This window comes from Pleurodeles waltl, chromosome 7 (assembly GCF_031143425.1).
Source record: "Pleurodeles waltl isolate 20211129_DDA chromosome 7, aPleWal1.hap1.20221129, whole genome shotgun sequence".
Lineage (NCBI taxonomy): Eukaryota > Metazoa > Chordata > Amphibia > Caudata > Salamandridae > Pleurodeles > Pleurodeles waltl.
In genome coordinates, this window is record NC_090446.1 from 224,193,336 (window position 1) to 224,265,424 (window position 72,089).

A 72,089-nucleotide genomic window follows, 5' to 3' on the forward strand; every position below is an offset into this window, starting at 1 on the left:
CACAAGATAAGGTGTTGAGAAGCAGTGGTTATTTGCACATCTCTGAATTTGGTGGTGCCTGTACTAGCATGTGAATTACAGGGCATTTTTCAAATACATGTCTTTTTTACACACTGTCTTATATTTGAAAGGAAAAAGTGAAGAGAAAGACAAGGGGCAATAACAATTGTTTTGCTATTCTGTGTTCCCCCAAGTCTCCCGATAAAAATGGTACCTCACTTGCGTGGGTAGGCCTGATGCGCGTGACAGGAAACGCAACATGGACACATCACATTTTTACATTGAAATCTGATGTGTTTTGGGCAAAGTGCCTAGCTGTAGATTTTGGCCTCTAGATCAGCCGGCACCTAGGAAAACCTAGAAATCCTGTGCATTTTTAACAACTAGACACCAAGGGGAATCCAAGATGGGGTGACTTGTGGGGCTCTGACCAAGTTCTGTTACCCAGAATCCTTTGAAAACCTCAAAATGTGGCCAAAAAAATACATTTTACTCTTATTTCGGCGACAGAAAGTTCTGGAATAGGAGAGGAGCCACAAATTTCCTTCTACCCAACATTCCTCTAAATCTCCAGATAAAAATGGTACCTCACTTGTGTGGGTAGGCCTAGCGCCCGTGACAGGAAATGCCCCAAAACACAACGTGGACACATCACATTTTCCCAAAGAAAACAGAGGTGTTTTTTGCAAAGTGCCTGCCTGTGGATTTTGGCCTCTAGCTCAGCCGGCACCAAGGGAAACCTACCGAACCTGTGCATTTTTTAAAACTAGACACCTAGGGGAATCCAAGATAGGGTGACTTGTGGGGTTCTCACCAGGTTTTGTTACCCAGAATCCTTTGCAAACCTCTAAATGTGGCTAAAAAAACACTTTATCCTCACATTTCGGTGACAGAAAGTTCTGGAATCTGAGAGGAGCCACAAAATTCCTTCCACCCAGCGATCCCCCAAGTCTCCTGATTAAAATTATACCTCACTTGTGTGGGTAGACCAGGAAATGACCCAGGAAATGCCCCAAAACACTATCTGGACACATCAAAATTATCAAATACAAAACTACCTGTTTTTGCGGGGGGGGGTCAACCTGCGTTTTTGGTCCTGGGCTCAGCAGCCATCTAGGGAAACCTACCAAACCCAGACATTTCTGAAAATTAGACACACAAGGGAGTCCAGGGAGGTGTGACTTGCGTGGATCCCCCAATGATTTCTTACCCAGAATCCTCAGCAAACCTTAAATTTAGCAAACAAAATCACTTTTTTCTCACATTTCTGTGTGGGATCACCGCACCGGGACAAATTTCCTACAGACCTCAGTCTCCCAGTAAAAATGATACCTCACTAGTGTAGGTGGGCCAAGTGCCTATGACAGGGAAGAGCCAAAAACATGTCGAAATGGAGGGGGAACCAAAGTGGGTCCAAAAGGGCAGTTTGGAAAAAAAAATTTAGGCTGACAAATGCAGCAGAACTTTTATCGGTATAGATGGGACAATGTTGGGTGGTGGTAATTTTGTGGATTCCTGCAGATTCCGGAAGGTTCCATCACACAAATGTGGGTGAAATGTGTGATTTCCAGCAAAGTTGGAGGTTTGCAGGGCATTGTGGGTAAGAAAATGGTGCAGGGTGCTTGTGAAGCACACCACCCTGGAATCAACCAGATGTTTAGTTTTCAGATGTGTCTGGGTCTTGTGGATTTTTCTACATGGCAGAGTCCCAAAGTAAAAAAAGTGCAGCCCTCGCCATTCCAAGTGGGACGATTTTGAGAGTTAACAAGGTCTCATGGCCAAATGTAAAACTAAAACCCAAAATAATCAACTGTCTTCTTGCTTGCTGTGGGATAAGATGTTTCAGTGTGCGGGGGGAGAGCTGAAAGACTGTTACCCCACTTCATTTGGGTTGGGGGTATAACCAGGCCCATACTGGTTGGTAGCCACCACCCCACTATTTTTTTTTGTTTATTCCATGCCATCTAGTAGACTTTCTGCCCCCCCCCACTGGTTGGCAGAACAACTTTGGCCCCATTTATTTGGGGTAGGGGTATGGCCATACCCCCACCCTCTTATTTTGAAAAAAAATCTTCCCTGGTCTCTGGTGGGCTTTCTGCCCCCCTTGGGGGCTGATGGGCTTTCCAAAAATAGGCCGATCTGCACCCAAGGGGGGCCGATATGGCCAACAGTAATGTGCCCTCATGGGGAGCGACCCTTGCCCAAGGGGAGCCCCCCAAACAAAACACACACAAACACACCAATCCCTGGTGTCTAGTGATTTCTGCACCCCTTGGGGGCAGATTGGCCTAACAGAAATAGGCTGATCTTTCCCCAAGGGGGGCAGAAAAGGGCTAAATACAATTTGCCCCCCAGGGGAGCGACCCTTGCCTAGGGATTCGCTCCCCATACATAAAAACATAAAGTAAATAAAAATATATATATCTCCCTGGTGTCTAGAAGTTTCTGCCCCCTCGCCCCCGGAGGCAGATCGGTCTAATTATATTAGGCTGACCTGCCTCCAAGGGGGGGGGAGAAAAGGCCTAAAAATATTTTGCCCACCTGGGGAGCGGCCCTTGCCCAAGGGGCCGCTCCCCTTATGCGTAAGGATAATAAAAAAAAAAACTCCCTGGTGTCTAGTGGTTTCTGCCCTCCCAGGGGGCAGATTGGCCTAATCGAAATGGCCTAAAAACAATTTTGCCCCCCAGGGAGCGACCCTTGCAGAAGGGGTAGCTCCCTACACATAAAACAAAAAAAAAAACAACAACAAAAAAATGATCCCTGGTCTCTAGGGGTTTTCTGCCCCTCTGGGGGCAGATCGGCCTAACTATATTAGGTCGATCTGCCCAGGGGGCGGGCAGAAATGGCCTGAAAATTATTTGGCCCCCTGGGGAGCAGTCCTTACCCAAGGGGCCGCTCACCTTATACGTAAGTATAAGAAAAAAAAAAAATTCCATGGTGTCTAGTGGTTTCTGCCCCCACGGGGGCAGATCAGCCGAATCATATTAGGCGGATCTGCCCCCGGGGAGACAGAAATGGCCTAGAAACAATTTGGCCCCCCATGGAGTGACCCTTGCTGAAGGGGTCGCTCCCTAAACATAAAAGAAAAAACAAAATCCCTGGTGTCTAGGGGTTTTCTGCACTGCATTATATTAGACCGAACTGCCCCGGGGGGGGCAGAAATGGGCTAAAAATTATTTGCCGCCCTGGAGAGCAGCCCTCACCCAAGGGTCCGCTCCCCTTATACGTAAGTATATGAAAAAAAAAATCCCTGGTGTCTAAGGGCAGAAATGGGCTATAAACGATTTGGCCCCCAGGGTGCGACCCTTGCTGAAGGAGTTGTTCCCTCAACATTAAAGAAAAAAAAAAAAAGACTAAGGGGGTCATTCCGCCCAAAGACCGCCCCGCGGTCAAATGACCGCGGGGGTCATTTCAACTTTCCCGCTGGGCCGGTGGGCGATCTCCAAAAGATCGCCCGCCGGCCCAGCGGGAAAGCCCCTGCAAAGAGGAAGCAGGCTCCGAATGGAGCCGGTGGATTTGCAGGGGTGCAGTGGCACCCGTCGCGATTTTCACTGTCTGCTAAGCAGACAGTGAAAATCTTTGTGGGGCCCTGTTAGGGGGCCCCTGCTCTGCCCATGCCAGTGGCATGGGCAGTGCAGGGGCCCCCAGGGGCCCCACGACATCCGTTCCCGCCAGCCTCTTCCTGGCGGTGTAAACCTCCAGGAACAGGCTGGCGGGAAGGGGGTCGGAATCCCCATGGCGGCGCTGCTTGCAGCGCCGCCATGGAGGATTCCTTTGGCCAGGGGAAAACCGGCGGGAAACTGCCGGTTCTCCTTTTCTGACCGCGGCTTTACCGCCGTGGTCAGAATGGCCCGGGAAGCACCGCCAGCCTGTTGGCGGTGCTTCCTCTGCCCTCCACCCTGGCGGTTTGAAACCGCCAGGGTCGGAATGAGGGCCTAAGTCCTTGGTGTCTAGGTGGTTTACTGCCCCCAGGGGGGGCTGAAATGGCCTAAAAATTATTTGCCCCCCTGGGGAGTGGCCCTTGCCCAAGAGGCCCCTCCCCTTATGTTCATTAAAAAAAATATATTCCCTTGTGTCTAGTGGGCATTCCGATCGGGCAGCAGAAATGCTTGCAGAGACATGAAAGGAAAGGAAAGGCCTTTCCTTTCCTTTCATGTCTCTGCAGGCCCCCTCCTCCCAAGCGGAAGTGAAATGCTGAGCATTTATTTTCCGCAATCGCGCTGGAAGCATGCTTCTAGTGTGATGGAAGGCGACCTCTGATGAGGTCAGCACACTTTTGCGTGCTGACGTCATCAGACGTCATTGGGAGGGTCGGGGTGGAAGGGGAAGTGATTCCCCTTCCTGCCCTGACCTGGGGGGGTGGTGGGGCAGCCCTCGGGGGTGCGCTGGCACTTCCCCCCAGGGCTGGTAAATGGACGTAATGGTTATGTCCATGTCGCCTCACAGGAGCAGCCATGGACGTAACCATTACGTCCATGGCATGCAAGGGGTTAATTATCACTCTTTTTGGTGGCAATTACCCTATTGAATTCTCACTCTTAATATTCTTACCTTACTTCAGTTCTACTACCTCACTTGCCTTTCTTTACCTCTAGCTGTCTCAGCCACCTATCTCTACATCTCTGTGTATCCACCTGCTTTTGATCTAGTGCAACTCTCTACTTCACCTCTCTCTTAATTCACTACTCTTTTTAATTACTTTCTGTATGGACATCGACAGCTGTACCTCAACTGTCCCTCTACCTCACATGTAACACTCTACCTCACTACTGTTTCCATTTCTTCTATATGTATCTCACTTCCACCTAATTCACTTCTCTTGCAAAGTCACCTCTCTCTCATCCCTCTCTCCATCTCATTACTCTCAACCTCACTTCCATATACCTCATTTCACTCACTATCTCATGTTTCTCTACTCCACCCCTCTCTCTCTTACTAACTGACCTCTCAGTCTACCTCACCATTTGTAAGCCTCCTCATCTCTCCTCCTCGCCTTCTGCAATTTATCTGTTTCCTCTTATCACATTTAGTTGTTTCCGTTCCTCTTTCTCCCAACCTTTCTTTCTCTTCTCTCTCATGTCTCTGTGCATCTCCTTCTGTATTTCAGCTCACCCCTTCTGTGTTATAGCTTTCTCTCTTCCTCACTCTTTCTACCTCTATACCAAGCTCAACTCTTTATTTACTCCCCCTGTCTATTTCACTGCATCTCTATTTATACTCCTCTCTCTCTTTTTTACTCCCTCCTTCACTATTCTCTTTACGTGACTTATCTTTCATACCTCGTCTCATTTTGACCCTCTCTAATCCCCACTCCCTCTATTTTGCACCTCTCTATATTTCTCTCACTAACTCACTACTTTATCTTCCTCCACCTCTCGCTGCCTCTACCCCCCTTTCTATCATACTGAGAGAGCGTAGTTTAAATATTATATATCTAGATGTGAAATGCTTACAATTAACAAAGCTGCATTATAATAGTTATAAAACATTATTCATTTCAAATGTATTCTAACATACCTATAAACGTGAAGAATTATTGTATGCATAAACTAATGTCGACTGTAAGAAATAATTGCTTGTACTATGATTAATTGAATACGTTAACATCTACGAAGATTGTATTTATTAGCATCCATAAGTCTTAAGTTAGCGTGAGTCGAAAACTAGCTGTGTAACTCTCATATTAAAGCATATTTTTTTGTTTCTACAGTGTGCTGACTTGCAAAAGGCCATGACCCAGCAATTGTTCTTTTCTCCGTTTTATGTAACATTGCTAGTTTTTCTCATCCACATGCTAGCTGCTTTATTATAAAGTTATAAGCTTTGCAACAAAATATGGACACTTTCAAGGACATTGAACCACGGAAAAGAGAACTCTTGACCCGAAGAGTGTGCCAGAGAATGACGTAACCCTGGATGTGCCACCTACGAAAAACGTCAATTATGAAGACCAATCAAAATATTATAATTTATCTCGAGATGACAAGTGCATTACTTAATGTATAATTTGATAGGTTACAGATAGTGGGGTAAAGTGACTATCCAATAGAATTTGGGGGGAATGTATTATGAAAAAGGGATAAAAACCCATGACACAGGAGACTCGGGGAACTAGGTAGGGAATGATATTGATTGCATCCAGAAACTCTGTCACTTTGTTTGGTGACTTGAGACTTAATAAAACCATCCTCACCCTTAGTCGCCCCATTACACTTTCTTCCTTATGAGGGAAGTGTCCCCTGCCCTTAGACTAGATAGACTGACGGCGATTCAACTGATGTCCTGAAGACGAAGACTGATCCTATATGCTGACCTATCCTGAGGAGGGTAATTATGACTGTTGCTATTGAAGTTCGTTTATTTGCCTTTTCTTTCTAGGTACCAACTGCTGTATTTTTGATTAGAGACCTTAGTTAGATGTTTTCCAGATTGATGTTCTAAATTGTTTTGCATGAAGCCCAACATGCTGATGCTAATTAGTGGCTAGATGAGGCATTCACCTTGACTGACGTAACTGACGTGACTGATGTGGTGCTATGCTGAACTAAGACATATATGAGGTTCTATGCATTTTGATTTGTTTCCCTTCATATTACTATCTTATGTTTGTGATCTTTGCATTGTTGAAACCTTATCATAGTTGCCGCATTGTGACTATGCTCTTTTGCTTCTTGGTTTTGAGATTAATATATCTGCTATTAGATTGTAATCAATAGGGAATAAAATATACAAAACTTCAATAAGGTGTGGTTATTCATGACTGAAAGGTCATGGTTGCGTTAACAATCTTAACTAATGTCTAAATTGAGATATATTGTGGTGATATATGTTGACAATATTATTGATATATTGCTTGATATATTGATCAGTTACCTCGTCTTACGTCTTACGGTGTCTCACCACTGGGTCCAAAGATTCATCGGCCTAAAACGAGTCCTAAAATGTATAAATTAACATAGAAGGACGCATTACCAATACCAATCTAGCTTTATTTTGGTACTGTTTTGATAAAGGGGACCAGACAGTTCGAAATTGTATGTTTCCGTTCAACGTTCCATGGAAAGCAATGAGCATTTTGGACAAAGTCTTTAAAACAATGAGGTGGAAAAATCACCATGCAGCCCTATCTTCTTTATAGAAGTGCTTTAGGGGAGGGGCACTTGACCCCCCAAACTTTCCAAGCAGTGCAGGGCTTGTCTGTATGATGCTTTGAGAGTTTTGATTCAAAGTGGGGCACACTTGAATTTTCTAGCTCCTTTCTTGATCAGCGGTAGGCTAGGGCATAATTTCAAGTGGTTCCCCACAAGAATGACTAGCGTGCAGTCAGTGTGTAGAGGTAGTAGATGGAAATTGGTCCTCATTTCTTTATGTAACATCATATTTGAAGGCACTCATGATGTCTCTCTTCTCCCTGCCTCCCTGTGAAGGGAATACATTATCAGGACAGCACAACAGTAGAGAGAACAATCCAGGGCAAACACAGGAAGTGTGGTAGTAGTGCAAAATTCTACTAACACTGAAAGCACTCTGTCCACAAAGGAGAGGCTTAAGAGGCAATTGGCTAGACAGGATCAGGGTGGTTTGTTCCGTAAGTACAGAGAAGACAAATTTTGGTGTTGCTATCCACATCAATTAGAGGCCAGGAGATACTGTGTTCAAGCAGAAAGAGCTACACCACCCAGGACATTTTGCTGGCATATTCTCTTCATGTATTGATTGCTGTGTGGACAAGAGAATGTGAGAAGTGACTAAAGCAACATACAAGAAAACATGGTGTAATTTTGAGTGCATTTATTAGTAGGACAACTTGACTCCTAACCTTAGAGGCAGATACCTGATAGTGAAATGGGCAGTTTAGATATTCAGTCTCTGCAAGCAGAACAATGTTGCCTTAGGTTCTTCGCTGTTCCCCAGTTCAACCAACTCTGATAAACATATATAAATATATTCAGTAACTGTCTCAGTTCTATAGGAAATATCAAACTTTAGGGGAAGATGGTTGGTGCTCCACAGTAGACCCTCAAAAGTGTAAGGATATATTTAGGAAAATACCCACCCTATACTGCTAGGGCATAACTGGGGGGAAATGGAATAGGGTATCGGAAAGGGTAGAGGAACTAGGGCAAGTTAGGATAGAGGGATGAAGGTATAAGTGGAGTAATAGATAATACGTTCTCAAAATGTATAGCAGTAAAACGGTATAGGTATAACCACATGGTCCCAGTAACACTCTGGTTACCTTGTTACTAATAACCTTTGGTAAAAAAGAAACAGAACTTGATAATATATCTTCCTTCTATATTGAATCTGTTTTATTAGTTGTTTATAGGATGTCATTTGCCCACTATTCTACTGCAGACATGCTTTACGCAATGGATAACCTCTTTTCATCTAGAGCTTGTAGTCTTTTGCTGGTTTCTTCCACATGTGGATGGGGAGCTCTCATTTCTTCTAACAGATCTTGCACCTATATTGGAAAAGTGGATTTACCTGTGATAGAGGGTCCTGTTGTAGCCTTTTATAGGCAGGGAAGTGAAAATGTTGTTGATGAAGTAAACTTTGATATTAAGGAAGGCATATTATTTTGTTTGGTTGAGATATCATCCATTGTCATATAGCTACCAGAGGAGGCTACCAGGTTAGTCAATTTGCAAAGAAGACAAAGGTGATGTATTAGATAATTTAAGATTCTTTGTTTTTCCCATATCAGAGTGACACATGTGCCAAAGTAAGGAGTGATGGAACAGACTTAAAAGAAATGAACGAAATTAGCAGTGCACCAGACTAGAAACATGGTATGGGTAATGTAGCACAGCAAATCTTGCTCAAAGGCAAGATAAATTCCCCAGCAATTGATTCAATATATGAAGTCTTCACATGTTTGCCCAAAAGATGGCATGATACATTCTTAGGGTGAGCAAGCTTCACAGAGATTAGAGAGTACTATATTTGGTTAAGAGTTGCCAATAAAGAAGAATAACATTTGCACTTCACACTTCCAGCTTGAAATGTCACTTCTCTGCAAAGTGAGTATTGAAATACGATTGCACTTGACTAAAAGTATTTTATTTATGCAGCACATTTTTACACTATAAAGGAGAAAATTAAATAGTCTCTGTACTCATCAAGCAATTTCATAAGTTATCACCTGATGAAACAAATAATCACAGCTCCTGAATTACAAAATGGCTGCTGAAGGTAGCTCAAAAGCTGAGACCCGTAGTCTATTGTCAGGAAAGAGCATCTAGTTTTGACATGGGCAATGCTCCCCTCTGCCCTCTCGAATACAACAGCTCTTTCAACAGCATTTTAGCAAGATCAATAGGCTGTCAGGCATGTTTACAAAGCCTAAATCGCTGAATGGACCCAAAGCCAGGCATTACATGGTCAGCTTCTGTGGTGCTATAGCGTGCTCCCTGTTTGTCAGTTTCGTGGCTAGAAATGACAGGTTTATATTTCTGGCCTTCATACTTCATAATAAATCACTGTTTTCTACAGGGTCTGCATTGGACATTGGAAAGTCATGAAAGACTAGCTCCTCTGCTCTATAACATGCCTACATGTTTTACCAGCTCTTCACTTTTTGTTTTCCAGCCACAACAAATGTTCCTTTGGTCTTTCCTGGCTGAACATAAAGCTTCTCTCCCGGCATGCACGAGAAATTCTGAGACATTCCACACTTCAAGTTTTCATGCCATCACTCTGCTGTATAGCCATTATCTTGTGCATTGTAGAGGTGACAATCCATAATATATACGTGTTGGACTTGGCCCTTGTGGCAGGTTCGTCCCCTGTCTTTTTGCCTCCTTCCTCGTATTTTTTCTGACCTCCCGCTGTTGGCTGTAGGACTCTGCCTGCGCCACCCACTGAAGTAGCCTTTCAAACCTGTCTCAGGCCTACTAGCACAGGGCCTGTGTGCGCAGTTTTCTGCCACAGGGACCTGGCATCTAAATTTACTTGCCAGGCCCAGAACTCCCCTTTTACTACATGTAAGTCCCCCCTAAAGTAGGCCCTAGCTGGCCCTATGGGTAGGGTGCTATGTATGTAGAAGGCAGGACATGTGCCAGGTTGCGTGGCCTGTCCTGGTAGTGACAAATAGCCTAACTTGGTGTCTCACTGCTGTGTGTACTGCATTCTCATAGGATTGCATTAGAAATGCCCTGCTTTATATGGAGGGGGTTTTGTCTGATTTATGAGGGGTAGCGTAGGCATGTTTCGTATGGTTGTAATGGTGGTAAGAAATGCTGCTTACTGGTGTAGGTGTATTTTTTATTACTATTACAGAAATGCCACTTCTAGAAAGTGAGCATTTCTCTGTGCTTATGACTCTGGTGTTTTGCAGCTTGACTCCAATCCACGTCTGAGCAGAGTGACATTTGGGCTTTGTGCATAATTTTCAGACAGCTGTTACACAGGGAGGGTGGAGGTATCACAGAGGTGCATCTGCATACTGAACAGTCTTCCTGGGCTGGGAGAAGGGAGAGGCGGAGCACACCTACATTTGTAAAGGCTGTGCCCTGGCCTCACACAATAGGGTCATTTACCCCAACTGATGTTTGGAGCCTGTGCTGGAGGATAGAGGGGGCACTCCCAGAACCAGTTGTAACTGGCTAGAGCCTCCTCTCCCCTTCCTTTGTAAAACACTGTAAAAACTGAGTATAAGTACAGGGGAGTTTTCCCCACACTTTGGAGCCATTTTGAGAACTGGACACAGAATGCTGGAATGACTCACCAGGAACCGCCATGGACTGCTGCTGCTGTGCTGACCTGTGACCTGCTTGACCATTGTAAGGAACTGACTGCATCCCCCTTGCGATGGCCTGCTTCTGGGCACTGCCCCCTGTGCTCCTTTTTCCTAAACTGTGTTCCCCAGGGGCAGGGTGTTGTGGTCCTGACCCTAGCATCAATTTTCAGAACTCGGAGTGCTTTATTTTACCCAAGTGCTTTGAAAAGCGCATTGTCGCTGTGTGTAATTTACCGCCGCAGCCCGGGGATGTTGTGGTGCCAAAGCGTGAGTGAACCACGCTGTACAGTGCCCCCAGGCATGAAGAAACCACAACTGAGGAAAATCGGAGTAAGTGTGATCCTATCAGTGCCCCAGGGGCAAGGTTCGCTCCGTGGAGTGCTCCCAGGGCACCAGAAGGCCGTGACTTTAGGCCGATCACAGTCGAGCCGATTTCTTCTTGCCATAGAGATTCCGGTGGGGAAGGAAGCCATAGCGGAGGCTCCACCCGTATTGCCGGTCTTCCCTTATGGCCCCCAATGATTGCGGGCCCCAGGAGGGGCCCAGTCAGAATAGTTTGCAGGGCAGGTGGGGTGGAAGCCTCATCGGAACCTCCCAGCGCTGCCAGATTTCTGGCTGGTGCTCTTACGCATTGATGTGCCCCCCATGTGGAAGGGCCAGTGGGGGCCCGGGTGGACCCCTAGGGATCGCAGGCCCCAGGAGGGGCCTGTTACAAACCGGAGGGAGTGCGTGATGCCCCCCTACTTCCCAAAGTGTTGTTTGAACTTTGGCCCCCCAATCGTGAGGGTCGGCTGAGGCCCGAGGGGTCTCCCCATTGATCGGGGGACCCAGGTGGGGCCTGTCCTAAAATCCAGAGAGGGTGCATGCCGCCCCCTCAACCTCAGAATTATTGGGAGGCCCCCATTTGCACAGAGGAGCGCCGGAGCCCCATTTTCGTTCTCCTGGCACTGGAAGTGCCCCTCTTCATAAACAGGTACTGCTAAAGGACAATACATATGCCATATGTTCTTTTTTAGAGACATTATTGGTTTATATGTTGCCTACCTGTTTAATGATGTAGTACATATATGTATGCTAATGTTCCTTTTATAGACATGACTTGCTAATATGTTTTCATGACTTGCCATACGTTTTATAATGTTCCTAATATGGGTGTTTATGATATTTCTATGACAAGTGCTTTGGTGTAGTAAAGTGTTTCCTGACTACTAATTATGTTGCAGAATACTAAGTAACCTGTGTGTTATATGTGACTACTGCTAGTTTTGCAGAGTAACTAATGTGTAACGTTCTGACAACTGCTATGATAGCAGGATATTACTGACATGTGGTGTATTAATTGTGTTGTGTACAATACAGTATATTTTCATATAACTTGGTGTTGTGTTTCCTTTGTGGTGGGGATAGTGCATCACATGTGCTGTGTGTGTTGTGCAAACGCTTTACACATTGCCTCTGGGATAGGCCAGACTGCTCGTGGCAAGCTACCAAAGGGGTGGACAGGGGTTATCTTGGACGTGTAACTCCCTTGCCCTGACTATAGAGAGTGGGTTCTGCCTGGCTTAGGTGCCTACCCTAGCCAACCAGAAACCCAATTTCTAACAATATGCAGCCCTTTCAGGCTGCTACTAATAGGTTTTCTTTATGAAGCCTATTTGAAATAAAGCACACTTATGAAAATACAGTTATCCTTAACACTAGGAAAGCAAAGACATTTAAATGTGTGTAATATTCAGGGTGGAAAATACCAGGACATCAATCTAAAGAATGTTCTGGGTTCCTCTAGTTCTGAGAAAAGGTGCCAATGAACAGTCCCAAACCTAAAATGGAGGGATATCCTCACTCAGAAAAGTAGCATGCTTCATTATCGGGCCCCTCCTCACCATGGTTCCCAATGGCCCACATAGTGGTTCTCCCAGGAGCTCATTTAATGTGATCCTGGTGTCTCCTTGTCAGTTTGGTGCTTGGTCCTTGGGAAATAAAAAGATATAATAGTGGGAGGGACAGCTAGTTTTTGATGCATCCTTGCTGCATAAGTAAAATCAGCGGGCTTCAGTATCGGTGCAATACAAATGATTTGTGTGATTTCAACATATTTCTGCTGTTTACAGGCCCTAGCAGATCTGGGAAATTCATCACGACTAGGTGCTCTGTTCCAACTCTCCTAGCCCTATATTAAGGTATTGCTGTTCTAATCATGTGTGTGATGAGAAGAGAACTAGCACAGGACCAGTGTTGCCCAAACACAGTACACCAAGAAATAGACGTATCACCTGACAGCAGTTTACAAAAGGTGTCTCAGTCAGTTGGCACAACCGATTAGAGAAGTGAATGCAGCACCATTAAAAACAAGGTGTAGCATTTTCTCTAATAAGATAACAATCTGCCTTGAGCTCTCCATAGATGAGTTTCAGGTTAGAGAAGAAATTTGACTCAAGCATTTAGGCTGATGTTCCTGAATAGACTAACACATTGTATGGCTCTTTTTATAGGCTTTTTGACAGTTGACCAAACCTTTGAAAGACTTGAGTAAGAATAGAACCTGCAAGTGATCCAGCCGTTCTACTGAGAGGCATTCAATTTTAAGTGAGCCTTTTTAGAAAATCCCACTATGAAACCTGTTTGCATGGATAGGAGCAAAGCTGATTTGGGTGAGGTCTACGTTTGCCAATAATTAGGACAACTGGGAGATGCAGAGTCATTGACATCATTCCAATCTGAATTAAAAAATCATCTAGGCTAGGAAGAAATAGGCATCAAACAATGATTTTGCCATATGAGTGATGAGTTAATTACAAAAATACTATGGTTTCCAGGGGCATGGTAAACAATGGGGAATTTTCTCAAACGTTTTTAATTCCACTGATAGGCACAGGAAGGTAAAGAAGGCTCATTTTCAGACTATGGCAATTGAGTTTCTGCCTATGATAGGTACTCCCCCACCAATTTTGTAAACTGAGTTTAGATTAATTTATGGTACATTCTGGGGGGATTAGTAGAACTAGTACAGGGAGAGAGGTGCCATTCAGTCAAATCACTGTGATTAATTGAAGGTCGAGATAATCAGATCAACGATTTCTAGCACAAGGTTGAATGATGATTTGGCAGTTATTTAGAAGTTACTTGAGGGCTGATAGCACAGTATCAATCACAGGAGACTTGATTGCCAGAATCTTGATTAAGATGTTATGGTCTGCTGCCTTTTTTTTTTTGCATCTGGCCTCTTGTTTTTAACAACTGACTTGAAGGGCATTGACAAGATATCTTCATGGAGATAATGGAGAAGTGAGCTGCTCATGTATTCATGATGAGGTTCATCGTAGAGGCAGGGTAATGGGAAATCATTGGAGCTCTAAAGAGGAGTCTGTAGCTCAATACTGAGATCAATGTAAACATTGGTAAGTGAATGAGTAGGCCCAGTAAGACAGGATTCTGACTCTCAAAACCTTGGATAAGAATGTGTATTGATATATGCTACTAACACCTTCCTGTCCTGTTGTATTTCATTTGTTTCACTTCATCAATGTTGTGTCGGTGCCATGAGAAGACAGAGACAAACCACTGTTTGGCACTCTAATGCATGCTCTTGGAAGCTGCACTGCTGTACAGGGTCCTGCTGAAACACTATGGGAGCATTTACTGACCAATATCATAGGGTGAATACTTACCTGGATTCCTATATTAGTTCTTGTTTAGGATTTCAGAGATCATTTGGCACAGGAAAAGTGTATAGAGGGAAGTCAGCTGTTTTTTACATATCAGGTAGATGGGTTGTGCATTTAGGTAGCTGCAGTTTTTTCTAGAACGCTGTTCAACACAGGGATTTAATTTATTCCCAGTGTATACCAATTCCGCTGTCTGTGGAGTCACGGGAATGTCATCAGTGCAACCCCTAGGATTTCTGGGCAAAGCCCACTGTGGCCCTCTGGAGTATGGTGAAGTATATCCTTCTCAGGCAACAGGTATCCATTGAAGTCAGCATGAGTATATCTTTTTACAGAACATTCTTCAGGGATGAAAATAAGCTCAATGCATGGGTGGAAGAATCTTACTTAAGGAACCCCCTTTGAGGACAGCAGGACTTGAAGGTCAAAGAGGGAGCCCATAACCTGAGGTATGACCAGTAATTTCTCATCTCAAATAGCAACATCTTGAGTCTATACTGTGAACCACCTTAGGATTTGAAATCCATCCTGGGCATATGTGGGAGAGGCTAACTGCAGTGACCTTCGGAGGAAGCAGAGGTCGACCTCTGTAACTATCCCCAGCTGATATCTCATACTGTCTAGATGAAGATTAGTGTATAACCAGCAATAATCTATACTTATGCTTCCACTTCACCGATCTTATGATGTGTTGCTAATTTCATTGCTTTTGATTGTTTATGATTGTCACTTTTGTAGCACATTTCAGGATTTGCTTTGAAGGTTATGCTAGGCTTGAGAATCTCCTTACAGAATTCCATCATTGATCACCATCTTGCTTACAATAAGTCATTCTGCTATTTTGAAGAAGGTTTTTATTTTGCACTTTAGTCTTAAGTGGTTTACATAAATTTGATATTCAATGCTTACAAATATGGAAAGTGCCCACAAATTGTTTGCCATTTGAATGATACAGACTGAGCTGTGTAATCTGGTCAGAACAAAGTCCCATTGCTCTGATCAGATCATACAGCTTTCTATTTAGCAAGATGAACCATTTTACCTCCATTAATTGACTGGTAATGGTTGCTGTTGGTATTGAGTTAACAGCAAAAGATTGAGCAAGAGGCAACAGCAAATAGCCTTGAGTAAACAAGAACCAGACACTGCACTTGGCATGCAGAGTATAATATTCATTTCCATTGACCACCTCAACTCCAAGGGCCTGTGCTCCCAATAAGGTGATTCCAGTAGTGTGAGTATAGCTCTTTTGGTATCTAATATTAGTAACACAGCTCACTAAATAAGAGGCTTCTGCTGCCCTACCGTCCATTTATAATTTTTTTCACATAGCCCACGGATATCCAACCATGTTCAGAATCAACACCACACCATATCACATCTTTTAACAAAACTATCAGCTGGCTCTTTCATAACTTCGGCCATCCAGCCTTCACCCGTAAATTTTTAAGGAGTGATTTAATTCATACAAATCTATTCTTGTGACAGGATGAGGTTGCAATCCAGGATCTTCAAGTTGTGATTCCCCTCCCATGCTCTTGTGTGAAGTTGAAATTGACTGTTGATTCAACTCAATTATTATTCGCCTACACAATTGCTAATTCACCCTATTTTAGTTAGAGGAAAGAATTACCATGTTTTCAATTTATCCCTAATTTGAGCAATCACTTTGCCACAGTAAGCCTCCACAAACCTGTCAAAATTTTTCATAATGATGACCTATTGTGTGATCCTAGTTGCAGAAACCGATATTGTACGGTCTACACTAACATCTCCAACTTTCCCTTTGACGTTATACCTGGAAACATTACAAACTTCTCCACTGGCCACCTATGTGTGGAAAAACAAAGTCTGATTGGACGGGTAAATCATTGTCATATTGTGCTGTCTTTTTCTGTGCTTTTTTATTTGTGCTTATCCTAGACTCTTCCTCGCCCTTTGATTGTGAGGAGAATCTAGACATAACTCAAAACGGCTATGAAGAAGGTACTGCCCTGTATTGAAGCCACCATCCTGTAACCAGCTCTTCCAACCAGAGCACTCTTCCACTCAACTGTTCTACAACCTTATACCCAACAAATAAAGCAGGCTGACTTTCTTTTTAGGTCTTGCCACACACATGAAAGTGTCTTACTAGGTCAGAAGCTCTATTTTAGTGGCACAAACTGCTTTATACCACCTTTCTCTAAGGGGCAGATTTACTAACATTTCTTGCCAGATTTGTATCACAGATAATTATTTAGGATTTAGTTTCCAGGGCAAAACTTATTTGGTTCTTGAAAGTTGTACGAGTACCCTGCACTGCTTTCCTTTACTTTGTGGTAAGGAGGTGTTTGATGGGGAGTACATACAACCACCCATTATATTTTATGCAAAGCACTATCTACTAACAATAGTAGTCAGGATTGTGCACCAATAAAATGCCTCTTTAAGGCATGCATTAAAAATGTGAAACTAAGAAACTGGATTATCATTTTGGGAGGGGGGTTTACCATACACCTCAAGGAATAATCACAGCCCCTGTCAGGGTCGACCCACAAAGTCACTAAATTAACCTGAACTCAAACCCCTGGTAACAATGGCATAGAACAGGTCAGTGTAACTTAAAGGCAATGTGTAGGGTATTTATTCAGTACTAGAACACAAACAAATCAAATGCAAAGCAATACAAATCTCAAACAAAATTAGAAAAATAGAGCAACTTTATAAACAAAATGATACCAAAATTACAAAACTGCAATAAAATAAACCAAAAATATGATTTTTTAAAAATGTTTTCAGTAGGCATTGCACCACAGAGCGCAAAATGCCAATGATAGTCAATGGTCGCAGTAGACTGCAACCTAGCCACAATTTGACTCTGACCGCAAAGGAGCACAGGTTGGATAGATCAACCAGGTTCATCCTGGCCTAAGATTTTACCTTCTGATTTTAGTCCTTTAAGTACCCTAGGAGTACACTGCTAAAGCACCCAGGACCTCAGGGGAGCAACTTAGAGACTCATAGGTTGTCAGGCAGAGCCCAAACATCAGGATACAGCTGAGGTCCAGTCGACTCTGGTCAACAGGATAGTTTCAGGTAAAGGCATCTTGTAACTCTTTGTGTCACTGTAACTTTATCAAGAGTTCAGCCTTATGACTCCTTATAGCCCACAGCTTTATCCTGGATACAAGAGGTAGAGCAGATCAGCCTTCTACGCTGTTCTCAGGTTACAGACAGCATGGCCAGACCTTTTGTGTTCTTCCACAGGTCCAGAAGGTGTTCCGAAGTGGGTCCCTGGAGATACCACATTTATGCCTAGCATGAGCTAGTGGGTGGGGGTGACTCCTTGGAGCATTTTCAAGATGGCAGACATCAACGGCCACACTAAACTAGGGTCTGAAGGCTGGGGATGTGAGTGCGGAGTGTATTATGGTAAACCTAGTGTCCTCCCATACCTCATAGCAAAATCCACTTTTGGGCAGTCACTGTACTGCCAATAAGCACAGAGACAGGAGTCTGGTAGAACAAAGCATTGTTGTCCAGAATCCGACAGTGGATGCACAAGAATTGTTTCGGCCTCCTGTTTTCACCCTTTGAAGCGTACCCCAAGTGTTTTATGTGTAAAACACACAGCAGGCCTGTTAAGCAGGATTTGACATTAAAGCAGTATTTTACACTGTAATGTCAAAATGAGGCCCATTTTGATTGGAGCCTGACTTGCTGGAGACAAAGGAAGGGTCCAACCCAGGTGTGAGCTAAGATTTGATTATGACACGGGAGGCCTCTTTGAAATACACCCCAAACATTATATTTAACCCTTCAGCAGACCTGCCAAGCAGGACTATACATTTAAGAAAGGTTTGACACTGTAACAGTAAAAAGGATGCACACAGCTCCACCCTGCAAGTTTAAAGTGGTCATCTCTGGCTATTCAGGCTTCCTTATTGTTTGCTTCTGGGAGGCATTTCACACCCATTTACACATATTCAAATGCTACTTTCTGGCTTGCAGAAGTGGGAACGCAAACGCACCTCTGGAGGCTTTAGGCATGGAAAACGTAACTTATTAAAAGTACACCTTCCTTAATATGTATCAAAAATGTAACTTCCCATTAAATTTGATGTTTGATAACTATTAACAATAGTTGTTTGTTTTTCTAGCTGTTTACTAACTGGAATCATCATTAGTAAAAGTAATACTGTAATCCAGTGTTTTTCCATGGAACAACCACCCTACCACAGTGAAAATAGATTTGGGATCTTTTGGGGCTTTTTATCATTGTATGAACTTGGTTAACATTAAATTCCTACATGTCGTATTTTTAAATACCATGAAGCCTGCCTGTGTGTAACACGACGACATAGAGGTGGCCTATAAATACTTAAAAGGAAGTTTTTGACCTGTCAAAGGTGGTGATTTGGACTGGTCGAATTTGTAGTTTAAAACTGCAACAGCCAGGTTATAAATGGTAGGCCTGCAGACATGTAATGTCACTGTAGTGGATGGTACAACGGATGTTGCATTTCACTATTAGCAATAAACCTACATACCCCAGGAACCCTATGTAACAAATTCTAGGAACCTACAGGTCAGAGAAATATGCCAATTTTACCATGTTGAAAGGGGGAGCACAGACACTTTATCTCTGCTTAGCAAGGTAAAGCGCACAGAGTTCTATGGCCAACAAAAGGCAAAAACTCCATGGTGACACTGCAGAAACGGCCCATTTTCTACAAAAACGTTTTTATTTCCCCAAACATTCCAACTTTGCTTGTGTGCTGCGCTGCACAGACTACTGCCAAAGTGGGAAAAGTTGTAACATTTGCCTGTGGGCACAAAAAAACCATTGCTAAACATCATGCAGACACCATTTCAATGTGGCGAAAAAAAGTGTCCCTTGCGCTGGGGAGCCTGATTGTGCCTGTAACATTTTGGGAGAGTGCAAAACCTTGGCAGAACCTCAGTGAAAGATTTACTGAAATTTTGCACAAAGTTTGGTTCACACAAGTAACGAAAACTTTACTGGATTTACTGTCCAACACAAACCTTTATTTGTGCTGGAAAGTAGCACTAAAGTAATACAAAGTAGGGCTAGCTTTGCTTTGCTATATATTAAGGGGAGGTAACATGGGTGGCACATGGGTGCTCCTGTGCAACCACCCATGTTTTTTTATGCATAGCCCTATCTATTATCATTTATAGACTGGGCTTTGTGTCACAAAATAACACCGCTTTGAGTCTGACATTTTCCAAACTTTTCAGATTTTGCTTGTGTTCCACACTGTACAGCAAACATCCAAGGTGGAAAAAGCTTTAAGGTTTGTCTGTGCATAGTATTCTGTACTGAAGTGTACCCCTACAGTACAAAACCAGTGCAAGACATGACTCAGACACCTTTGCGCCATAGTGAAAAAGTGTGTGCATTGCGTGAGTTTTCAGTAAACCTACCCGTACGTTTCCCTAACATCGTCTACTTGCCTGCTCCCTCCACCTGCCCATCCTCTAAAGAGCATCTCTCAAAAAAGTGATCTGTTCTTGGAAATGTATTCTGTACTCCAGTATGCTATGGAAGAATACAGCTTGAGTAAATCATGTCACAATATTTCAGCTTGTTTTATAGGAAGAGAGTTGACACATAATACACTTTATCCCTCTTATAAAATGTTTATAAAGCGCATTCATCGTTTTAGACGTGAGGGTATAATTATGGGTATTTATAAATATTGTAGTGTTTTCTAGAGGGTAAACCTAGCCATGAAGTAGCAGATAGCTGCACTTCTAAAAGGGAAGTATGTGGGATGGCTCAGCAGAATGCTATATTAGTGAGCAGCGTGATAGCTTTTCTTGATGCGGTAGGGCAGGGTTCTGCAAAGTCAGTCCTGGAGAGCCGGGTCCATGCCAGGTTCTTAGCATATCCACATTTAGAAAAAAGATGTTTCAGAAATCTACATTTTTCTAAATGTGGATATGCTAAAAATCTGGCATGGATCCGGCTCTCCAGGACCGACTTCGCAGAACCCTGCCATAGGGCATGCATTGTTAGGGCTGTATCAAAGGGAAGAGGTGTTCCTGGATGAGTTGGCATCCCTAGTACATTATACTAAAGTGTCCATCCATAGTACAAGGAGTGGAACTTACTGCTTAGGATTTGTTCTGCCAGCGAGAGTTATCGCATATGTGCCCATCGCTTATGTTATATTTTTTATGATATTAGATATTACATAATAGATCCCTCACAATGGAGATGCAGGGAAAAAAATAAGCTCCTGCGTCTGTAGCCGTAGATTGTAGAGCTGTAGAGGGATCCCTCTCAGGTACTAGTTATGAATAGTGGCCTTAAGACAATCACCTAGTTTCAGTGAGAATAGTATATCAGATGAACCACATAATTTGTCATTGAAAATAGTTGTAATGATTAGTTTGGATATTGCTCAGGATATTCAAGACAGTACATTTAGTATTGGGAATTCTAGTGCACAGGGTGAGCTAGAACAGACATGTCTTTTCATTCATGACTTGCCTTACGAAAGCGTAAAGTGCTTGTATGCACTGTCCCATCAAGTAGAGCATCCCACCCTGATAACCGCTTCTCAAAACAGTGTCTTGAGACGCCCAACATAGGTGGTTCCCACACTTTTTGCTCTCAGTCATAAACATTAGGAAACATATCAAACGCTACAAATATAGCAACAGCTGCCTCGACAAGCTGACACTTGTTATTCACAACAATGCACACCCTGACTCATGCTTAATAAACCTGAAGTAAATTCTTGGAACACCCAAACATAGGGATCGCGTGCACCTTTGCGTTCCTTCCTTCGACCATACTGGAAACAGATGCATCTGAGAACACACTTCAGAAACCAATATATGCTTATTTCAGGGAGGTGCTGATGTATCAGTTGGCAGAGCTTTGTTTCCTACCGAGATTAATGACTTTTCCCTTCACTCCACAAGTGACTGCAGGTAGCGAGTGCTTCCACCACCTGAGGTTATGAAGAAGCTGAAGACAGAACCTCGTGTGCATGGGGAGCAATCTACATATCTTGAAGATCAAGATCTTTGAAGTAAGACTTTTATATTGCGTTTTGGATGCTCTATTTCTAGAGTGACCATCAAAAGAAATGTTGTAATCTTGGTGGGAATACTCCAACAAGCGATTCTTGTTCATGTAAGAATGTTTTCATGCTTCTATTTGTTACACATTTTAGAGAGTAGTGCCTTTCCAATCATTACTTTAATGATGGAGCCCTTCATTCATTCTCCCTTTAAGAAGGCTCTGGAGGAACCCTGTAGGAAACTGTGTTATAAGTTTAGGGGTGTAAGTATCCCCCTCAAGTAGTAATCATAAACTTATTAGGGTAAACCACAAAAGTCACAAAACCTGAGCTCAACTCCCTATTAGCTATTGCACAGGGCAGAGAAGCTTAATTTGGAGCCTATGTTTAAAGTTTTTACAGAGTACTAGCAAAAATAGAGTGAAATGTAATAAACAAAATGACAAAAAACAACAATATATTAATATTTAAAGTTTTAAGAAAAAATAGCACCAAGAAGCACACAATGCCAATGATCACGGTAGAACAGGAGCTAGAAAACAATTTTTTTTCTTTTTTAAATATTTTTATTTGGGCAGAATTAAATACAAAATTTCATCATAAAAAACAATCCTAATCAACATAGAATTAATAATGAATCACACGAACATGAAACACTGAAGTGCAAATTAGAGGTAAATAAAGTGGTTTCGGGGAAGCATGGTCCATGATAAAAAAGAACATCCAAAGCAGCAATTAATTTGATACAAGGTACAAATCAAAAGAAAACTAGGACACAGTCGACTCGCCAAATAATTCAAACTCACTTCATCCTGAATAACAAGATGGAACTCGAAGCACAATACAACACTTAGGGCATTGCCAATTTTTTAACAAAATAAAACAATCCATGCCTAATCAAACTTATATCATATTGCTTTATTTGTTCATTTTTAATGATCGTAGAAATAAAGGGCCTGGTTTAAGAAAAGTGATGCTGCACCCAGTTCAGCGCCACTTTTTTGCACCCCTTAGCGTCCCCCTAACACCACCATGTGTGCGCCGTATCTAAGATACGGCACACCATGGTGGTAGTTAGGGAACTAGCGTCTGAATTGTTGACGCTACTTCAGAGCTTTTCAAGATTAGCATACATTTTTTTGATGCGAATCCTACAAAGCCCATTGAGGCCCATTGTAAACAATGGTGTGACTCCTTTTAACGTCTGCCCTGAGCAGGCGTTAAAAGTGGTGAAAAAAATGACGCAAAGAAATCACTTAGATTTCGTTGCGCCATTTTTTTGCCCCTTATAACTGGGGAAATGCCCCCTTTGCATACATTATGCCTGGCTCAGGCGATTTTGCCCTCGTTTGGCCACTTTTGCATTAAAAACAAATGATGCTAATGTAGTGCAAGGAGGCGCTAGTGACTCTTAAATCTGCCCCAAAGTGCCATGGTTAAAAAAAGTCAAGTACAATCACATAGAATAGGGGAAGCAAAAAAGTGCAAGAAAGGCAAAAATTGCAATTAAAGAACTTATACAACAATGTTGCGTCCTTTTCACCCAATTTGGAGTGTATGAGGGGCACCGGGATTCCATCCTTTCAATGGTATCCTTCTAAAAAATTACCCCATAAGAAGAAAAAGACCCCAAATAGACTGAAATCTCATGAGAACACCTATTCATAAAACTCCTTTGTGCGATTCATCTTATTCCACCATTGCTGAAGTATTGGGATCCCCTGAAGAATCAGCAACTGGGCAACCGCTTTGGCTAGTGACCCAAAGTATTGCTGATAACTCCATAAATGCCAAACCTCATGCAATGAGCCAAAAAGGATTAACATAAATGACGGGGAGATCCTAGTTTGAATGGAGTGACTTGTAGCCTCGAAAACCTTGCTTCAAATTTTCGGCAAAGTTGAGGCACTCAAAGAAGGTATCAACCCAACCCTCTATGCCGCTGTCCTGACACCTGAAACAAAGATCTGGGAGGGAAGGATACTTCTTATGTAACCTATGTGGTGTATAGTGAACTAACCATCTTGATGAAAACATCATTCGCTTAAATTTTGCGGCTCTTAAAGACATGTGCCCTACATTGCACAAAAACTGCCATTCTTTAGGATTAAACCTGCTGCCTATTTCCTGATAGATTCTATGAACAATCCCAATAGTACTTTCTGGTTTGTTGATTGGCGGAGAAAATGATACCAATAACCGACCCCCTGTAACTTTGTACCATAAATGTACACTACCAGAACTTGGGCACTCTCTCCAACGGATGCATATTTCACCTTCACAAAACTGAAAATCTTGTTAAAGCTAAACCAAAGCGATAATCTATGGGTGGGGTGAAACTGCTGCATAATAGAGTCCCATGAAATTAATTGAGTACCGTTATTAAAATCTCTCAGCTTTTCAAACCCCAGTGCCTTTCACCCTTCCAAAGTGCTCCTTGGTAGGTTTGAGAGAGCGTAACTTATAGAATCTATATTAACATGAAATGTTTATGAACAAATGTGTGGTAAATGCCATATAGAAGATGTATTAACCTGTTTTTTCTATAACGTGCACTTGAAATGTGACCACAGGGAGTGGCCGCCAATGTATACACAGACTAATAAAAAAATTGACTAATGCATATGAATATCCGAACTAATAAATGATTTGCGCTAATTATCAATGATTACGTTATTAAAGTTATGTTAAATAAATCTTGTAGGCCTTAAGTTAGCATGAGCCGAAGCTTAGCTGCCTGGCTCTCATATTAAATGTGTTTCTCTAACGTGCAATGTGCTGACTCGCAAAAGGACATTACCTCTTTTTTTCTTCAAACTAGAATCTGAATGTAACCATAATGGATCCGTTCTCATGAAATTCATACTGCTTGTAGAAATGTTTAGACAAAATGCAACAGTGTAGACTAATATAATGCACAAGGTCGTTTAAACCGGTGAAGACAATGGAGCTACTGACCAAAAGATGTGCAAAGAATTACAGAAGGATGAAATCATACTGGACGTGCTACCTCTGAAGACGTCAATCATATGGACCAATAAAATGTCTGTAAACTAATATGGGGTGAAAGATTAATGACATAATCTGTTTTCTAATAGGGTAAAGATAGTGGGGTATAACCGAGGACCAATGAAATTTTAAGGGAATGTACTATGAAAAAAGGATAAAAACCCATGACACGGGGAACCTGAGAGAGGTGTTAGGGAATGCTATTGATTTTATCCAGAAACTCTGTCACTCTGTTTGGTGACTGATTGGTTTATAAAACCATCCTTTTCCTTAGATTGCCCATTTACACTTTACCTGCTTATGAGGGAAGTGCCCCCTTTTTGTCCTGGAGCTGAGTTGTGACTGATGGCGAAATAACTGATGTCCTGAAGACGAAGTCTGAACCTGAGTGCTGACCTAAACCTTGGAGGGTAACTATGACAATGAAATTGTGATTTGTCTGTTTGCTTTTATCTGCTTACTTTTGACAGAGACCATAGATAGATGTTTTCCAAATTGGTGTTCTAAATTGTTTTGCATGAAGCCCAACATGCTAATACTAATCAGCGGTTAGGACAGGGGTTCACTAAACTGACGCAAATAGACAAACGACTGAATCTATGCTTTGTTGAACCCACGCGTTAATAATACTCTGCTATAGTTGATCTATGTTCACGCCGTGTTATGTTTTGATGTTTGTGATCCTTGCCTTGATTAAATCTTATCAGAGTTGTCGTATTGTCACTATGCTACTTTGCTTTTTGATTTTGAGATTAACCCATTTGTTCTTAGAATTGTAACCAATAGGGAATAAAACTCATAAAATTCTACTAAACTGATGTGGTTATTCATGACTGTCAAGTCAGGGTGGTGTCTTGAATTGATTAATGTCTTTGACTAAAGTGAAATGCATTGTTGTGATAAATATTGATTACATTATTGACGTATTGATTGACATATTGATTAGCTATCTCGTCCTAAGGTGTCTCTCAACTGGGTCAAAAGATTCATTGGCCTAAAACAAGTCCTGATGTGTAATAAATTATCATAAAGGGACGCGTTAACAAGGTCAAGCCCCAGATACCACAATCTTGTAATAATGTATAAGCATGAAACCTCGGCACACCCAAAGTAGTCAACAACCCCTCAATATGTATTGCCAATGCAAATAAAACCTTATAATGAGATGTTTTAAGAAGTATGGTGGTTCTAAAAAAAACAGCCATGCGACTGCACTGTCAAAAGTCATGTGAGTCGGCAGGAAATTGTCATAAACTGCAAATACTGCTGCTAACGAAATCATAATATGAATTAAGGTAGCCTAATAATATGTTTGAAGGTGTGGTATCTCCAACTGTAACATAGACATCTTAACTCTGGGTTGTTTTCTTAGCCCAAACAAATCTCCCGATCTCCATATCTAACTCCTTGAAATATGCACCAGGAATTTTCAAGAGGCGATTTATGAAAAGAAAAAGAAAGAGAGGGACAACAGACATTTAAATTAAGGGGACTTCTCCGATTAAGTCAAAGGGAAGCAAGACCAACTTTCTAACAGCTTTTTCACCTTGATGAGCAAAACCTCATGATTAGGCTGGAACAACTCAGCAAAGTCATTTGTAACAGAAATTCCCAGATATCTAATAGGTCATTGAGGAAAATTTTGTATACAGAGAGGGAGTTCCGCATGACTGGAATTGAAAAAAAGAAGCTTGGTTTTAGTCTGATTCACTCTATACGCCCCACACACACACATGTAAAACCCTGAATTTCATCTATTGCTCAATGGCTGAATATTTGCCCTCTTGTAATTGGCGAACAGTTACATTTTCACCATCCCATAGCATAGGCAGCTGAATCGAGGTGTTAAAACGGATTCTTGCTGCTAGGGGTTCTATTAAAAAGGTGAACAAAAGCGGGGACAGGGGGCAACCCTGTCGGGTACCACGTTTTCTTGCCACCACCACCTTAATGGTGTTAACAATAATTTTGATCTATGCTCCACTATAAATCTCTTTGAGCATACCAAATACCAAAGGTGGAAACCCGAACTTCGCTAAAATAGAAAACACAGCGATCCAGTTATCAATGTCGAACGCCTTTCCCCATCCATCTTTCATACTAAGACTATTTCCCTATAATCACACTATAGAAATCTATGGCTTGGATCAGAAAATAAGTATTGACAGCCATTGTTCTATTTGGCACAAATAATTCTGCTCAAAGAATTATTTGTTGAGCACACGGTGCGATCTGATCAACCCAAACCTTTATAAACAACTGATAGTCCATGTTTAATAAACTTATAGGGCTGTAAAAATTAGGATCTGTAGGACCTTTGTCTTTTTTTTAGAAAACTGACCAGGGCTGATTCTGTAAAGTTCTTAGGGACTGGTGCTCCATCCTTAATTTGATTAACCAAATCTGTTAGAACAGGCAGCAATTCTGTTGCGAAGGCCTTATTCAATTCAACCGGAATGCCATCATTCCACCTAGCCCTTGCATTAGCCATATTCTTTAGTGCCCTGGCCACTTCAGATGGCTCAATCTTTTTAGTCAATGCATTTTTTTGGCTGCTCAAGTTCTTTCGGTGGCACTATCTCGGGCTCTCCATAAATCAGCCAATAGTGGTGGTAAAAAACCTCAGCTATCCTCAAGCTGTCATCTGAGATCACTCCCGTAGCAGGGTCTCGCACCTATGTGATTAGCTGTTTGTTCTTCTGGGTTCTGGTTGACCATGCCAGATATTTCCCAACTTTCTGGGTCTCCTCATAAATCCTTTGCTGAAATGCTGTGCTGCCTGAAATCTCTTCTAGTAGAAAAAAGTCCCTTAACTCATGTTTAGCCCTTTCTAACTGCTCTCCCAATTGTGCCTGAACAAGTGGTGGCCCTCCGGGTAGGCTTGCCAATTTGTTGGCCTTATCAAGTGTTGTTTGGAGCTGCTGAATTTTGGCTGAGCGAACTCTAAATAGGCTAGCTGTATATGATATCACTTTTCCCTAAATGTAGCTTTAAACACTTCCCAAACCATAAAAAAGGGGGCAGACTCAAGAGTGATCTCAAAATTCCTGGCTGAATCCTCACATGTCACTCAGCCAGGTTTGATCAGCAAGTAAGGCCTTATCAAATTGCCACCTTGACCTCCTCCTCTCTAAAGTATTAAAAATTATCTCTAAAACAATGATGGAATGGTCTGAGAAAGGGTTAGCTAATATTTCCATTCATCCTCACCACTGAAGTTTGGTTACCAAAAAATAGTCTAGCCATGAGGCTGACCCAAACCTGTGGCAATATCAGGTAAATTGAGAAAAGGCAGGGTATCTAAAATGCCAGGGATCCGCCAAGGCAAGATCCAGTTTAACCAGTGCCACCAGTTTTGCGGTTTTAGGTTTTAACAGTCTCTTGGCCTGATTTGACGCATCAAGTACAAGATTTAGCAAGAAATTAAAATCCTCCCCCATAACTAAGGGGCCTGAGTTGTTAAGTTGTAGATTCGATTGATTGCTTCCACTCATCAGAGATAGGACCATAGTAATTCAAGAGATTCAGAAGACTGCCAGCTACTTTAACTCTAATCTAAATCCACTTGTTCTGCTTGCAAAATTTGTTTTATCTCCCAATCCAATATATTTGAGAGTAAAATAGCCACTCTCCGTAAAGCTGCCCCTGTAGAGGCAAAATATGCCTGTGAGTACCTTGAGGGAATAATGATTTTGGGCTTATTAGACCTATTAGACTTGCAATGAGTCTCTTGTAAAAATAATATCCTTAGAGTTAAATGAGGCTAAACATTTTAGCAAAGCAGCACATTTTCGCTTGTTCCCCAAGCCATTAACATGATATGTGTCATTGTTTATCAATGAAAACAGCATTGTACCCCACTTCTTGCACCTTCCCTGATACTCTTGAGCCACCAGCAAAAGCATCCTGAAGGTTCCTGGCATATCATGCACCTAACACCCTTAAAATTAAACATCTTGACTGAACCTCATCCCAGCCGACCTTGCTTCCATCCTTCCCATTTTCACTGCACCCACCTTCCCTAACCCTCTTCCCCTCCTCCACCTTGGTGCGTACCTTTGAAAGGGAGGGTTACCCGCCTCCCCTAGACCTACCCTCCAACCTGTGGGTGCCATGACACAGCACCCAAACCTCCCCAGGTATGACCCCTCTCAACCCCTGGAAATAGAAAAAAAAAAATTCTTAACAGAATACTGCCTTCCCGCCTCTGTCATTGAAACTATCAAGTTGCTGGGTCCTCTCCTTAAGTTTTAGCAGCGCCCGTGCCTCCTCTACAGCTGAAAAAAGATGAGATTGACCATTTACTGGCACGTTCAACTTGGATTGCTAAACCAAGAAGGCCTTTCCCCCAAGAAGTCTGAACTCTCTTATCACAAAAACATCCTTCTGTGGTCATTCTCAGAAATGGCAAAGGATTTCTGTCTAATGGCTGCAGCCAAGAACTGCTCTTTAAAGTAGCAGTAAAGTGATCCTACTGCCACCATACCACTGTGCCCCGGCCATGTGTGAAAGCCTGAGAAGTTCACCAGGATCATCCTTGGATATTTTGCTTTGGGGGATCGATGTGCATGAACCTTATGCACCTTAATATTTGTCAAATCAGTAGGAGCATCTAATAAAATATGTTTCTTGATTAATGACTCTATTAAACATGGCACACTCTGAGTACTCCCTTGGGATTTGCTGCCCTTCAGAATGCCTGTACAACAAAGATTAGAGCACCTTGAATGATTTTCCATTTCCTCCACTTTCATCATCAATCGCTCCATCTTTCTCTGTTCTCGGGTCACATCCTTAGATAGAAAGTAAAACTTCTGTATGTTAGCCAGTCTTTGATGCAGCATCTCAATTGTGATTGGTTGTTGTGCTTTCAAATCTCGAACCTCAGCCAGAATAGTTTCTAATAATGACTTTAGAGCCTCTGGTTGCTGCAAAAGAAGCAAAGAGGTTGTGTTGGTGTTCTTAGTGAGATTCCTCCTTTGGGGTCATGTGGTGAAACTGATACTGTAGATGCCTGGTCTCTCCCTTGCCCGGCCATCTGTGTGACCTCCAAAACTTCACTTGAACTTTGCACAGATGTTGGGTCTAATGCTGAGTCTGATGTCTGTGGTGGTGGCAAAGTTGTTTCTTTGGAATTTACTCCTGGTGACACTGTACTAACATCGACCAACCCACCCCCGAAAGGTCTTGTGAACACATGTCGTTTAGCCCCTGGCTAGACCTCCCAGTATCATGGTGGTTGGTATTATGCACATTAGAGTCCAAACCAGCCCCACCCTCGGAGAGGTATTTTTGAAATGGAGGTATTCCTTAAGTCTCACAGTCGTTGTCGTCGCAGTTCCTGAGTCTAAGCAGGATGTTGTTACATCTCCTTCCAGCCCACCCTGTGGATTTCCTGTTCTTCTGATGCACAGATAGTGTTAGGATGCAATAACGGGGGATCGTCACATGAACTCAAGGGCTAAGCAGCAATTGTAGTGTGAGGCTGGTTGGGCAAATTTTGCATCACTCTATTACTCAGTTGACAGGGGGCTGTCCATGCCTGGAGAATCATCTATCTTGCTCTCAAACATGGGGTACTTGAAACAGTGGGTTCAGTGTGGTTCTGCCGCATACTGTCAGGGGAGGTATGAGACCTTCAAGGGCCCTTCTGGCAGGCCCCCACCGCAACTCCTCACAACTACTGGATGTCTCCCTCAGCACCCTACCTGGCCCCTCACTCACCTCTCCTTACTCCCACTCACCAGACCTCAAAGTGTTGGTGGCAATCTCCTGTGGTTCACTGGTCCGGTTTGCCACTTCTCTCTCACTTAGGTGTGATTCACTCCTCACCACCTCTCAAGCTTCTCTGCAGGGTTCCACCTCCGACACCATCACTATCCAGTTTTGACTGCCAGGGCACAGAAAGATGAAAGCACTAAAGTGCCGTAGCACTAAAGTGATCCTACTGCCACCATACCACTGTGCCCCGGCCATGTGTGACATCACCAGAGGAGGTGGGAGGGGTCACTGACAGAGCTAGCTGCAGGCCATGCGGAATTCTGTCCACTGCTTCAGGCTGACCTAGGCAAAATTTGACATTGACCGTATTGAAGTGTGGGTTGGATACTTTAACCATGTCTGCCATTGCCAAATATTTTACCTCCTAACTTTAGTCTTTTAATTCCCAAATCCTCAACTGGAATATGCTTCTAAAGCCCCCCAGGATTGCGGGTGGCACTAGGAGACTCACAAGGTGGCAGGCAGATGTCAACAGGAGAGTCCGGGTCCAGTCTCCACTGGTCGGCTGGGCAGTTGTAGTAAAGCACCTCTTGTAACTTGTTGTTGGATGTCAGCCTTCAGGCCCTTGAATCCCACTTTTTTGCCTCTGCAATAAGAGAGAAAACAGGTCCAGTCCTTCACAGCTCTTTTCAGGTCACAAACAGCAGTTTCAGACCTTCTGATCTTCCTTGAGTATGGGAGTGTTTAGCAATAGGTGCCTGGAGATGCTACATTAATACCTGGCATGAGCTTGAGGTATGAATGACTCTTGTTATACCCCAACCAAGAGGGAAAAGGTTCACAAGGTGAACTGTATTTGTCATATGGGCAAGGGAACATAAAACCTCCCCACACCCAGGCCTTTGTTCTCTCCTTTGAGAGCAATGTTCATGCCTTTTCCAGTGCTAATTATTGGTTGGCATAAGTGGGAGAACAAATGCAATCGGACCTCCAGAGGCTTTTAGCAGGAATAATTTCACTTTCTGTAAGTACCATTTCCTTAATATTTATCAAACAAGCATTTGCTGTACAACAGGTCTTGCATTTCTCCAAGTTAGAGCTATTAGCAGTTGGAAACTGCCAACCAGACTTTTCTTGCCTCATTAAATGGATAAAAACATGCCCGATCGCACTGCTAAACAAGCGAGATTGTCCTGGGAAAAAGAGAAAAGGTAGTCCACAAACCAGACTGAAAACAGCGAGCCTCGTATGTTTTCAGTACTTGATCGCTGGACTTGAGGAGGGCTAACTACTGGAAAAGGCATGACGTATGCATGCCTTGCACTAATGAAAGCAAGCAGATTTTAAAAGGCAAGCCCACGAACAAGTGATAGACACTGACATGACATGGGCGGGGCTCCAAGTCCTTTTCTAACTACTACAGTGACTTCACCATTGAATTGGATTTTTAGTAACTGTTACAAATAGCTGTTTCATTAATTTTGTAGCTGAATCCTAGCCAAAATGATTATTATTAAATGTATCAAATGAAATCAAATCAGGGTTTATAAAGCGCAACTACCCACCTGTAAGGGGCTGAGGGGGTTTGTGCTCTGAGCTTCAATGGAAGATTTAGGGTTTAAGGTCCTTCCTGAATTGGGGTAGGGATGGTGACTGCCTGAAGTGCAGGGGCAGGGTGTTCCAGCTCTTTGCTGCGAGGTAGGCAAAGGATCTCCCGCCCGCTGAGGTCTTCCATATGTAGGGGTACAGTGGCTGGTGTTTGTTGAGCGGAGCGGAGAGGTCTGGTGGGGAGTAGAAGGTGATGCAGTTGTTGAGGTAGGTGGCTCCTAGGTCATGGAGGGCCTTGTACGCTTGGACAAGGAGCTTGAAGTTAATTCTCTTCTCAATAGGGAGCCAGTGGAGGTCTCTTAGGTGATTGGAGATATATTAGGGAATGTCCAGGATGACTCTGGTGGAAGAGTTTTGGATGTACTGTGATTTCTTCAGGTTCTACTGGGTGGTACTGGTGTAGAGGGCGTTGCCACGGTCAAGTCTGCTGGTAACCAGGGCATGGGTTATGGTCTTGCGGCAGTCCTTTGGGATCCATTTTTGGATCTTCTGAAGAAGTTGGAGTGTGTGAAAGCAGGAGGATGTGACTGAGCACGAGGATGTGACTGAGATGACTTGGTGGGTCATGGTGAGCGATGAGTCCAAGATGACTCCTAAGTTGCATGTGTGGTTTGTTGGGGTCAAGGGGTGCTGAGGGTCGATGGCCGCCAGGAATTGTCCCAGGCTGATCTGGATAGTCCCATGATGAGGATCTCGGTCTTGTCAGAGTTGAGCTTGAGGCAGCTGTCCTTCATCCAGATGGCAACGGTTTAGATCCCGTTGAGGAAATTCTTCTTGGCAGTAGTGCAGTTTTCAGTCAGTGAGATGATCAACTGGATATCGTCCATGTAGGAGACAATGGTTAGTCCATGGACCCTATCGAGGGATGCGAGAGAGGCTATGTAGACGCTGAAGAGTGTGGGAGCCCTGTGAAATTCCGCAGCTAATCTCTGTAGGTTCTGACAGGTAAGGCTGGAGTCTGGGTCTCGGTGTTCGGCCAGACATGAAGGAGTGTATCCACTGTAGGGCCTTTCCGCATGGAGCCTGTAGAAGAGGGTGAGGTGTGAGACTGTGGCAAAGGTGGCAGATAGGCCAAGTAGGATGAGACCTGCTGTACGGCCTGTGTCGAGGAGCAAGCGGATGTCATCTGTGGCTGCAAGGATGGTCTTCGTGCTGTGGTTGCTCCTGAAGCTTGATTGGGAGGTGTCCAGGTTGTTGTTGTTCTCAATGTGCTTATGGAGCTGAAAGTTGATGGCCTTTTCAATTAGCTTGGCTGGGAAAGGCAGTAGAGAGATGAGGCGGTATTTCTGGAGGTCCAGCGGGTCGGCCGTGGGTTTCTTCAAGAGCCGGCGGATCTCAGTGTGCTTCCAGTCCTCTGGGAAGGTGGCTCTCTCTATGGAACAGTTGAGGGTGTGTTGGAGCTTAGGTGTGATGGATGAATTGGCCTTTGTTGAAAATGTGGTGAGGATAGGGGTCAGTAGGAGCTCTGGAATGGATGCAGCTCCTGATTGTGTGGGTCTCATCTGTGGTGAGGGTGGTCCAGCGGTGTAGGGTCTGTGATGGTTCGATGGGACAGTTCTGGGGTGGTTGTTGGAGGGCTCGGAGGATCTTGGGAACCAAAGCTGTTTTATATGTCTTTGATTTTCCAGTGGAAGAAGTTGGCTAGCCAGTCGCAGAGGTCTTGAGATGGAGGGATGCTTGCTGTTTCTGATTGTGGGTTGGCAGACTCTTTGACCACGGTGAAAAGCTCTTTGGTGTTGTGAGCAGTGGTGCTGATGGGGTCCTGTAAAGCAGCTTTCCTGGTTACTGTGATGAAGTGGTGGTAGGATTTGGTTGCCGCTTTGAAAGTCTCGAAGTCTTCCAGGAGCTTGTTGTTCTTCCATCTTTTCTCTAGCCATCTGCAGGTGTGCCTGGATTCCTGGAGTGTGGGTGAGAACCAGCTGGCCATCTTGCTTTGGTGTTTGGCTGAGGTCTTAAGGAGAGGTGATGGAGCATTTTGAGATCCATTGGTGGAAGTTTCATGCCGAGATGTCAGCACGTGTGGTGAAAGGCGGGAGAGACTTGCAAAGGGTGTTGGAGAGCTGTTCCTCTGTGATCTGGTTCCATTTTCTGTTTGGGGCTCGGAGTGTGTGAAGGTGGAGGGTCTGTGAGATGATGGTAAAATGGATACAGTGGTGGTCAGTCCCGTGAAGTGTGGAGGTGTTGTTGACAGTGATGTTGTTGCTGGTGGAAAATATGGCGTTGAGTGTGTGTCCTGCGGTGTGTGTTGGCAAGGTGACCAGTTGCTTTAGTCCTGTTGTGGCGTGGTTGTTAAGCAGGGAAGTGGTGTTGTTGTCGTCGCTGCTGTCAATGTGGTAGTTGAGATCGCCGAGGAGGAAGTAGTTTGTGGAGGCGAGAGCGTGAGGAGAGATGATGTCGATGATGAAGTTGCTGAAGGCTGGACCGGGCAGGGTGGCCTATAAATGAGGGTTCTGGGAAAGGTTGACTTGGGTGTGGCCTGTATCTGGAGATGGAGGTGCTCCATGAGGAGGGAGTGTTCTTCTGCAGCGGTTGTCAAACCGAGGAAGGATTTGGGTATGATGGCCAGGCTGCCGAAAAGGCAAGGAGGCAAGTCTTTGCAAAGCAGTTTGTAGTCACTGGGGATGGCGATGGCAATATCTGCTGCAAATGCTGGGTTTGTCCAAGTTTCAGTGAAGAAGGCGATGTCCGGCGTGTGGATTCCAGTAGGTCCCAGAGTTCTATGGTGTGTTTGTGGGGAGAACAAATATTGAGGAGGATGTAGCTGATCTGGATTGGTGTTCGAGGGTTCTGCGGTGAGAGGGACTGGTGTTTGGTGTAGTGTGAGGGTGCGGTGGCAGTGGAGGAAAGAGAAAGGTCCATGGGTGTCTCTGGGTGATGCACGATGACAGGCGGTGGATTATCCTGTGTTCAGCTTGTGGAGGGTCCTCACATTGTAGCGATGGAAGGTCGGGCCAGGAATTGTGGCGCTGGGCAAAGTCCAGGTGCAGACGGGCTTACCTTTTGTGTGCCTTCAGCGAGCTAGCAGCGTGGCCGAACAGCGGGCGCCATTTGGAAGGGGAGGGAGGTGAGGGGTCAAGTCCGCTGGGAGGCAGGAGGGCAGGAAAGTGATTTGCAGGGAGGAAGGGGGGTCGGGCGCGGGGGAAGCAGCAGCATGGGGAAACACGGGGAGAGAGAAGAGACAAGAAAGAAAGAAAATAAAAATGAAATGAAATGAAAATGACAGAAAAATATGCAGAAGTATAAAACAAAGGTAAAAAGCAAAGGTAAAGATGGAGATGGGCCTTGAACTGAGAGTCAGGAAGGCTCTCAGTTTGCTCACAGCAGAGGCAGCAGCAGCAAACAGGTGGAGCTGTACTGAAGAGGGCGAATAGACACTGACCAGGAGGTCAGAGGAGTTGCCCTCAGTTCGTAGCAGCCGCCATTAAGAAGGGGAGCGAGGCAGGGTGTCCGGTCAGTTGGGAGGCGGGAGGACGGGGAAGTGCTTCGCAGGGAGGGAGGGAGCAGAGTCACAGGGGGAGCAGCATCACAGGAAAACAAGGGGAGAGAGAAGAGACAAGAAAGTAAGAATGTAATGATGTAACCCAGGCTTTACCCATGAAACAGCTAGTCTTGCTACAATGAAATAGCTTTAGGGCTTTCTCATATTAAGGGCATGTTTAACATTACATTCTTACATGTCCTGCTTTTAAATATCAAGCACCCTGCCTTATGTGAAATAAAGCCTACACAGGGGGTGACTATATATATTTAATAAGAAAGTTTTGACTTGTCAAAAGGAGCTAATTTGACAAGATAAATTAGCAGTTTAAAAATGGAAAAGCAGGGCTATAAGTGGTAAGCCTGCAGTCATGTTTACACTGTAATGTAGTGGGTGGCATAATAGTGCTGCAGTCTACTAGTGACATTTAACTCCTTCGGTGCGGGCGTCGGCCCATGACCAGTGGCCGACACCAGGGAGGGGGTTAATAAATCCTCGAGTACGTCGCACCTGAGGATTTCTTTTTTTTTTTTTATCCCCGGGAGACACGGATGCTTTTCTGTGTCTCCACCCGCCCCTTTGTGACGTCAGCGCGCCACGTTCGGGAAGACCTGGTAAGAAAGGGGAGACTCTCCCCTTTCTTACAAGGCCTTCTTGAAAGTGTTTCCTGGCCCCTGATCGCAGCACAGCTGCGATCGGGGGCCAGGAAACACCACTAAACACCAGGGATTTCAATTGGGGGGCCCGGCCTGTTTTCCAAGGCATTCGGGGCATATTTTTTTTTACAAAAGGTAGGTGTCCCCTGGGGGGGCGCGTTCACTTTAGATCGTGCCCCCCACCCAGGAGCTAAATTTTATAAAAATAAAAAAGTAAGAACAAAACAAAAAAAGAAATGGACCCTGTGGGGTCAATATTTTTTTTTAGTAGTTGTAGCCATTTTTGCCCCCCAAGGAAGCCATACAACTACTAAAAAAAAAAAAAAAAATATATATATATATATATATATATATATATATATATATATATATATATATGTATATATATATATATATATATATATAGATAGATCTATATCTATAGATATATCTATGTAGATATATCTATATAGATATTTCTATAGATAGATCTATATATATATATATATATATATATATAGATCTATCTATAGATATCTATGTAGATAGATATATCTATATAGAGATAGATCTATATATATATATATATGTTCAAAACAAAGCACGCCAAGAGAAAAACGATGCGCACTCAGCTGGTGCGAGGCAAAGAGGGTGGCTGAACCCTCAATTAATTTTGTGAGCAAGAGATAAATGCCACACTCTCCGTTCAGCTCCTCAAAAAATAAATCAGGTTTATTCGATGCAAAAAAGAGAAAACCAACGCGTTTCGACTTTACAGTCTTCTTCCTGGTTTTACAGTCCTTTCTCCATTCTCACTATTTATAGTGCTTCATTCCCAAAGTCATTACAATGCATTATGGTCTGAGTAGTTTTTTATGTGTATACTATCATATAATTAACCTGAAAAGGATTTTTTCAATGATTAACAAATGCATTGGGGTTAAAAAGAAAATGTCTAAGCAAAATACTATGGAGGAAGGAACTAATAATCACTCACATAAATTAATAATTATCACATTATATCATTTTGAAAGGTAGGCAAAAAGTAATCAACTTCTTATGTACATGATTAATTTAGAAATACTTTTGAGGATTAGCCACAGTCATTGTTACACAAAGAATGTTTTGGATTCACATTTTAACATTTAACTTAAATTGAAGTATTCTAATTTCATAAAGACATCATTCACATTATAAATACCAATATTCCAAAATTTAAAGATGAACAAAAAGTTCCTCATCATTGTTCAATCCCAATGGGCTCTTTGTCCTCATTAAAATAAATATATATAAAATAATATATTTAGATTCAAGTTTTTTGTCTGAGTTTCTTTACTCTATCTCCACCCCTCTCGTGTTCAGGAATATGGTCAATTCCATAATACCGTAACTGTTTCCAACTGTTCACTTCATGTTGCTGAAAATGTTTAGCAATAGCATATGTAAAATCCTTATGCAGAACCGCTCTGATATGTTCTAAAATTATTTTCTTTAGCATGCAAATTTTAAACCACGATGACACTCAATAACATAAACTGTGAATTTTGTATTACAAGTAATTTGATGTTTTATCTTCAAATTCATGTCATTCCATAATTTCACTTCTTTAGTTGATCTACCAATTTTACATGTTTTACAACTATTGCATTTAATAAATCCAAGTTGTTGTTCTGACAACCAATTTTGTTGATTTTTTATAGTGAAGTGACTACTTATAAGATAATCTTTTAATGAAGGCGCTTTCCCATACGTTATCAATGGGGCTAAACCAATTTTAGGACCCAAATCTTGATCTCTTCGTATAACATGCCAATGTTTACACAAAATTCTTCTAATTAAGCCACTTTCCTTTATATAATCCAATATCATTCTGACTTTATTTTCAACAGAATTATCCTGTCTTGTCCTCGCTCGTTTCGGAACCAATGTTTCATCCCGAGGGATAGTTCATACTCTTTCTAAATTCTTTTGTAGAATTTTCTGATTATACCCTCTTTGCCTAAATCTTTGTATAGTGTCTTGATATTTTAACTCAACTTCCCGAACATTAGAACAATTTCTGCGCATTCTAAGTAACTCCCCATATGGGGTACTCTTTATAAGAGGTTTAGGGTGAAAGCTTTTACCATGCAGAATGCTGTTTGTTGAAGTTTACTTACGGTATACTGTGGTTTCTAATTTATTATTTTCCACATAGATATTAATATCCCAAAAATTAATTGATAATTTACTCATTTCACATGTGAATTGTAAACCTAAATCATTATTGTTCAATTGGTTAAAATACAATTGAAAGTCCTCCTGTGATCCCTGCCAAATTATAAATAAGTCATCAATAAAACTAACCCAAAGTACGATTTTATCCATAAATACATCATTATCCTTACCCCAAGCAATTTCCCTTTCCCACCAACCCATTGTAAGGTTGGCATAATTCGGAGAAAGGGAAATGCCCATTGCCGTTCCGCAGATTTGTTGGTAAATTTCATGATTAAAAATAAAGATGTTATTTTTGAGACATAATTCTATCATAGATAGTAACATTTTTGAATGCTCATACTCCACAATACTTCTCTGCCTATCTATATATAGATCACTTTTGACAATACATGTGTGGTTTCCCTGGGGGCTGCGATCGGCCCCCAGGAAAACCAGACCCACATATAAAAGTGATCTATATATATATATTTGCCACCAGTTGTCTTGCAGTTGCAGCTTGCGTCTTCAAAGCAATGCACATACTTCAACTGACGCATTTCAACTGTAGCTTTTAGGCAACAATAAAAAAGTCAAGTAAGTATTGTGATTATTTTTCTGCTAAAAAAGGATCAGACTTTTGTCTAGTGGCAGTTTTAGTGCCATAAAGAAGCGCAGAAGGTTTATATGCCTACTGCAAAGAGCAAATCTGTATTTTATGTCAATAGCTGAGTACATTAGTAAAGTCAGCCATTACCTGCGCTATAATACAAATGAAATGTATGTGCAGGGTGGGGGGCAGCTATGGAGAGATGAAGGGCACTTTTGCTGGGTGGTAATGAGGGAATCCGAGGAGAAGGGAGTGGGAGCCCCAATAATGATTCTTGGACTGGGCGCAGGAGGTGCTAAAGACTGTGACGAATGGTATGTGACAAGGTGTTTTTTGAGTGTCTTGAAAGAACGTGCTGATTGAGGGAAGAAGCGCAGGTAAGGTGGCCTCTACTGATGCACGTATCTCACACACACCATCGATTTTTGTGACTGTCTACGTAGGCTACTGTTTAAGAGCAACAGTTTAGCCAATAGCAGAGATGGCATCTTGCTGGATGACTGCTGCCGTCACTTGGGTTATAGAGGACAGCTCTGACATAGGATCAGAGACTGAGACATCAGATACTGACACAGCATCTGAGGGATAGGACAATGGCGCAAACTCTGGGAGTGATTTTTCAGTCGGAGGAGTCCCATTCGATAACTCCTCTTCCAGTAAATTATGAGGGAGGTGATGAGGACAGTCCTGCTGTCCCTTCGCAAGCACAGTCTGTTCAACGGGGTAATAGTGGGTTAGCCCAACTCAGAGAGAAGGTGAATGCGGTGGCAAGCAGAGAGAGAGAGTGCTCTCTTGGGAGCTCCCCAATTTAGTTCAGCCTCAAATTCCACCACCCAAATCGTATTGTGGAGACATCAAAATTATCTATCACAAACAAACTGGTTTTGTAAGGCAGACACCTGTGTTTTTGGTCCTGGGTTCGGCGGCCATATAGAGAAACATACTAAACCGAAACATTTCTGGACACTAGACATCCGGGGGAGTCCACAGAGGTGTGACTTGTGTGGATTCCCCAAAGTTTTCTTACCCAGAATACCCTGCAAAGCTGAAATGTTGAATATAAACTCTATTTTTCTCGCATTTCTGTTACACAAACTACAGTAATATTCTGGGATCCACAAAATTCCTACCACCCAGTGATTCCTCACCTGTCCTGATAAAAACACTACCCACTTGAGTGCCTATACCTAGTGCCTGCGTCAGGAATGGATCACCCCATCTTGGATTCCCCTAGGTGTCTAGTTTTAAAAAATGCACTGGCTTGCTAGGTTTCCCCAGGTGCAGGCTGAGCTAGAGACCAAAATCCACAGGTAGGCACTTTGTAAAAAACACCTCTGTTTTCTGTGAAAAAATGTGATGTGTCCACGTTGTGTTTTGGGCCATTTCCTTTCGTGGGCGCTAGGCCTACCCACACAAGTGAGGTACCATTTTAATCGAGAGACTTGGTGGAATGCTGGGTGGAAGGAAATTTGTGGCTCCTCTCAGATTCCAGAACTTTCTGTCACCGAAATGAGAGGAAAAAGTGTTTTTTTGGCCAAATTTTGAGGTTTGCAAAGGATTCTGGGTAACAGAACCTGTTCAGAGCCCCACAAGTCACCCCATCTTGGATTCCCCTCGGTGTCTAGTTTTAAAAAAATGTGCTGGTTTGCTAGGTTTCCCCAGGTGCCGGCTGAGCTAGAGGCCAAAATCCACAGGTAGGCACTTTGTAAAAAACACCTCTGTTTTCTGTGAACAAATGTGATGTGTCCACGTTGTGTTTTGGGCCATTTCCTTTCGTGGGCGCTAAGCCTACCCACACAAGTGAGGTACCATTTTTATCGGGAGACTTGGGGTAACGCTTGGTGGAAGGAAATTTGTGGCTCCTCTCAGATTCCAGAACTTTCTGTCACCGAAATGAGAGGAAAAAGTGTTTTTTTGGTGAAATTTTGAGGTTTGCAAAGGATTCTGGGTAACAGAACCTGGTCAGAGCCCCACAAGTCACCCTATCTTGGATTCCCCTTGGTGTCTAGTTTTCAAAAATGCGCTGGTTTGCTAGGTTTCCTCAGGTGCCGGCTGAGCTAGAGGCCAAAATCCACAGGTAGGCACTTTGTAAAAAACACCTCTGTTTTCTGTGAAAAAATGTGATGTGTCCACGTTGTGTTTTGGGCCATTTCCTTTCGTGGGCGCTAAGCCTACCCACACAAGTGAGGTACCATTTTTATCGGGAGACTTGGGGTAACGCTTGGTGGAAGGAAATTTGTGTCTCCTCTCAGATTCCAGAACTTTCTGTCACCGAAATGAGAGGAAAAAGTGTTTTTTTGGTGAAATATTGAGGTTTGCAAAGGATTCTGGGTAACAGAACCTGGTCAGAGCCCCACAAGTCACCCTATCTTGGATTCCCCTAGGTGTCTAGTTTTCAAAAATGCGCTGGTTTGTTAGGTTTCCTCAGGTGCCGGCTGAGCTAGAGGCCAAAATCCACAGGTAGGCACTTTGTAAAAAACACCTCTGTTTTCTGTGAAAAAATGTGATGTGTCCACGTTGTGTTTTGGGCCATTTCCTTTCGTGGGCGCTAGGCCTACCCACACAGGTGAGGTACCATTTTAAAAAGTGTTTTTTTGGCCAAACTTTGAGGTTTGCAAAGGATTCTGGGTAACAGAACCTGGTGAGAGCCCCACAAGTCACCCCATCAGCTCACTTTCAATATTTTTTTATTTCAGCTGTTATTTTCTGTAGGAAAACCTTGTAGGATCTACACAAATGACCTGTTGCTGAATTCAGAATTATGTCTACTTTTCAGAAATGTTTAGCTTTCCAGGATCCACCATTGGTTTCCCACCCATTCCTGTCACTAACTGGAAGGAGGCAGAAAGCACCAAAAATTGTAAAAATAGGGTATGTCCCAGTAAAATGCCAAAATTGTGTTGAAAAATGTGGTTTTCTGATTCAAGTCTGCCTGTTCCTGAAAGGTGGGAAGATGGTGATTTTAGCACCAGAAACCCTTTGTTGATGCCATTTTCAGGGAAAAAAACACAAGCCTTCTTCGGCAGTCCTTTTTTTCCCATTTTTTTGAAAAAAGAGAAATTTTCACTGTATTTTGGCTAATTTCTTGGTCTCCTCCAGGGGAAACCACAAACTCTGGGTACCATTAGAATCCCTAGAATTTCGGAAAAAAAGGACGCAAATTTGGCGTGGATAGCTTATGTGGACAAAAAGTTATGAAGGCCTAAGCGCGAACTACCCCAAATAGCCAAAAAAGGGCTCTGCACGGGGGGGAAGGCCCAGCAGCTAAGAGGTTAACTTACAGGCCCTGGGTGCACTTTTTACCGTATACTTGGGACTTATATGTAATTTAAATGTGTGAATTATAGGTATGGCAAATTCACCACGTTGAAAGAGAGCGCACAGACACTTAATCACTGGTTAGTAGTGTAAGGAGCACAGTGTTCTACAGACAGCAAAATATGGGGTCAAGCAAAAGGCAAACTAATCTAGTTTTGCCCTGCAAAAAGGGCAGATTTGCTATAGGGTCATGCTTCAGGGGCATCTGGAGGAAGGGGGTGCTGTGGTTTAGCCAGAGGCAGCATTGTCTGATCACCTTATGGTGCAGAAGGGAGGTGGGCTATTCCTTCCTCTACAGCCTCTGCCACTATACTCAGACTCAGTAATTTCACGTCTGGAAACACTAGACACTCATTCTGTGGCTTAGTGGTATCTCTTAGAGATACTACTCTGTCATGGATACTGATATTCATAGTGGCAGAGTGATAACATTTACCCTGTTGCTAAAAATGCTGAGGAACTGACACTGATATGTCACAAACTCCCTCTCATTTACAAGTGTTCATGTCTGCTCTTGGTTAGAGCACAATTGCATTAAAACTTCAGAAGTATTTATATTTGATAAGAATCAAAAATCAAAGTGGTGTATTATCAGAGCACCAACAGGAGTTATAGGAATTTAACTACTTGGGGATTTGCTTCTCAAAGACTGGAAATTGAAACAGATATACAGGGCGCGTTTTAGAATTTGGTAGGTTACCTGCTACAAATGTGACATAAACTATGTCCACCTTATTACAAGAGATGCCATATAATGCACTTGTAATAAGGCAGACAGGATATTCATGAAGTTTGTGAAGGAATAACCCATCGTCCAAATCCTAAATCAGGCCTGTGTTTATTGTGATAAAGAAAACTCATGGCTGTGTTGCCATAGAGTTGGCATTTGAATTGATGTGCTGATGCATTCCTTAGATTGCCGATTCTATTAGTCTTGATGGTATTGACTGCTCAGTTATGAATCGCTTCACTGCTCTAAAAGCAACTTAAGATAAATTTAATGGAATCGTTTTAACTCATGTAGAATAACAGTAGTACACTCTGAACTGGGAGTATTTAGGATACAAATATAACTTATTTAACCCACGGATGACCTATTCTAGTATAATTTAACAAAGTAATTATAATATTTGCTTTATCACAATGAAAGTCATACAAGGGTATTCCAAATACACATATACACACAGGAGGGTACGCCCAAACAGTTTTTTATAAGCTCGGGAAGGAGGAGATAGCAAAACAATAACAAGGTACCTGCTAAACCTATCCTTTTTATTTCAGGGAATCAATCAAAAAGAAAGTGACCCCTGTCATAAAACGTTTCATAGTATTTGCAGACATTTTAAATCTTTTTTTATCTTCAAAAGTTACATTTACAACAATCTCTCACGCATAACATAGTTTATTTTAGTAAGAAACTTATACATAGACTCTACAATCAAAACACCACAAACACAATATAAAATCACATCTTACGAAGTGATACATTGACAAAACCCCACTCACAAAGCACTCACTCTAATTCATGGTCACACTCTCATATGCTCTCCTGTGTATAAGTTTAATAGATTCTCAGAACACAATAAATTCAAAAGAGCAAACCAAGGGCCCTGAATCTTTTTTCCTCAAGGTGGTGGGTCAGTTGCCTGTTGACGATCTTCTTGATGACCTTCACCGGAAACGGGAGCAGGGAGATGGGCCGGTAGTTTTTGGGGTCCTTTGGGTCCGCCTTGGAATTCTTGAGTAAGATCGGTGTGCTTCCAGCTTTCTGGGAAGGTGGTGGTTTTGAAGGAGCTGTTGATGATCATCCGGAGTTGGGGGATGATGATGGAGCTTGCTTTGTTGAAGATGTGGTTTGGGCAGGAGTCAGATGGTGAACCGGAGTGAATGGTGCTCATGACTTTGGTGGTGTCATCGTCGCTGATGTCGGTGCAGGAGAGCAGGATTTTGGTGTGGCTGGGGGGTGCTGAGTCTGAGGTGTTGGCGACTGTCGGTGGGGTCGTGGTGTTGAAGCTGTCATAGATGTGCGATCTTGCAGTGAAAGAAGGAAGCAAGAGAGTCGCAGAGGTCTTGCGAAGGTGGTATGTCGTTGGTGCTGGAGCTGTGGTTGGAGAGTTACTTCACAATGTTGAAGAGCTCTTTGCTGTTGTGCGCATTGTTGTCGATTCATTCCTTGAAGGAGAATATTTTGGCGGTCCGGGTGAGCTGGTGGTGCTTGTGGATGGCGTTCTTGAGGGCCGTGTGGGTGGCAGGTGTCTGTTCTTGGTGCCACTTTTTCTCGAGTTTCGACAAGTCTGTTTGGAGGCCCGGAGGTCGGTGGTGAACCAGGTGGCCCTTCTGAAGGAGAGTTTCTTAATCATGGCGAAATCGTTGGCGCAATCGTCGATCCAGTGCCTGAGGTTGTGGGCAGCTGTGTTGGTGGTGTCGGCTTGTGGGGCTCAGGCGAGGGCGGAGATCAGCTGTTCGTTGGTGACCTTGTTCCAGCTGCGGCGAGGAATCGGTTGTGGGTGGTGGGCGTGGTGGGTTTCTGGAAGGTGAAGTGGATGCAGCGGTGGTCGGTCCTGTGGAGTTCGGTTGTGTGGCTGAAGGCGATGTGGCTGCTGGAGGAGAAGATGGGGTCGAACGTGTGTCCGGCGGAGTGGGTGGGTGACGTGACGAGCTGTTTGAGTCCGAGGTTGGCGAGGTTGTCAAGCAGGGAGGTGAAGTTGCGGTCATTGGTGTTCTCGAGGTGGAAGTTCAGGTCTCCGAGGAGGATGTAGTCTGTAGAAGCAAGGGCTTGAGTGCTGAGTGGAGTCACTGAACTATGATGAGGTCCGGGGGGTCTGTAGATGAGGCTACCTCTGAGGGTGGTCTTGGGATCGATGTGGATTTGGAAGTGCATGTGTTCGGCGGTGCTGAGGGTGTCTTCGGTGTTGGTCGAGATTCTGATGGTGTTCCTGTGGACGATGGCGATCCCTCTTCCCGGTCTGTTGGTGCGGTCTCTGTGGGTGATCTTGTAGCCGTCCGGGATGGCTATGACTATGTCGGGTGCTGAGGATGGGTTCATCCAGGTCTCCGTAAGGAAGGCGATGTCCGGGGAGGAAGAGTCGAGAAGGTCCCAGAGTTCGATGCCATGCTTGGGGACTGAGCAGGTGTTGAGAAGGATGCATCTGAGGTGGTTGCGTCTGGTTCTGGTGGGCGGGGCAGCGGCTCGGGGGCTGGTGAAGCTGCAGCTCCGGCAGGAGAACGGTCCATGGGTGAACTTTGGTGAGGCCTGGCTGATCGGCCGGCGTTGAGGGCCTGGAGAATGTTGGTGTCGTAGTAGCATCGGGCGAAGGGGCAGTCGCAGGGGCCAGGGGGTCTGGCGCTGGGCGCGTTCCAGGCACGGATGGGCCCAGATGGGCTTGCCTCTGGCACGCCTCTGGTGTGCCAGCAGCGCGGCCGTGCAGCGGGCGCCATTAGGAAGGGGAGGTGGGAGGGGGAGCAGCAAGGAGGTGGGAGGGAAGCGTGAATGGGAGCGCGAGGGGGCAGGCGGCAGGGGATGCAGCGGCAGAACCCACAAAGGGGAGAAGAGAGAGAGCGTGAAAAAACCTGCCAAAAGGCGATCGAAGACAGAGAAACAAAGAAAACAGAGAATCAGAGAAAAGAACACTAAAGAGGCATAAGGGAAAAAACAGACACAAAGACAGACACACAGTACTTATGGTTCACCAGTGGCCACCAGGGATGAGGCACAGGCGTGAGCCTGCGGGTGGAGGAGGGCCTCAAACTCACAGCATTAGCGAGGGTGGGGAAAAAGGACATGGGCACAGACAGGTGAAGCTGTGCGGCATGTGGAGCTTCTCCTGACCACAACAGCAGGTCAAGGGTCAATCTCCTCACCGCGCAGCGGCCGCCATTAAGAAGGGGAGGTGGGAGGGAGGAGCAGCTGGGAGGAGGGAGGGAAGCGCAAATGGGCACATGAGGGGGACGGGGCTGAAGGGGACGCAGTGGCGGGAACCACGAAGGGAAGAACAGGGAGAGAGCATGAAAAAAGCAGAGAAAAGGCAAAAGAAAACAGAGAAACAGAAAACAGAGAAACAGAAAAGAACAGTAAAGAGGCAGAAGGGAAAAAACAGTCACAAAGGCAGACACACAGTACTTATGGCTCACCACTGGCCACCGGGGGTGAGGTGCAGGAATCATCTTGCAAACTGTCCCGTAGAAGAGGTTCCAAAAGGTCAGCTTATCTGGTATACATATTATTCCTGTTGTCTTCACCAATAAAGGGCTGCTCCTCCCGTGTCCAAAGGAGTAGCTCCAATAAAATGCAAACCAAAATGTGGCAACTTTCAAAGTCCTTTGCATCATCTCGCTTATGTGCCATATTGGTGTCATACGATTCTGAAACAAGATCCTCACGAGGTGCAGGAGAGATAAATATGTTTATTTAACAAGATTTTAAGAACAACAGGAGGGAGCTGCCAGTCAGCTTCGCAACTATCTCTCTCTTCTCTCGAGCCTCCATCCACATTCGAGTAATACCCCACTGTTTATTGGACTCCAAGTACACCATCAGAAAACACTGGTGCAACATATCTCCCTCCTTACATTGAACAATACAACAGCAACATTGGAACAGATAAGGTTAAAACAGTAGAGGAAAATAAAAAAAGGCACAACATAATGTTGTGAGGTTATTTTAGTGAACTTTTTATTGGTACTTTATTTAGCCATAGGCCTGCCGCTTCTACCCTTTAGTCTGATAACAATTTATGTTATTCATTTTAATTTCTGAGCAGAAGCTTCATTCTGCGGTTATGTTTTATTTGTTTTATTTCAGACACTTGTAGCCTAGGAACTGTTTTCATTCTTCTTAGTAGGACATTCTTGTTCTGTAACCTGCTCAAGGCAGTATTTAATACTGTTGTCAGTACAAAGTAGGAACACCACAATCTTTGCCACTTTACAAGAAACATGTGTTCTTATATTAGGACAGTTTTCTCAGAATGCCAGCTGGTTTATTATAAAGCGTCCCTCTGTCCCCTAAATGTTAGAGGAAGAGTTCAAGCCAGAAAACTGCCACTGCATGCTGTCGCTTCACTGCAGCTGTTTGCTCAGAATTGACATATGTTCTGCCCACACAGGAGAGGATTCTCAGGAAACCAACATCCTCTTTGCTACTACCACCTTCAGATTTGGGGGATGGTGTCTTCCTAGGGGTCATGCAGGGGGAATTAAGGCTAACACTGCTGTGCTCTAGTAGTACCTTTTGGCATATGCAGGAAGTCCCTCCCACAGCATTCTGACACTATTGTGGGACTTTTCTTATATTTCACTTTCCATGACACTGCATAGCTATTATTACGTTTTATCATCCTAATCATTGCAGTACATGCTATTTTATGTAGAATGCAGTTAATTCAATAAAATGTATTGAACCAATTGTTGCTTCTGTTTTTCTGTGCATGTGTGAGACAAATGTAACCGAGAGAAAAGGGTGAGATCAGTTACACCATGATTTTCCTGAGAAATCAGAAAGTCATGCACACGGCTGTCACAAATCACCGTTTCAGGTGCTGGTGAGGTAATGCTAGTTGGCCAGGAGGGTTAAGCCGACAGTGGTCACAAGGTGTGGAATTGGATTCAGTTCCCCAAAACCTGGTGGTGCTTCCGCCCGAATCCAGCAGTCTCATTGGTACAATGAGAGCCAACATGACATGGTGCCATCTACGTTTGGTCAGACATTGAATTACAGATTTCACTGAGTATCTCTGTCTCTCTACTTGCTAAAGACACCCCAATACTATATACAGATATGTCCTTTGTTTTTGAGGATTTCCTTCTCAGCTAGATTGGTAGCACCTATTTTAGACTGAAGGTTGTTCAAGCTTAAACTTTAAAAGGATTAATCCCCATTTGGTGTCCTTATCTCTGAACCACTACATTTACTATGGCAAACCTTCAGTGGGTGATAATTGCAGACAATATGAGGCCTCCCCTCAATAATCATTTATTAAACAATGGCCTTACAGCCAAGAGGGGGGTGCTGTTACATTTGTGGTGAACCCCCTCCAGCTTATAGGACAGAAATGTTCTACTCTTGGGTCAATTTTCCAGCAGTTGATTAGAACACTAATACATTTCATCATTACACACATGCTAATGCACCTGCAGAGTATAGAGCATACACATTCACAGAGATACCTCTATCTTTTCAAGACCACCAGAACTGGCTTAATGCCGCCCTACCACATACGAAAGTACACCTTAGGTTACGTCCTCTGAGTAATGATGGTCCTGCCTGGCCTTCATTGGCCACATATCTACAGCATCCTGATGCATGCACCTTGGCGGTAGCTGAGGTTTGCTGCTTATACATTGAGCTTGTAGCCAGGGTAGAAGTCAGGGGTACACAGGGGTGGACAGCGCCCATCCACTACTTTTACAGGGTGGATGCCGTCCCCTCTGCAACAAAGCTGAGTCCCAGTGAAATATGCTAAATGTGCCCGGATGTAATTTGCAGACACTGGACACATACAGCAGAGTCTGCACATTGTCTGCTTTCCGTTTTGAGCAGCAAAGTGCAGGAGGCATGGGGGCTTTCTTACGTACGATTCCAGCTGAGCCCACAACAAATGCCCCGTTTAAGGGTCATCAGCAGTTTTTTTGACCCTGTAGAAACCTGGCTGGGGACTATATAGGGCTTAAAACCTCAATGCCTACACAATGGAGGGGGAACAAAGGCATGTGACTTCTCGCTTTCCAAGTACTTAAAAGAAACTAAGATCTGGAAGCAAGTTTTTCACTCTGTTCAGTCCCTGTATACAGTTGATATGCATGCACTGTAGAATGTCAGATGTATCAGTCTGTATGAGGTTTTGCACAGATAACAATTTAAATACCACTGTTTTTGTAATTTTATCCTTTTTTTGCGCTACGCATCCCAATGTATTGTATCACAACAATGCGTTACAAAAGGCAATGAGGGTTACAAGGTGTAGCAGTTACATATTGCCCTTACCGGTAGACAATATTGTGCTCATTACGAATTTGGTGGGCTTTTGAAAGACCGCTGAAGTGGCGGGTGCCCAAAGACCCCCAATATTGGTGGTATCCCGCCTGCCGTGCTAAGAGTCCACAAAGTACACCGCCTAAAATCAGCCATAAATCCAAAACTGCCAGGACAAAGGTGGATGGGAAAGAGGTGGTTGCACCACCAGCATTACAACCCACAAATCAGCACAGCAGTCCTTCCATGCTGGAAAAACATTGGCGTCTGAACTGCTGTGCTCAGAACTCACTCCTGTCAGAACACAACACCACATTGGACAGTTCTAATACCCCACACCTAAGACACATACACACACCAGGCACACCTATTCACTGCACTCTATAACACACCCCCACACACACCCACAGTCCTTTGCTACCAGAAAAACACACACTGACTGCAAAAAGTGCAGAAATGTAGGACACAGCACTGTTACACCATAGCCACCATCACATTTCACATTCATCACACACCACACAACAGCACCAGCAACACAATACACACATCGTTACTGCATACAAACACCACATGCAACCAGCGCATAAAACAAAACCCCCACCCCACCAACCAACCCCATACTACACCATTGCACACAACACTCACCACCACAAACAACACAACCACCATATCATGTTGAAAGCACCCAGAGAATTGTCAACAGGGTCAACTCAGTGAACAAGCATCCATACACAAGGGAGGACATCAGGAAGAGGTGGACTGACCTACGGGGAAGGTGCATTCCATGGCACCACAACACCAGATAGCCATTCACAAGACTGGAGGTGGGCCCCCGCCACCTCCCCCACAGTTTTCATTGTGGGAGGAGAAGGTCTTGGCAATCCTGCACCCTGATTGCCTGGCTGGAATACCCGGAGGACTGGAGCCTGATATGTAACCATCACTCCCCTGGTACTAAGTACACCTGTCCAGCATACCCCTCACCACCCTATCACTCCCCAAGTTACCCCTCTACCACTCCACCTCACACACAATCTCCTAATACCCCTCTCCTACATGCCACATCATCACCCTGCCACAATGCCCACACAGTCCCACCCAGGGCACGGATAGCACTGCCACTACAACACCCACAAAGCACCTGTTCATCTATATCAATACCTGCTAAGAGCACTGCACAGTATAACTCCTGCATGTACAAACATTATACCCACCACACCAACTGGATGCTTACAATGATGGTCAACTCATGGCAATGACAGCAATGCAATCCCCATGACCGAGCATTCAGTGTAACGTGTAATTTAGCTCACAATCCACTATCCACAAACAATGCCTGCAGTGCAGCATCTGTCATTGCCATAACTGGGACTCAAGTTAAGCCACTGTATGCATCAGACAAACAGACAACCAATCACAAATACACCAGATAACAATATTCTACTCCTTTCACAGGTACCCCAGACACTGGCACCATGAAGACAATGCCAGAGACTGCCAGCCGTTCCCAGGATGAAGGCCCCAGTGACTAGTACGCCTCAAGATGCCTTGAGAGGGATGACTTACCTGGCTCATCGGGTACAGCTCGTCAGTCCACCACTCCCACCTCACCCTGCCCACATCCAATGATTCCCACCTTGTGGCAAATACAGCACAGCCAACCCCTGGTCCCTTAACCTGTGTCCCAAGGATTTGTTGATCAGTTGTGCGTCCCACAGTACAGAACAAGAGTCTAACAACAAACCCAAGACAGTAAAGTCCTGGTGATGCTGCGAGTGGGCACACCGTGCCTGTGGCACAGGCACATGGGGGCAGGAGGTGTGGGGGGACTTTTGTGGACCAGAGGATGGGGAAGCCAAGGAACCTGACTGAACAGGAGGCCATCTCCCAAGTTCTGGGAGCATACCAGCAATCCCAGGAGAAGATGGTCCAAATTCTCAATATCTTGGGGGAAAACCAATAGCTGCAGATGGAATACAATCAGGAGGCCATGCAGCAGTGGCAGGCACTCAATGCCTCCATGTCTACCATTGCAGAGGTGCCCAGGGACCTCCCAGACATTCTGTGTCCCACCTCCACCCACCATCAGGCCCCTTCCATTGGCACCCCATTATCCAAGCAATCTACGTCAGCGGCAGCCAGTGGACTGGAGGCCATGCCAGGGGACCCACAGGCCACTGGCACTTATCCGGCATCTGGCTGGATGACATGCCAAGACCAATACCACTGCCAGGAAGTAAACCTCTCCTGAACATTCCCACTTGTGTGCCACTGACACACACTGTTGACTGTTCAATGTCATCTCTCACCTTTTTCGATGACTCTTGGGCACTGGACCTGTGCTTCCTACAGCTAGGCCAACTACTCTGATGAAAACACCCACTATGACCCCACTCATCAACTGTAGGACAATATGTGCACAGTAAACATTGTAGAGCACAGCATATGAATTTGTGTGTTTATTGAATGATGTGGAAATGTGAGCGAATTGAAATGTAACGGGTCTTAAGACCCATCAAGCTACACCCAGTGCAACTCACAGTAGAGGGAGGCATCCACCTCAGGGAACATAGGACACCAGAGATGTTACATTAGACTTCTCAAGGAGAGTTAACAGTCCAGTCACACACCAGAGTAGATCCAGTTATCCAATCTGACAAAGGCAACACAGGAAAACAAATCAGGATGTGAGCCATGGTGCCACCCCATGCACATATGCAGTAATTTGTAGCAGTGCTCCTTGTGCTTTGGCAAGGAAACAGGGCACAACACATTATACCTCTGCATCAAGAAACACAAGAATGACATAACCAAAAAACTGTAGCTGACATCTGGAATGGGCTCAACACAACACCTCCAACTATTAGTAGACCCAACTTGACATGATAAGCTCAGACAACTGTTAGGATATGAGAGGAAGCTCTCTACAGAACCCATAGCTTGATTCACTTCTGGACAGGAGATGGCATGACACATAGCACACTGCAGGACTGTCCTCAGTAGATGTCAAATTAGCAGCCTGCATATGGTACAAATGCACTGTTTAGACCACTGACTATGCTCCTGACATAAATTCAGTGGTCTATCAGCACCCACATGTTGTAAGTGTAAAAGTGACATCCCCACTGATATACCTGGCCAGGAGGGGCTGTATATTGAATAGAAGTGCAAATATTTCACATACTACATTACACACACAACATGCCTGTATGTCATTGGAAGTACTGATTGATCTGCTCCGTCCTAGGCTCTGCTGCACCATCACAATCTGCCTCCTCATCACTTTCCATGTGTCCATCACCACCCACTGGTCCAGTGGCCATCTCCTCATCTGGCAGTATTTGAATTTGACATCTGAGGGCCACATTGTGGAGCATACAGCAGGCAACAATGATCTGGAAAACCTTTTGGGGACTGCGGAGGAGGGCAGAGGTGCAGGTGAGCCCCATGCTATTGTAGGGTGTGTTAGGTGTGTGTGTTGTAGTGAGTGGCATAGGCATACTGGCCAGGGAGTGCATGCATGCTTGGGTCATGGATATGTTAAGTGTGAGCCGTTTGGATCAATGTGGATGGCAAGGTGGTGTGTTTGGTGTTTGTAATTTACTGCTGTCAATGTTCTGCCAAACCTAATCACATTTTCCTCCTATCTGTGTCACCCATCCACGTCAGAGCCCATCAGAAGGGGATATGGCATGCCATCATCAAACAAGTGTGGTCACTGGGGGTCCAGAGCCTGTGGAGCACACATTAAAGTAAGCGGTGGGCGGACATGAGAGGCTGGGCCCGGAAGATCACGGAGGACCAACTGGGGGTGTCTTGCCTGTCAGACCCTGAGCCCCCTAATGGCCTCTATTTTGGCAGTGGCTTACCCTGAACTGGATGGGTGCTTGAGGATAGCACGGCAGTAACAAGGAGGTGAGTGCTGGCTGTAATCTCACACTTGGCCAGGCTTGAGTGGGATTGGGTAGCTTGATTCTGCCATACTGTGAATGTGGACAATGTTAACCATATAACTGCGATGAATATCAGTGACCCTGCCAGGGTACCCATGTTTATGTGTGACAAGACAATGCTGTCAGTGGAGTACATCCACAGACCTACCTTGTTTGGGGCTGTTTTGACTACCTATGCATTTTGTCTGAGCAGCTCCAAACATCGCCATCAGTGCATCAGAGCTGTAAATGCAAATCCATCTGTGTTCTCCTACTGGACCAGTGTATGTATTGGTTCGGTATAGTTGTAGCCATTGACTGTAAGTGGGTCTGCCTCCACATTTCCACCAGAAGAAGGGCCTGAATGTGACAGGAGTATTGGCCTGATAGCTGACTATGCAATCATATGTCACCGTCTGTATTTAGGGATTTGTAGGGATACAACAAAGGCATACTGCTAAATGTCTTACAGCAAGTGCAGCTTTTGTAGATATCATTGTGTGGATGTGACCTTACAACAATGGGTTGGTACTAGATGTGATAAGTGCCCAAGGAGACCACTGAAGTGACAACTTTGTGAATCCATGTGAAATTACATATTCTCTTGACAAAACCCCAGTGAGATGCAGTGTCACTGCCTCTTCATGGCCACATTCCTACTTGTGTGCACATCTGTTGGGACATGTCCATTAAAGCTTTGCAGGATGAAATAGGTATTGGCAGACTTGGAGTGTAAATGCAATGGCATGCCCTGACATGTGATGTAATGTGTGATATGTACATGTTCAGATGTGTTAATGCGAGTTAAGTTTTGACCGTTTCCTCACCTATCTTTCTCTCTCCCTCCTTGTCTTTCTCTCCCTTTGTGTGCATCAGCATCATCTGGCAAAGGGGAAGAGGCACTGGCTAGTGGGGAAGCGGCAGCCCATGGGACCCATGAGGCGGAATCCAGCTAGCCTGAGGGACCCAGTGGGATGGAGGGCGAGGGGGGTGCCATGGGGAGACCAGATCACCAACATCATCCTCAGAATCCTCCTCCAGTGGACACTCCCTGGTGTTGGCAGACCCATCTGGGACCATCCCAGCACCATCTTTGTCTGCCACCCCCTTACTAGCACCGCCCTTCCTGTAGCTCCCCATCCAGGTGCACCTCTGCCTCTATCCCAGTCAGCACTGCTGCCCTCAGCTAGGAGGGTATTGACCTCTTGAGGTCCACCTCTGTGGGTCAGACCACCATCATGAATGCCATACAGAGACTGGCAGGTCAAGTGCAATAGAGCAATGTGTTCCTGGAAGGCATTCACAGTACCCTGTCTGGCCTGCAGAGATCCTTTCAGGATCTGGCCTCCTCCCTGATGGCAGCCAATGTCCCTTTGTCTATTGTCCCCCCTCCACCTACCTCTTCCCAATCCTAATCCCCTCTCCCCACACCCATCCAGAGCACACCTTCACACACACAGGCATCCACTCCAGCAGACAAAGTTGCACATGACAAATACAAGCATCTCCAGACCCACCACCGGCATGCACACAGACATCACACACCTGCAGACACAACATCCACTCCCTCCATGGACTCCCCCAGCACCCACTCCATCACAGCCACTACACCACTCACACCTGCTAGCACTACATCAACTCTCCCTAATGCAGCCACTACTCCCATCTTACCCAGAGACACTACAATAGCTGACCCACAGACATCCACCTCAGTCACCATATCCGCACTCACCACAACGACCGACACCCCCAGATGCAGCACGTCCACCATACCTGCTGCCACCACCCCAACACACACTCACCCATCTATCGTAGCCATTCCCAGAACCTCCTCCCTTCCTACTCTCAAGACACCTAAATGCCCACATTCACCCACCCAACAGACACTCAGCACACACATGCATACCATTCATGCACCTGCACCCAAGATACATACAAAGACACACCTGACAACCACTCCCACTCCCTCCACTCCCAAATGGTTTTCCCATGACCGCTCTTGTGTACCTAAAAATCGGACATGGAATGTGTGTGAGTGTGTTGTTATGGGTGTGTGTTTGCGTGTGTGTCGGACACTATCCGTCCCTGCTGTGTGTGTTGTGTGTGACGTGGTCAAATGGCTTTCTCTCCAGTGTGTGCTAGGTGTTTGTACTTATGGCAGAAACCCCGGCGGTGTGCTACCTCATAATACTCTCAGCAGAAACATGGTCCCCTCCAGGCTGGAGATGCCTACCACTGTTCAATACAGTCCGTCCGCAGGGGTGGTACTGGCAGGCATTTAGCTGTGATCGGTTCAAATGCCTGCCATGGTCATACTATGGCGGTCTTCTCCGCCGGGCTGGCTGCAGTGTGACCTCCACCATCACCGTGGTGGAGCTCGGGCTGCCAAAATAGCAATGAGAGCCTATGTGTTAAGAGTACATAGCCTGGTGAAACATAAAGTCAGGATTTTAAATGTAACAGTGCTTTAGGATGTCTGCACTAATATGACTTTTTCACTACCCAAAGATCCCCTTTTAGCATCCTTACAAAAACAACTAATTGAGAAAAAATAATGGGGTCCAAACCAAGGCCACTGGAATAATGTTGCAACAGAGGGCCACATTTTTTGGCAGTGTTATGTGGCAAGAAAATGCAAATCATGCTGTGTAATGTGCCCATTTTGTGATAGCACTACTTAATTATTTATCATTGTTACACTTGGTAACATTGTCTATGGAAAAAAATCACCTCATTTGTTCCAGTTTAATACCCAAGTACAGCATTAAACAACTGGAAGATGACAAGTCAACATTTGTGAAGGGTCTTCCACTGCCCAGGGAAACATGTGCAAATAGCTGCGTCTGTACTGATATCCTTTTTTTACTACTCAAAGAAACTCTGTTAGCAGTCTTATAACAGCAAAAGACTGAGAAAAAACACTAAATTATGCCTCAAGAAAATGCAATTTATGCAGCGTACTGTGACACATTTTGTGACAGAACTACTTCATTATTTTGTCATTTTAACACTTAGTAACATTGTCTGAGAAAATATTTCCCCTTATTATTACCAGTTTAATACCAAAATACAGCAATAAATAACTGAAAGATGACCAATCAAAATTTGTGAAACGTGAAGCCGGCATTGATCTGAGGATTTCTGCTTTGACATTGTGTGATTCTACTGCTAGATGGGTGTGGTAAATTTGGGTTATTGAGTGAAGGGGTGAAAACCCCTCTAAAGCAATAAACCACAATTCTTGTCAGGGCTAACCACAAAGGTCACCGAATTAACACATGCTTAACCCTCTAGTAGATTGGCACAAAAGCAATTAGGCTTATCTTGAAGGCAATGTTTAATGTATCTATGCAGCACACAAACAGTAATAAAGTGAAACACAACATAAGAAAAATACCAAAACAATTTGGAAAAATTAATTATAATTTAATAAACAATTTGAGGACAAAACGACTAAAATCAATACAACAGGAGGTATGCAGTTTCAAAGATTTAGGTAACTATAGTGCCTAAAAGCCTTATAGCTATTCCCTATAAGCAAACATGTGTGAGTAACAATGTCACACTGTTAGCATCATAGTATAACTGTAGTGCTACTTGTTAAGGGAGTCCCCCGTAGCCCTCTACATTACTTCCACCGTCCACGTACTCCACTTGAGTGTTCAGTGGCCTTGCTGGCACCTCTTGTAGCCGGTTCCAAGACAGTACTGTGTCTGGTACTGCAACTCCTAGGATCCATCATAGGGGCTGTAAGACTGCTGAAGCTAGAGACCTCCTCACTATCCACACCACCAAGTTCGCTATTTGTAGCACTGCGTGCTGTCTGAATTGCATCCAGAACATTGGTTGTTTGCACCAATCCCTGTGCAACATCCCAACTGCAATGTGCCATCTCCACCTGTGTGCCCACAGCATGTTGTGAAATCAAGGCAGTTGAGCTAGCGAGCCGATTGACCGATCTGCAGAACCCATCAAACCTTCCCATAAATATGTGATGGTGCCTATGGTGGCTGACACGCTCCTGCTGAATCTCAGTGCAGTGTTCCCTAATGGCGTTTGTCAACTCCTTTGTGTTTTCGGCTGCTGTTTGCTGTCCCTCATTCAGAGACTCCAACTGCTTGTGCATGGATCCCATGGTTTCATTGAGCGCATCCAACTTCTTGTGGAGTACTCCCATACTGTCATTGTGAGACACAAACTGCATGTGCATTAATCTCATGTGTTTGCTTTGCAGGCGCTGCACTTTCAGCATGGAAGCTTCAATGCAACTAAAAATTGCCTGCCTGCATTATGATGCCTCCTGAGGGGAGTTGACTGATGCTGGGGCAGGGACTGCTGTCTTCCTGTGGATCTAGCCTCTGAGGATTGTGTGGCTACTTCTTCTGGCATTTCATCTGAGTCCAGGTTATAATCTGGGAGAGGTAACACCCTTGCCCTGCGTCTAGTTGGCGCCATACTGAAGGACTCACTGGTGTTTGAGTCGGATTGTGGCTGTGTTTCACCATCCCCCACATTTCCACCTTCTGCTGTGTCAGGGCCCAGGACATCTACAACGACAATCTGCTGCATGTCCTTTATGAATATTTCACTAAATGTTGCGCAATAATAATGACTGTACACTGATATCGTATCACTGTGAGTTGTATGCGTTGTTCCTCTGTGTGGCTGTACACTAACTTGCTATATATGTGGGATTAACACTTTAGGGGTGTGGACCTCCACTCCCATAAGGCATTGTTGCGTTGTAAGTAAGCTGTGGCATGGGCTACGTATCACAATGCATCGAGCTAATAGAAATTTTCTAAGGGGCATTTGTACATGCACATATGGGGATACACATCATTACTGCCCTTACCTTTGCTGGTGCTGGGTGTCCCTAAGGTGTCAATGTCAGTGACACCACTGAGAGCTTCAGGAAGCAGTGTGGACTCCACCATGTCTTCCAGCGGTGTAGATGGTGTCTGGGTGGGTATCCTCCTTCGGTGCTCCTTGCCTCTTTTAGCCTTCTGGCCACCCTCTCTTTGGCACGGGAACGCAAGTCATACCATCGCTTGCGTATCTCCTCAACAGAGCGCTGTGCATATTTTTGTCTGGATTTCTGTCCACAGTGTCCTCTTCTTACTTTCAGGTACCTGCAGTGAGTTCTTTCCAAAATGTTTGTCATGGATCCTGACCACCTCTTCAGTAAGCACCTCCAATTCCTGCTCACTGAATTTGAGCTTGTGCTTCCTGTCTCCTGTCTCCTTTCTCCTTCACATTCCCATCATTGGCCATATTGCTGTTTGGTCCTGGCTGGAGCACACAACTGTCTCCCTGGTGCTGGGCTGTGTCTCTCTGCCTGCTGCTGTGGGTGTGGCTCCTGGAAACAGCATGGGCTGACTCATTTCCTTTTTGTGATGTCATCAGCCTGTTCTGGTTTGCCATTTTCGCAATTTGCGATTTTCAAATAACGAATCACAAATTATTTTGCGAATCGAGATTTAAAACTTGCAAATTTTAAGAAATCGCTATTACTGACTCGCAGTTTTGATAGATCCCATTTTGCGTTTCTAAAATAGAGATTTCTTAAAATTAGCTATTTATGAAATGCAAACCGGGAGCTCGATACATCTGGCCCTTCGGTTCACAGAAAAAAACTGTAGGCTCCCACAGGTGTATAAAACCAGTCCTGGGCTGTTTTCAGCACGTATAACATCTGTTTTACATGTCATTGACCATGACGCAATATCCTGTGTTGATGACATCTACATAGTGGATGATGATCTCATTCACCACCTGAAGCGAGTGGCCTGCATTGTTGTGGGATTCGCTGAACTCAGCTACAAACTCAATTTTAGGAACGCAGAAATTGCCTTTCTCAGTGTCCTATTTTCAGGATACTAGTTATTGGATGAAGGCAAGGGGCTAGCACCCCACTATCTAGAAAAGTGCACACAATTGCAAACACCAAATACCATAAAAAAAGCTCCAGTCCTTATTGAGGTTTTTAAACTTTGACAGAACTTACATTCCAGATTATGCACAACGCATTAAACCACTGTACGATTTAATACACCTGACTTTTCAAGCAAATATCGGACAGTCGAACACACACACATTCTCAGAGAATTACAAGAAGAAACGTTTGCAGCAAAACATTTACACACAAGGGACAACAAAACACATTTGTTTGTCAAAGTAATTGCTGGTGCCATTGGTTTCACCTATGTAACATTTAATGGGGGTGATACCGTCCCGATTGCATACAAATCACACATATATTCCACAGCTGATCAACAATTCACTCCCACAGAAAAGATTCCTGACTGCTGCTCAGATGGCTGTCACAAAGGCCAGTTTCCTGAATGCTGAGGCATTACATCCACGTTGGATCCAATGGGCAACGTCTCAGACAGCAACCAATGTAGACTATATTTTCAACTCAAAATTACAAACTCAAGAATTCCTTCAATATGAAATGGAATATCCAATACTGGCAAACACGTTGCCAATTGATCAATTTCAAAGAATTATTTATACTGATGGATCAGCCAAATCAGCCCTAGGCAACAATACATCAATATGCCGCCGCTTGCACAGCTATGCGTGGCTTCATGAAAGATGGTGAATTCTATCCATATAACACTTACACACAGTCCTTAGGAGACTGCACTGCACAACTAGCAGAGCTTAAGGCTCTGGTCATGGCACTGGAACACACAGATCCAGAACAGCTAACACTGATAGTCTGTGATTCATACTAATGTGTGCAGTCCTTCAATGAATACCTTTATAACTGGTGTCAGAATGGGTTTGGAGATTCAAAAGCCAACACCATCAAATACAGGGTACTGTCGGGAAAAGTAGCAGGTCTGAAGGAAACGCTACCCAATGCCCATGTAGTTCATACACTGGGACATCAACATGTAGGAGTACACAATGCAGGTAATACCTTGGCTGATGAAACGGACAAGTCAGCAGTAGCTACAGCTTCTGCTGTTGCAATAACTCGATCTGAAGCGAGGTTGGATGATGAAACACTTGCTGCTGTGAAAGCTTTGGCTGCTGGAAAACCATTACCTAAGGCATATCCTGCAAAAAATTGCTACCACATAACTAGCCTAAATACAGCCCTAGTGACAATACCAGTGAAGGGTGATCATGAGATCCCCAACCAAGATCAAAGATCTAAGTTGATAGAAGCAGCACATGAGGGAGTTGCTTCTGCACATGCAGATGTGGAGCGACTATTTTTTTTACTTCAAAAACTCTATTGGTGGCCAGGTTTATACAAACAGACAAAACAATATGTCCTTTGCTGTAACATCTGTCAGCAAAAAAAAGGGTCCATCGTTAAACGTCCACCTCAGACACCCCTTTTCATTTCAAATAAACCACCACAATGAGTGTATCTGGACCATTGTGGTCCCCTGACACCTGATGGTGCACATAAATATATTCTAGTCACTGTCAACTCATGCTCCAGAATTCTATGGTTATGGCCACAATGATCAGCTGACGTTTGAACTATTATTAATGATTTGCAAGTCTTTATCTGTACATATGCAGTTGCAGTTTTCCACTTGGACCAGGATCCTGCTTCCACCTCAGGGCATTCAGGGACACCATGGCTTTGCTAGGGGTCCAACTACATTTCATGTCCCCCTACCATCCCAAGGATAACCATGTAGTGGAGCGGAAGAATTGAGACTTAAAGCAATCCTTAACAGAGAGTATTAGGCATGGGTAGTAGTTGGCTTGGTCATCTATATGGAGTCCAGACAGCACTTAATAATCTGCCCAGAAGGTCTTTGGGAGAGCGCACTCCACATGAGGTGCTGTTCTGGACACAAATGTATGTTCCAGATCTTGATGGCTCTGGCGTGGAGGCAGCAGACACATCTTTTGATAGAAATGAACGTGTCACTGTCTTGCAGGAAATACAACATTTCTGTGATGAAAACACATCTGCCTGTGCCATCTCTTTGGGACTAAGGGAAGCACCAATAACATCTTTGCTGGAATCCATCCAAAGTTGGGGATCTAGTACGAGAAACAATTGCTGTGAAATTGATCTCAGCAATCTTGTTCTATCACATCATGCACAGGTTCCAGTCCTGGGAATACATGGTACCAGAAGTTTTATTCTACCATCACTGCCTGGATCAAAAGAAAATCACTGTTTCTCCATTGATAATGTCAAGCTACAGCATATGGCCAATCCTCCACTGTAGACCTAGTGGACGTCTGGGTAGTTCCTAAATTCCTCTCATCACAAACCAGGATACTCTTCTACAGGTTTTGTGCAGCAATGCTGACACCTCCCCGAGCATGGGGAGGGTGAAAAATGATCTTTCAGTAGTACTACTATCTTCATCTGTGACAAGAAATGCCCAAGGTAATGAGCACTTAAATGGATGACACTGTTTACTACGAACCACCGAGGGAGAGTTCTCCACTCCTAATACTGCTCTAGCTTTTGCACTAACTGCTTCTGGATATTTTGCCCATCAAGATGATTCCTCTTTTGACTCATCCAGTTCTTCTGCAACACCATTGTCAAGACCAAGTTAGCTAATAAATTGCCTTAAATACAACTATCTCATGTATTCATGGAACTAGATGTGGCTTTTATTATCTGTACTTTTGTTCTTTGGATTGGGTTTGTCATCGTCTTTTTCTTACTGATACATGGTCATTACCTTTCTGGACGCTCTGCAGTCAAATTGATGGATGAGGTCCTAAAACCACATTTTTCCCCACATAAGGCCCATCGAGATTTGTTCCTAGTGAACATTTCAGCTATACCAGCACCCCATGGGAGTGTTTGAGATAAAGTATATTTTAATATATCCGACCCGACAGAGGTCCTGTAAATACCACATTTTTTTTAACTTTCTTTAAACTATGCAATCATACCTGTGGGTGTTTCTGATGACTGGGATGTAAAAACTGTTGATTTTTATGTTATCCGAATTAGAGTAGTTTACTGTATTTATGTTTATTATGGACATAATTTATTTCATAGATCGAGTACCCGAAAGACTATTTTTAATCATACACGATGAGAACACTGTCCTACCCCGCCAGTGGGAGAGTTCTAAAACATATATGGATAAGTTTACGTATTTTTCTGCGCATAATGTTCAAGATTCTGAACCTATTATTTCAAATTGCCTGTAATGGAAATGCACAATATATTGTTGACTGATAAAAACTGATTTGTTCTGATTCCCTTGTTTCCCCGATAGCTAAAACAGGCTATGAAAATTGGATGCAGTCAATTGACATAAAGAGTGTTTGGGGAAATAAACATTGGCAAATACAGGGAAGGGAAGCTTTATGTGGAGAATGCCTGATTCCTTTTTTTAATGACACAGTGCCGCAGACAAGTTGTTTAGGCTTGGCGAAAAATAAAGAGTTAAATGCACCCAGTATCCCCATTCCCACAAAATGATACAAATGGCAAAAATACCTTAATGCAACTGAAGGACAGCTCGATGGATTGGTCCAAAATGGAACTTTCAACACCATACTTTGACATCCTGGCGAGCGGGTATTGTGGCCAGTTGACACAAATAGTAGTCATGAGGGTATTGTAAACTCCACGGGGAACATTTAGAGTGAACAGACCCTTGCTACGTGTCATCAGAACATTCATTTATTGTGACAACATACAGTGTAGGAAAATTATGCCAGCCATGGTTAAAAAGTTCTTCACTAGATGCTGTAAGAGAACATCTCAGTCTGTTGTCCAATAACACAGAATAAAGGACTTTCAGTTAGTCCCAAGAAGACAACGTACAAAGCGATTCTTATATGCAATTTACAATGAAATTTGGAAACTTTCACAACAAGAAGCCACAGCCTGGTTAAGGCAAATAGCTAATCGGATTAAAACCTTGTCCACACACATATATACTCTTAATAACATATTTTTTTCTGCAATTGACATTAAGCAAACTGACATGCCATCTTTACAACATGAACGGTGTCAACTTAGGTCCGTTGGGTTGGACATTACAGACAGTAATAAATGTTTGCATTCCATGCAATATGTTATGGCTAAGGACCTATTTGATGCATTCAACTTGATGTGACAACATCAAATAATGGCTAAGAAAGAAGCTACTTTTATTATGCTGAACATTGAAAAATTAGAAAAGTTGCCCTTCAATGTGGCAGAAATACCATCATTATGTCTGGCTAATTCATGGGGTTAATAATCTTCCTATTTCAACACTTCAATTCACATCCTGCTTGAAACGCATTCCTATGGCAGATATGTAAGGCTAGGAGAAAGTTACATTCATGAGGTGTGGGAGCTACCCTTTTCGTACAAATGTTTAAATGGCATGAAGGAGGTCTTTCTTAGCGGCAGCGAATGTGAGACTTCTGTGAGCCATTCGATGGTTTGTGAGAACAGCTTTCCTAGCATGAAGCATGTAACAATTCAGTAGTGAATTTGGCCTGTTATCTTAAGGGAGTTCCTGTCCCCTTGATTCAACAAGCATTCCATGTGCTCTCAAATGGAAGTTACGTACTTCTAAACAGCAACAGCTACTGTGGAATGCAAGCTGGAATTGCCTCTGTAGTTTTGGTCTCCCAATGTGTAACTTGTTTCTGTAGTGTCCTTTTCCCTCCCACGCAACAGACGAAAGTAGCGGACATCTGCTCTCATATTCCTACTTCTAATGTACATTTTCACACACTAAGCAGACTACAAGCTCTTTTGTTTCAGAAACATGTAGCACTGACGTCTGCATGTGAGACCTACGTGCTCCAAGTAGCAAGGTCATCTGCAGAAATACAGTCTCTTTTAAATACAACATTTCTGAGACACTTTGGTGAGCTCATGGGACAAATATTTAATGCATCCAATACTACTGTCATTGTACACTTTTTTAAGGCTGTGGTTCTGGGTTCATCAGAACCTTTTCATCTATATTTTCATCTATATTTGGCATTATATCTTCAGCCACATGCTTAATATTTTCAGGCATTCTTTGAGGATTCCCAAATGCTTTGACCTTCATTGACGGCAGTTTGTTGTTGCTATTTTTTCAATGGCTGACCTAAATCAACAAGGAGGACTAATGGCACTTCCACCAGTGCAACTGTGTCGTGAACACATGATGCAGTATTTGGTGCACCACTCCTTGAGGAACTGAAGTGCAACTGGTCTGTATCATTTAGTACAGTACTGGACTGTGTGCAGCCCGTGTTTCATTGCCTTTGGTGTGTCTTTGAATGTGCACTACAACTATGTCTTTATTTGCAGTGATTACTTCCACTAGATGCTGATGTGTTGATGTTCTCGATGAGGGCTAAATACCAGACATGGGTGTTGAGGGTGTGTTTGCTATAGGAAGCCTCCTATGAGCTGCCCTTTGTGGATCAAGTGGCTCTCTGCACTTCAACATCTGGCACTACACGGAATTCTGCCACCTCTGCTGGAGCTGAGGTCTTGGAACATGAGTGCTCTTCGGTTTTCTTTGGCACCGATTTGCAGCTGTCTGCTGTGACTTGACATCTTTTTTGCCATAAACCCTTCCTGTGATGGTCGCTGACCTGCAGAAACAACACAGACAGGCGAACACCATTAAACAAACGGTCCAGCCTGTCACACAAATGGCCCACCATACCCGTTTCCATCACCATTGGCACACACATTGCCTGGTGCACACCATGTACACAACCACAAGACATTCCCCTCCCCGATGACACAATGCTTGCACATATCCCCATGCATTCTTCCCACATGTATCCTACCCAATGTATACTCACCTGTTGGTCTGGAGGCCCATACAGCAGTCCGTACTAGGGTAGGACCCCATCCACCAGTGGCTCCAACTCCTCCGAAGTGAAGGCAGGGGCCCTTTCCCGGTCACACGGGCCATGGTGGGTTCCAGACACAGGTCACAGCAGCACACACAGTGTAGGTGTTCTCCTATTAAAAGTCAGGAAACAAGTGACGATTCAGAGAGAAAATGGCAGTCACGTCCGCGGCGGTGTACACTGTCACCACCGGCGCAGATCCCGATTGGCCACTCTACTCCATAGAGCCCCATATTATCCAATGAGGAATTGCACGGCGGTGCAAGACCGTCTTCTGCCACAACACCCAACGTTGGCAGGATTACCTCACTTCCACCTGTCCCTACATACAGGACAGGCGGTCGCTATTTCAGGGGTGAACAACGGTCATATCAACATTAACTGCATCACAGATTAGATTGGCACATACCTTGCCATTAACACTGTCCCATTACATAAGTGCACCAAGTATACGGAAGTTGTGGTTCCATTGTTCCTTTGTGTGACAGCCTACTCACTCTTGTGTCCCTTAGATACTTACGGCTGCGGGTAAATAGAAGGTGGAGACATACCCCCAAGTGCTGACCCCTTGTGGAATTGGCTACACTGGAGGACAGGCACATTATCCTCACCTATAGACTGGACAGGGCCACAATCACAGAGCTGTGTGCCCAATTGGAGCCAGACCTGATCTCATCTATCTGTCATCCGACTGTGACCCCTCCCTCTTGTGCAAGTGCTATCAGTGCTCCATTTCTTGGCAATTGGTTCTTTCCAAGTGACAGGGGTCTTGGCAGCAGGAATGTCACAGCCAGTGTTCTCACTTGTGCTGGCAAGAGTCTTATCTGCCCTGGTGAGACACATGTGCAGCTACATTTCTTTCCCCCAGTTGGAAGATTTTGCCACTGTGATGGCAAGATTCTATGCAATGGGACATATCCCAATACTATTGGGGAGATTGACAGGACACATATTGTGTTTATCCCCCCACCAGAATGAACAGGTGTTCAGGAATTGTAAGAGTTTCCACTCACTTGAATGTGCAGATGGTGTGCCTGGTGGACCAGTACATCTCCAACGTCAATGCTGAGTACCCTGGGTCGGTGCATGATGCATTTGTTCTGAGGAATAGCAGCATCCCAAATATGATGGCCCAATTACAGATGGACAGGGTGTTACTAATAGGTGAGCCTTGATGCCCACCCATTGTATGTTAATTTATGCCTTCAGGTCTTCACCCCATAGGATTGTGTGAGGCTAAATGTGGTCCCTCAATACTTGCAGGTGACTCTGGCTACCCAAACCTATTGTGGCTGCTGACCCCTGTAATGAATGCCAGGACAGGGGCTGAGGAAAGTTATAATGAGGCACATGGGCGAACCAGACAAATCATCGAGAGGACCTTCGGCCTCCTGAAGGCCAGGTTCAGGTGCCTCCATCTGACAGGTGAATCCCTGTGCTACTCACCCGAGAAAGTCTGTCAGATAGTAGTGGCATGCTGCATGTTGCACAACCTAGCCCTCAGATGGCATGTACCCTTTCTGCAGGAGGAGGAGTCTGGAGATGCCCCTGTGGCAGCAGTAGAACCTGAGGACAGTGAGGATGAAGAGGCTGAGGATGAAAATGAGGACAACAGAACATCAGTTATCCGTCAGTATTTCCAATGACACACAGGTGAGTCAGTGCCACTGCACATTCCTATGACAATTGGTATCTTCTGTGTGGCTGTAGCATGATAGAATTAACTTACTTTGCATCTCAACTTACTATCATCTATGGTTTATCGTTTTACAGATGTTTGAGCTATCACAACTGTGTACTGATGTGGTGACTACAGCCAGTAGGGGTCATTATTTCTATGCTCTCAGAGTGTACAGTTCATTCTCAAAGTGTACTAGATGTGATGGTTCCATAAATGCACATTTTCAATACAGAAATCACTAGTAGTCAAGTTGTGTTCAAAGGTGTTTATTGTAGTGCTAAGAAATTGAGGGAAAAGTGCAATGGAATGGGGTGATGATGGAGGAAAGTACAGGGTATTGTTCCAGTTTGTTTGTAGCACAGGTGCAGTGTCCAAGTGGCCATAGGAAGGGGAGCCAAGGCAGTTCAAGGTGGACAAGGTGACAGGGTGGGACACAAGGGGGACAATCACAAGAGTCTAATTTCCAGGCGGTGGTCTTGGCAAATTTTCTGGCTTCTGTCTGCCTCGCAGGGAACTGGGCTGAATGGTTCACCTTCTGCAGGGGAAGGGTTGCTGATGGCCTGTGGGTCCTGTGGAGGGGCCTCCTGCCCACTAGCTGCAGCAGAAGTAGAGGGCTGGTCAATGGACTGGCTAGTGATAGGGGCCCGCTTGTGTGCTGTTGCCTCCCTCATGATGTTGGACATGTCTGCCAGCACCCCTGCTATGGAGATCAGGGTGGTGTTACGGGTCTGCATGTCCTCCCTGATCCCTTGATACTGTCCCTCCTGCAGCCATCTGTTCTCCTGCACATTGTCAAGGATCTGGTCCATCATGCCCTGAAAATGTTGGTAGGCTTCCAGGATCTCGGAGAGTGCATCCTGGAGAGTTGGTTCCCTGGTCCTCTCCTCCCCCTGGCACAAAGCAGAGCCCCCAGTGTCCCTGTTGGCCTGTGCCTGTGTCCCCTGAACAATGTGCCCACTGCCTCTGACCCCAGATCCATGACTGTCTTGGGTATGAATTGTGGTCTGGGGTCCCTGTACAGGTGGGTACACTGCTGATTGATGTGTCCTGTGGACAGAGGTTTGGGTACGCTGGGTGGGTGCTGTGGTGTTGGATACTGATGGGGGAGGCTCTGTGGTGGACTGTGAGTGGGCTTGGGTGACCGGCTGTCCAGTTGTGCCTGATGGGCCAGGCAGGTCATCCAGATCCTGAAGTCCAGAGTTACTGCCATCACAGGGTGCATCTTCTGTTGGAAGACTGGATAGTCGTGGCACCCCCTCTCCGCTGACATTGGCTGGGGTACCTGTGGGGATGTAAGTGATGTATTATGCTTCATGTGTGTGAAATATTGTACATCCCTGGCTTACCCTCTATCGTTGGTGTTGCCTGACACCTTTTGCTTGTGTATGTGATGCATTGTGTGATTGTTAGTTCCCCTGTGCTGTGCATGTTTTTGTGATTGGTGTCCATGCAGGGCTGGGAGAGCCGTCCATGCATTGATTTAGCATGCAGGGCTTGGAACTGAGGTTAGTCAAATGTGTAGGTGCAGTATGTGGGGTGTGATGGAGTGATGGGAGTGAGGGTGAGGGTGTGAGATGGCATGCGGGTATGGGGGTGATAAGTGGTAATTGTTGACTTACTAGTGTCCAGTCCTCCAGCTACTACAGCGAGTCCCACAGGATACTGTAATGCCAAGACTTGCTCCTCCCATGCTGGGAGCTGTGGGGGAGAAGGTGGGAGTCCACCGCCAGTCCTCTGTATGGAGAGCTGGAGCCTTGCTGCTATGGAACATGCCTTCCCCTGTAGGTCGTTCTACCTCTTCCTGATGTCATCCCTTGCTCTTGGATGCTGTCCCAGGGCATTGACCCTGTCCACGATTATCCACCATAGCTCTATCTTCCTTGCAATGGATATCTGCTGTACCTGTGCTCCAAAGAGCTGTGGCTCTACCCTGACAATTTCCTCCACCATGACCCTTAACTCCTCATCAGTGAAACGGGGGTGCCTTTGTGGGGACATGGGTGTTGTGTTATGTGTGTTGGTGAGAGTATGTGGAATAATGTGGTGGGGTGTGTTATGTGGGGTGCATGAGGGATGTATGGGTGTAAGTGGTGTGTGTGTCTAGTTGTCGCAGTGGCCTTGGTGTCAGTCTGGTGGCAATGATTTGTATTCATAAAGGGTTGTGGGTAATGTGGGTGTGTGTTTTATAGTGGTGTGGGTGTGTGGGTGTGGTGTGTGTATGAGTGTCTGGTGTGCGTATTTAGTATTGCCAAATGTGGTGCTGTTTTGTATGTGGGAGTCCATTCTGAGCGCAGCAGAATGTGCCACCAATGTTTTATCACTGTTGAATGTCCGCCGTAGTGATTCGTGTGTCATAATGTGATGGGTGTTGTTCAGTTGGTGTAACGGTATGGGTGTTGGGACCGCCACTTTAGCACTGACCTTTGGGCTGGCGGATTTTTGTATGTGGAAGTGTTCTGTCGGATTGGTGTGTGTGTGTGTCATAATATGGCGAACAGATATTCGCCACTGAGGCGGTATGTTGGCAGCCATCACCATGGTGTTAATTTGGATTTACCACCAATGTCATAATGAGGGCCATAATCTCAAAAGACAACTTCCCTGTGACACTATTAAGTGCGGAGCGATATGCCCATACTAACTCCTTTACAGACATTGTCCACTGGTTGCCTTGACTCAAAGCCTACTGTAAACCTTCCTTTAAAGTCCTTATCCACCTCTCAACAAGCCCATTCCTCTGAGGATAATTGACTGATGTTCTAATGTGTTCCATACTATATATTCTCAAAAACATCTTCATTTCTTGGGAGACAAATTGTACTCCATTGTCAGTTGCCGATTGCTCATGTATCCCTTCTCTATCTCAAAGTTCTTCCAGAATTTTTTTTACATTCAGCATCGTGACATTATCTGTTAACCTCTGGCCACCGTGTAAAATACTCTACTGCTACCAACACAAATTTAGGACAAAAACCCAGCACCTAGTATGGACCAGATGTATCAACACCAATTTTTCTCCAAGGAGTGACTCATTTGTCACTCTCAAAGGGTGGATACTCAACAGTCTTCAGAGATTTGTCAGTCCAGGCACATGGTACAGACTCTCTTATAGCCCTCTCAACATCTTTTTCCGAACCCATCCACCAATATTCCAAGCCCTTCTTGCGCCAACCTCAAAATTTGATTCCTCAACACTTCTGGTACTACCAAATGTTCACTAAGTATCACTTCACAAACCACTGACAAATCTGAACTCTCTTTCCTGAATGATTCCACTCCATCAGATGCATTACCCTTTGCTGGCCAACACTTTGTGAAATACACCTTCACTCCTTGCAATATATCATCCTTCCTTACTGCTTGGACACACTCCTCATGAGATATGCAGCCCTCAGGGAGAGCTCCCACATTTGCTTTCAACCTCTCTTCGTTTCCTTCACTCATCTTATCAATACCATTTACAATCAACCTTGACAAGCAATCGGCCACCACAAATTTCTTACTAGGAACATTTTCCATTCTGGAAGTAAATTCTATCAACTTCAGCACCCAACTGTAATTCTAGACAAAAGCTGAACTATGCCTTTTTTGTGACCAAATCCACCAAAATTCAATGATCCGTACGGATCATCAAATCTACTCCCCAAATGAATTTGCATAAATGATATGCACTCCACCAACATGCCAATCCTTCCCTCTCAGTGGTAAATAAATCAATTCAGCTCACCTCAAAGGTCTCGATGCATTTGCAATAGTTGCTTCTTTTCCATTCCTGTATTGCAATAATATTGCTCCCGAACCCATACTGCCAGCATCCGTGCAAATTTTTCACTTGTCCAGTGTGTCAAAAGGCTTTAATGTGGAGCCAAAGCAATATATTTCTTGATTTGAGCAAACTCCCACTGACATCCTTCATCCCATTCAAATTTGACTTTTGTGCCATCAGCCTCCTCATACAATCTGTCTTGTCTGCAAACATAAGAACAAAACAGGAGTTATACTCCACCATACCTAGGAGCGAATGCAGCTGATCTATTGCCCCCACAAGCTTGAGCTTAGGTGTAACTCCAGACTCATTTAGCCAATGGCCCAAGTACTCAACACCTCTCACACTAATCTTGCACTTGTCCTTCTTAATTGTTAAACCATGATCTTGTAACATTATGAAAACTCCCCTAAAACATTGTCATGTCCTTCACTACCCCCTCCAAATACTGAAATGTCATCCTGGAAATACATTACATTTTTTTAATTTTAGAACAACTGGTGTATGGCACTCTGAAACACTGCTGCTGCAGATGACAGACTGAAAGGCATGCACTTAAAATGATAAGCCCTTTCAGTTGTGACCAAGGAAGTAAGTGGTCTTGACTCTGGATATAATGAGTTCTGGTGATATGCAGATGATAAATCCAATGTGGAGAAAAAACAATCTCCCTTTATTGCAGTCAGCATATTACCAATATTGGGAAGACGGTGATGATCAACACAATACACTTGTTAAGATCACGAAAATCCACACACAAGTGTAAGCCCTCATTCTACTTCTTTGCCAAAACAACCTGGGCCAACCATTCACAGGTTTCAATTTTTTTGATAATGCCTTCCTGATGTAATCTTTGCAACTCCTTCTGCAACAGCTCCCTTAACACCAAGGGAACACCACAAGGCTTGTATGCCTTTGGAAACACACCATCTTTTAATATGATATTGTGCACAGATCTTTTAAATAGGCACAGTTCTTCCTGAAATACTCTAGCAAAGTCTTCCTCCCATTTCGTCCCACCAAACACATACACACTAGATTGTACACCCAACACTTGGTCTGGGTGATTAAGGTCTAATCATCAACTCTCTCTAATGTGGCCAACCCAATAAACTTGAACCATCCTTGGCAAAGTAAATTTTTGATTGAGTTTTGACACCCTGAAATTCCCATGCCCCCTCACAATAATCCTCTAACTCAATTGGCTTATTTCCACAGGCCACTAATCTGATGTCAAGGAGACTCAATTCCCTAGCTGGAAACTTTCCCAGATGTTCCTACACAATCAACATGTATCGAACTCCTTCCCCATCAATAGTGACTTTGCAAAATGGGTTGTCTCTTCCCCCTGAATTGCCAACTGCCCCCACTTGCAGAAGAAAGTCTTCCTGCAACTCTCCTTCCTCTTCCAATGCATTAATGACCCACTTCTCATGTAATGTACTAGACTGTGGTTTCTCCTCCCCTTTACAAACCTCTGCAGAATGCCCTTTCATCTTACACTTTCTGCACTTTTGGCCCACAGCAGGACAAAAGGAATCAGAAGCTACATGCCCCTTCGACTCATATTTGTAACAGTACACATTTTTCCTAAGTGTTGATATAGGTTTCTTGACAGCAACTGTCACTTCTTTTTTCCTCCCGAAGTTTTACATACAACTCCTTGTCCACCTTCTGGCTTCTTTGAATCACCAGGGTCATCTCTTTCAATCCCTCTTCGTACTCTCCACCATTTTTTCTATATCAATAGCCTTCTAGGAGGTCAATTCTTTTCTGTATTCAACATTTTTTCTTGGACTCTTTTGTCTCCCAGCGTTTACACTAAGTGGTCCAATAACATCTCATCTCAAAATCTTTTATAATTACAGGTCAACTCTAGTAATCTGACTGCTGCTACAG